Raw genomic sequence first — 72,089 nt, 5'->3', positions numbered from 1 at the left:
CTTCTTCTTCCTTCTTCAGATGAGTTCTTCTCATTATGAACTTTCTCTGGAAAAGATGATCCATCAAATGATGAATTCAGGTAAAAGGTTGAACAAATTCTTCTCATTATGAACTTCTTCTTCCTTCTTCAGATGAGTTCTTCTCATTATGAACTTTTTCTGGAAAAAATGATCCATCAAGTGATGAATTCAGGTAAAAGGTTGAACAAATTCTTCTCATTATGAACTTCTTCTTCCTTCTTCAGATGAGTTCTTCTCATTATGAACTTTTTCTGGAAAAAATGATCCATCAAGTGATGAATTCAGGTAAAAGGTTGAACAAATTCTTCTCATTATGAACTTCTTCTTCCTTCTTCAGATGAGTTCTTCTCATTATGAACTTTTCCTGGAAAAGATAATCCATCAATTGATGAATTCAGGTAAAAGGTTGAACAAATTCTTCTCATTATGAACTTCTTCTTCCTTCTTCAGATGAGTTCTTCTCATTATGAACTTTTTCTGGAAAAAATGATCCATCAAATGATAGATTTGAATCTTTGCTAAAATCTTTGAAATTCCTGTTAGAAATTCAACAAGAATAAAAATGAATGAAAATGCATCTATTTTTGCAAATGCCTAAATATGATGCATGAATATTAAGTTGTTTGATTTCAGACTGGTGAATTGAGTATTTCTTCAATTGTAAAAAACCCAATATATCTGTCTTCTTCAAATCAAAGAATCTATCATCTTTGACAAATGTGGATGTAGATATAATGTCACAGAACCTCTTGAGAATAAAACTTAATAGTATAAACTCTTGAAAAGCTTGCATTCAGGCAACATGTTGATTCTGATAACAACTCATCTGATTATGAAGTGACCTTTCAAGATGATTTCACAGATATCGATAGTTCTTTTAATACCGAGAAATCTTGAATTCTAATTCTGATGAGGAGAATAAACTCAATAGTATGACTAAGGCTGCTGATGTACTTCTTCTAGTAAAAGATAGGAAGTCATTATATAATGATCCCAATTACAAGCAAAGGCAAAACTTGGGCTATGATTTTTGGAAAGGAAGAAGCAGAAGAAACTTGAAAATAAGCTTCTTAATGAAGATGATCATGCAGTTCATCTTTCAATTCCAACGATCGGTTCTGAGGTTCCTACTGAATCAAATCAGATAACTCAAAGAACACTTCCAGAAGATGCTATTAGCAAATTCATCTTCCAAATTCAATGATTGGTTCTGCCAAACCAGATCAGATAACTCAAAGAACACTTCCAGAAGATGCTATTGAGCAAATTCATCTTCCAAATTCAATGATTGGTTCTGCCAAACCAGATCAGATAACTCAAAGAACACTTCCAGAAGATGCTATTGAGCAAATTCATCTTCCAAATTCAATGATTGGTTCTGCCAAACCAGATCAGATAACTCAAAGAACACTTCCAGAAGATGCTATTGAGCAAATTCATCTTCCAAATTCAATGATTGGTTCTGCCAAACCAGATCAGATAACTCAAAGAACACTTCCAGAAGATGCTATTGAGAAAATTCATCTTCCAAATTCAATGATTGGTTCTGCCAAACCAGATCAGATAACTCAAAGAACACTTCCAGAAGATGCTATTGAGCAAATTCATCTTCCAAATTCAATGATTGGTTCTGCCAAACCAGATCAGATAACTCAAAGAACACTTCCAAAAGATGCTATTGAGCAAATTCATCTTCCAAATTCAATGATTGGACTAAGATATCACAACACTTATTTGATGTAGAGCCAGAATTTGTAGATTCGAAGTATTTCCATGCTACTACACTGAAAAGGGCTATATTCATAATTCTGCTAATTAAGAATAGATTTTTCTTTTATTCTGCTTCCTCCATGTGCTGATGCTTTTCCATTGACAAAGAAATGATGGCTTTCATGGGATCCAAGAACAAAGTTGAACTGTTTATAAACATGTACATGAAGTGCCAAATTGACAGAAAGGATCTTGTAAGGTTCTTGAAGGTATGACAATGAGCCACCTTCGATTGTCCAGAAGTATGTTCTTGATGAGTGCTGAAAATGGAATCTAGTATGGGTTGGAAGGAATAAAGTTGCTTCACTTGAACCTGATGAAATAGAAATGCTTCTAGGTTTCTCTAAAAACCATACACAAAGATCTGTATAAAGATATGTTTCCCAGTGGTATCAATGACTTGTTTCTTTTTGCTGGAATCAGTGCTGCAAAGATCATCTTCTACTGTTTTAGTATATCTTTGAAAACAGATGTGCAAGAACTGAATGGTGATCGGTTGGAGCAATTGATGAGTAGATTTGGCGGATTCGACCTTGTTGTCGGTAGCACCACTTGTAACAATCTTGATGTTCATGGCTTTAAGCTAGTGATGATTTGCCTACTTTGTATTCCATGTATTTAAAAGTATTAACATAAAGTGATATTCAGAAATCTTTAAATTATTTCAAAATTATGTTAATTCAAAAGAATAAATTGAATTTCCAAAAATAAATTGAATCTCAAATAAATTGAACTTGAAATAGATATAATTGTATTCAAAGTTATGGCAAGCATAAAAATGATAAAAATTCAAATGTCTCAACAAATTATAAGCATAAGTATTTCTAAATTAATCATGTTGACACAATTTAGAGTAATGATGTAAGCTTTTGTCTGGAAGATCTCAAACGTTGTCAAAATGCTTGTAGATGTGAAGTTTCTCCCAAACTGTCAAAATCTTAAGAGGGTTCAATTGCCAGATGCCTAATATCAAACTGCATTTGAGCCACCTTTTCAGGTTTTCAACTCAAATCCTTCCTTTGGTTACAAGATGCCCTTTGCGGGTTTTCACCTTGACCCCCTTTCTTTTTCTTTTTTTTTTCATTTTCTATTTTTTTTCCTTTTCTTTCTTTTCTTTTTCTTTCTTTTTTCTTCAAGCATAATATTTCTTGACAGAATCCGAGTTTATTGGATTTCTCAGAATTTTTCCATCCATTTCTGCCAAGATCAACGCTCCTCCGGAAAAGGCCTTTTTCACAACGTATGGTCCTTCCCAATTAGGCATCCATTTCCCACGGAAATCTTTATGTATAGGCAAGATCTTTTTTAATACTAGATCACCCTCTTGGAATTCTCTTGGATGTACTTTTTTGTCATGAGACTTCATCATCCGTTTCTGATACATCTGTCCATGGCAAATAGCTTTCAATCTTTTCTCCTCAATAAGGTTCAATTGATCAACTCTAGCTTGGATCCATTCAGATTCATCCAATTTTGTTTCTCTCAATATTCGAAGCGATGGAATCTCAACTTCAATTGGTAAGACTGCTTCCATCCCGTAGACTAAAGAAAACGGTGTTGCCCCAGTAGATGTTCGAACAGTAGTTCGGTATGCGTATAGAGCAAAATGTAACTTCTCGTGCCAATCTTTGTAAGTTTCAGTAGTCTTTGTAATGATTCTCTTGATGTTCTTATTTGCTGCTTCAACTGCCCCATTCATCTTTGGACGATATGCCACTGAATTTGCATGTTTGATTTTAAACTGTGCACAAAGTTCGGTCATCATTTTGTTGTTCAGGTTCAGAGCATTATCTGTAATGATCCTTTCTGGTAGGCCATACCGGCAAACTATCTCTTTCTTTATGAATTTGCAGACTGTGGACCTCTTAATATTGGTATATGAAGCAGCTTCGACCCATTTGGTAAAATAATCAATTGCCACAAGGATGAAACAATGTCCATTCGATGCTTTTGGTGTGATTGCTCCAATGACATCTATTCCCCACATAGAAAATGGCCAGGGTGCTGTCATTACATGTAAAGGAGATGGGGGTACATGAATCTTGTCTGCATATATCTGGCATTTATGACATTTCCTTGCATAATCAATGCAATCTGTGTACATAGTAGCCCAATAGTATCCATATCTCATTATTTTTCTGGCCATTGAAAGACCATTTGCATGTGTTCCACATATTCCACTATGTACTTCTTCAATGACGTTTCGAGCTTCGCTGGTATTTAAACATCTCAATAGCATTTGATCATTGCTTCTTCTATACATAATCTCTCCATCAAGAAAATATCCAGCAGCCATTCTTCTCAAGGTTCTTTTATCAATTTTCGATGCATTTGGTGGATAACTTTGATTTTTGATATATTGCAGGATATCATGATACCATGGTTTACCATCTGCCTCTTCTTCCACACTATAACAATGTGCAGGAATTTCATACACTTGCATTTTGATTGGCATCATATCAACTTTCTTAGTTGCTTGAAACATAGCAGCTAATGTAGCCAAAGCATCTGCCATTTGATTTCCTTCTCGAGTGAGATAATTGAAAGTAACTTTCTCGAATTCTTTCACTAATTCGAGTGTAAAATTTCGATATTCCAATAATTTGGGGTCTTTTGTTTCCCATTCTCCTCGCAATTGATACACCACTAACGATGAATCTCCATATATCTTGAGACATTTGATTTTTCTTTCTATAGCTGCTTTCAATCCCATTACAAAAGCTTCATATTCTGCCATGTTATTGGTGCAAAAGAACTCCAGTCTACTTGTAAAGGGATAATAAACATTTTCTGGAGAAATTAACACTGCCCCAATTCCTCGTCCCAAAGCATTAGATGCTCCATCAAAGTAAAGCTTCCAAGTTGCAAATTCATCACTTGTTCTGACTTCTTCATTCATGGATATGCATAACAAATCTTCATCGGGAAAATTGAAGTTCAAAGGCTGATATTCATTTGATACACGACTGGCCAGAAAATCAGCTATTACACTTCCTTTTATTGCTTTTTGGTTGACATATACAATATCAAACTCAGATAATAACATCTGCCATCTAGCCATTCTGCCTGTCAAAGCCGGTGATTCCATTAAGAACTTTAAAGGATCAAGTTTGGATATCAACCAAGTAGTATGGTATAACATATATTGTCTGAGTCTTCGAGTAGTCCACACCAAAGCACAACATAATTTTTGTATTGGTGGATATCGAACTTCACAATCAGTAAATTTCTTACTCAGATAATAAATAGCTTTTTCTTTCCTTCCTGATTCATCATGCTGTCCTAGTACACATCCCATCGAATTTTCGAAAACCGTCAAGTAGAGAATTAATGGTCTATCAGGCATTGGTGATACTAAAATTGGGGCATTGGATAAATATTTCTTAATAATATCCAAAGTTTCTTGACATTCTTCATTCCAAACTTCAGGATTGTTCTTTCGAAGTAATTTGAACACTGGATCACATTTGTCAGTTAATTGAGAAATGAACCGAGATATATAATTTAATCTTCCCAAAAAGCCTCGAACTTCTTTTTTTGTATTGGGTGGTGGAAGATCTTGAATTGCTTTTACTTTATCTGGATCAATCTCGATTCCTTTTTTGCTGACCACAAATCCCAAAAGTTTCCCAGAAGTTACCCCAAAAGTGCATTTAGCGGGGTTGAGCTTTAATTGATACTTCCTCAATCTTTGGAAAAGTTTCCTCAAATTTTGAATATGTTCTTCTTCAGTTCGGGATTTGGCAATCATGTCATCTACGTATACTTCAATCTCTTTGTGCATCATGTCATGAAACAAAGTTACCATGGCTCTTTGATATGTTGCCCCTGCATTTTTCAATCCAAATGGCATCACTTTATAACAGAATGTGCCCCACATGGTTATAAATGTTGTTTTTTCCATGTCTTCAGGATTCATTTTTATCTGATTATATCCTGAAAAGCCATCCATAAATGAAAACCATGCGTGTCCTGCAGTATTGTCCACCAATGTGTCTATGTGGGGTAATGGAAAGCTATCTTTCGGACTAGCTTTGTTGAGATCTCTGTAATCCACACACATTCGAACTTTCCCATTTTTCTTTGGTACGGGAACAATGTTAGCTACCCATTCTGGGTATTTAGATGCCTGTAGGAAACCTGCATTGATCTGTTTCATCACTTCTTCCTTGATTTGCAACAACATTTCTGGCCTCATTCTTCTGAGCTTTTGTTGGACTGGTTTATATTCTGGATTGATTGGGAGCTTGTGTATCACTATATCTGTGCTCAAACCGGGCATATCTTGATAAGACCATGCAAAGATATCTTTGAACTCTTGAAGGAGATTTATCAATTCTTGTTTTATCTGGACTGTCAGAGTGGTACCAATTTTCACCTCTTTTATTTCTTCATCTGTTCCCAAATTCACAGTCTCTACCTCTTCCTTGTGTGGTAGAATTTGTTTGTCCTCTTTTTCTACCAATCTTAATAGTTCAGTAGGAACATCACATTCCAGTTCATCTTCACACCCATTGATTTCTTCCAGACATATAGGCTGCTCTAAATTTATCACTGGATTAAATCTATGAATAAACATGCTATTAACACTGTGACACCTGCAAATTTAAATCGGACATATTTACGAAAGAATATAGTAAATTTATGAAAATAAATAAATGTAAAAATGTAAGAAAATGTAAAGAATGATTGCCATCTGAAAATTTTAAAGAAAATTTCTTATATTTAACATAATTTCTTTTACAAGATAACAACAAGTTTTCATATTTTTGAGCTAAACATAAAGATTAGTTCTGAATATTACTCTGCATTAATATTAAAAACTATAGGAAGATCTTCAATGGTCCAATTGGTGAGTGTTTCTCCAGGAAGACATGGGCGAATCCTATTCAAGTACTTGCCAGTCTTGTTGTCATTTGTGACCATGTTGACAAATAATCCATTCATAGCTTCTTCAACTACGTCTTGATCTTTCGACAACTTTTCTTCTTTAAAGGCTTCAACAAGCTGCTGTTCCACATTAATTGTTCCCCCTGATCTGAATGTGGTCTTCAACTGTGGGAAAGACATGTGTTTCCAAAGGATTTCTCCTCCTTTCAATTTTGCCTTTCTGTCTTCACATTTTCTTTTCATCTCTTTGTTCCTTTGCTGAAGATTGGGCTTAAACCCTAGTCCAAAACGGTCTTTTTTCATCTTTATACTGATAGGAACTAAAATCCCTTGAAGATTCTTTCCTAAACCTCTCCCAGCTTTAGCTCCGATGCCTAAAGTTTGTTGTACCGTCATCTTGGTGCAATCAGACAATCTGGGATATGGAATTTTGCTTCCTTCTGCAATAAAGGTTGCATTTACAAATTCAAGAGCTCGAAAAGAGCATTCAAGAGCATCATCATTGGTGTCGATATATGGAACATCGCTTGTTACAGACGCAATGATTTCTTCTTCAGCACTGACGCATATTAGTTGTCCCTCAACAACAAATTTCAATTTCTGATGTAATGAAGAAGGAACGGCTCCTGCTGAATGAATCCATGGCCTTCCTAATAGACAATTATATGTGGGGTGGATGTCCATCACCACAAAGTCAATATTGTACACGACTGGGCCAATTAACAAAGGTATTTCCATTTTCCCAAGCACTTCTTTTTGAGTTCCATCAAATGCTCGCACTACATTCTGATAACTCTTCATGTGTGATTGGTCCATAGGCATTCTTTGAAGTGTAACTAGGGGCATCAAGTTGAGAGCGGATCCATTGTCAATCAATACTCCTGGCAACACATGACCATGACAATGTGTCGTGATGTTCAAAGCTTTTACTGCCCATTCCGCCTTCTGGTATTTCATCATCTGTGAACGTTATGTAATTGTCAGCGGCTATATGTCCCACAATTCTGTCAAGTTTATTGAGGGATATATCTTCGGGGATAAATGTCTGATTGAGAATTTTCATCAAAGCATTCCTATGCGCTTCTGAATTCATCAAGAGATCAAGAATAGAAATTCTCGCTTGTTGTTTGTGTAGTTGTTCAACCACACTATACTCACTATGTTTCAAGAATTTCAAAAATTCTTGGGCTTGTTTTTCTGTCACAGGCTCATTGAATGCTGGAAGGGATTCATCCTCAAATACCTTCTGAGGTAGTGCCATGGCTTTTCCTTTTGCTTTCACTTGTTCTGAAGCATTGGATGTTTCGGGAGAGTAACATCTCCCACTTCTTGTAAAGAAACCGACCTCGCTCACTGCTTCAGCCGTTGATGTTGTACTCAGACTTTGTATTTTCTCTTCTGTTTTATCTAGAGAAACAGATCCTCCTACCATTGAAACATTGGTAGTATAATTCCAAGGTACCCTGCGGGTATCTTTGTATGGAAATGGTAGAGAAGTGGTGATAACTACTTTTGGCTTTATTGATGCAGGAATCACCGTAGATGATTTCACATTAATGATCACAGGATCATTTATTCTTTGACTCGGTTTAGAATCCTCTGATGAGCAAACATCATCTTCTTTTTTCATTGGTTCTTCTTCAAAGAATTCTATTTCTCTGTTGTTCATCAACTCTTACACCAAATTCCTAAACTCAGGACATAGTTGAATTTTATGCCCTTTCTCCTGATGATATTCACAATAATTCTTGCCTTCATTCTGCTTTGGCCTGAATTGTTGTGGAATTATACCGGCTAAAGAAAGTTGTTGGAATATCCAAACAAACGGAGATTTAATTTCAGAAATGTCAGTCTTTGCTTTCTTTCTGTCCTCTTCCTGAATTGCATTCACGTTTTTATCTCCATGATTTGGCAATGGATGACTTGATGCGGATGGTGTATTGAATTCCAACTTCCCAGTGTTGATCAAATTTTGAACCACCCTTTTGAATGCTAGACAGTTTTCAATAGAATGTCCTGTAATTCCTTCATGGTAAACACAGTGTGCCTTTGTATCATACCAAGGAGGGAATGGTGGTTGCATGGGAACCAAAGGATAGGGCCGTATAACATCTGCTTTTAACAGCGAATCATAGATCTCTGCATATGGTACTGGTAAAGGTGTAAAAGACAACCTTTCATTTTCCTTTCGAGATCCTCTGGACTCTGCTCGATTAGTGTTTGTTTCTTCTTTCTTAACCCTTGGCTGGGTTATTGTAACACTTTTCGATGAATCCTTGCTGTAAGAATTTGCATTGTTGACTTCATTCTCCTTTTTCCGGTACGTAGGTCTTTTGGAACTATACCCATCGTTCGATTCAATCTTGCCGCTTTTCAAGACATTTTCAATTAATTCTCCAGAAATGACCAAATCTGCAAAATTTCTGGTTGCATTCCCCATTAGATGGTTTAAATAAGGAGCCTTCAATGTATGGACAAACATTACTGTGGCCTCTTTTTCCGACAAAGGTGGTTGAACTTGGGCCGCAGTGTCACGCCATCTCTGGGCATACTGTCTGAATGTTTCGTTATTCTTTTTCTCCAAATTCTGGAGAGTCCATCTGTCAGGGATCATGTCTGTCACATGGCGATACTGCTCTAAAAATGCTTTAGCCAAATCTTTCCAAGATCTAATGTTGGCTTTGGTCAATTGAGTATACCATTTTAAAGCCGGTCATGTCAAACTATCCTGGAAGCAGTGAATTAACAATTTTTCGTCCTTCACATATCCTGCCATTCTTCGACAAAACATAGTAACGTGGGATGAAGGGCATGTAGTACCGTTATATTTATCAAATTCGGGAGCTTTGAACTTGATAGGGAGGATTAGGTCTGGAACCAAACTCAACTCACTAGCATCAAATCCATAGAATGATTCAGTTATTTCCACGGATTTCATTCGCTCTTCTAAGCTCTTGATCTGTCTGGTCAGTTCTTCATTTACTTTTTGTTTCTCATTCAGCTCATTCAAATCCGGGATCAAATGATCAGTATTAAGATCCCCTATTTTCACATCTGATATAAGCGGATTTTTGCTTGAAGATGCAGGATCCACTTGTTGATCTTCATGTGGTTTGACTTCTTGTAATGCAGATGTACGAGCATTGATTTGTATAGGTGTAGTACCAGAATGATAAATTGGTTCTGGTGGAAAACCTAGAGGATACATAGTTTCTTGATCAAAAGATACAGGATTTTCATGCATTTTTCCACTGATAGCCTGCCTTTTAAACATGTCCTCTATCTTTTTCATCATACTGTCTTGTGAATTTGCAATACTGGCTTCAATTTTTTCCAACTTCATTCTCATTTCTTCTTGTTCTTTATGATGCTGTTCCTCAATACGCTGTATTTTATCCTCCATAATTCTCTTAGTAGCTTGTCTAGTACCGTAGTGATGTAGTATTTCTCTTTTGGCCAGAGTAACTGCGATTGAAAAATCTTTTAATATTATTATTTTTTTTCAAATTTTAATTAATGAATTTTAACTTAATAAATAAAATAATTCATAGCGAAAATTATGAAATGAATGATGAATGTATGCAAAATGCATGTATGTAAAAAACATTGATCCCAAAAAGTTAACTGTCATAGAACAACTTCCATCGGCATACAAAAGTTTCTTTATAATATTTCATAACTACAGATAAGGCATAGCTTTCCTATTAAGCTCTATAATTTCTTTCATTAACCATGACACCTTCTTTCCGCACTTAGAAACTGGATCAACTTGATGCTCAATTATTTTGGCTTCAACAGCTAGTTCCCCAACATATCTAGCAACTTCGCTCATTTGTACCATGGCCTCGAACACCATATTACTTCTTTCTTCACTTCTTTCAACATAAAACTCAGTTGACTTTTGCCATTGTTCATTTGTTCCTTCAAGAGTCTGCTCTAACTCAGTAATCCTGACTTGACAATCGTGCAGAATTTTTTCAAGATCTCTAATGCGTCTTCGCAGTGAAGCATTTTCTTCATTACTTTCTTTGAGATCATTAGGTCCTAGACGAACCTTTTCTTGAAACAATGATTCTTCCAGTTGCAAAATATAAGCATTAAACTCTGAGTTTTTGGTTCTAGACTGATCCAGATCTTCTTCCAGTTTTGTTCGTGCTTCTTGTGTTCTTTGATTAAGCTTCTGGATTTGAACATCTTTGTTTCTGCATCTTTGCATCCAATTGCTAGCCACTTCTTGTTCTACCTCAAGTCTGGTGTTAAAATTTTTTCTTTCTAGCTCCCATTTTTCTTTTTCAATATTGGATTCTTCCATCTTTTGGTCTCTGACTTCAAGCTCAGCAATCAACTGGTTCATTTCAGATTCAAATCCCTTGAACATGATATTTTTCTCGCCTTCAAATTTATCAAAGATTTCATTCTTCATCTTTTCTAAATCTTTGGCTCGATCCCTTTCTCTTTGCATTTCATTCATGATCTCGCGGTGTTCAGCCTTGTGTTTTATAATTCGCTCTCTCCTGTCAACCTCGAAATCTTCCATTTTTTGCTTTCCTTTTTCCAGGCTTTTGAGTAGACGGCTATTCTTTCCTTTCAAATCTTCAACTCGTCTTTTCTCAATGTTCAATTCTCTGGTCATCTGTACCGTCGATTGGCTGGGTCCTGATGCTTTTCGGGATTTATATAACTCCTGGTAATTTTTCTGTAAGGCTCTGTACTCATCCTCACCTTTTTCTTTATCTTTTCTCAACATTGCACATTGTGATGAATGAAAGTCAATGTCAACCCCCAACATAGCTTTATCTTGTCTCATTTGCTCTAACTCTTTCGACCAGCCATCTCTTTCTGCTTCAAACTCAGCTCTCAAGATTTCAATCTCTGATGGAACTACCTTAATGCGATCTTCCATAGAAATATCCTCATTTTGATCTGGTAGAGGAATATTTTCGTTTTTCCTGACAGATCTCCATTCTTCATAATCAGGAGTTAACATTTCTTTTGCTGCTTTAGCTCGGATGCAAAAAATTGTTTTCCAAGCTGTAACGGCTTCCATGATATTTCTTTTATAATTTTTGCTGTGGAATGCGAACTCAGATGACTGTAATCCAGTAGTGATAGGTACAAATTGACGACCTTCATACTGTCTTATAACCAAAAGTGGTGCATATCCAATTCCTCCCCATAATCCAAGCAGCATTATCCAGTTGTAATCTCCACATCTGTAAAAGAATTCCCTTTGGATTTGCCACGGGGCGCGCCAAACAACGTCATTGCTTTGCAGATTTCGAAAGGCATTAATCCACATATCTTTCTTAATTTCTTTCGGCCATTCCTGCTCTAGAAATTCTTTTAATGGTGAATAATCCGTATTAAAGCGTCGGTATGAAACCTTTTCTGTTCTCCAGAAATGACTACGGATCCAAACATATAACAACTGGGTACACCCTGAGAATCGTCCACCTCCTAGCCTTCTGCAAGCATTTAACGATCTGAAGGTCTCTGCTAGGATTGCAGAAACATGATTAATCTTCTTCGGTAGCTGTTCAAACAAGTCTACCACTGCAGCTTCAACATATCCCAATACTTTTGGGAAGATGACCATACCATATATACCCAGAGCAAATAGATCGAATCGTACTTTAGCGTCTGGATGACTCTGAATAAGCTCTCTGATGTTGGTCCAAGCAATGCCTTCGCTTTCGCCTTTTTGTTTTAATTCGAAAGGGTTGAGTTTTAATTGACTTTGAATATATTCGATTCTCCAAAGCACCTTCAAGATGTAACAAAGTTGTATATTCTTCAATAGTAGGGACCAAGTCCTCCTTATTGAAAGTGAAGCAATTGTACCCTGGATTCCAGAATTGAACTAGGGCTCTGAGTAATTCATCATCAACTTCAACATAGAGCAAATATGGGATGTCTCCGTAAGTCTGATAAAACTGCAATTTTTTGTTTGAATCCCAACTTTCCCAAATGCTTCGCAAATCTTGCATATCATTTCTTTTTAGTGAAACTGAAGCATAACTGGCCAAGTCAGATACATAATCATCCTGCAGACTGTCTCCTTCTTGTCTTTGTAAATCCTCAGCCCACTGTCTTACTTCCGAGTTTAGAATTATTTGACTTGAACACTTTTTATCCATAGATGAAGGCTTTCCAATGAGACAATTAACACAAGGATCAATGTCTTTTATCCTGTATGATGCAATGCAAACAGAAAAATAAAGAACACACAAAAAGAAAATCAATTAGTTTACATAATAAAGAAATTTAATAATAATATTTACATAAATATTCTTTATTTAAACATGCTTTTCTGAATTTAAATAATTTAAATAAACATGTAACTTAAACAATAAATAAATTAACAGAAAAGACAGAATTCATTTCTCCTGTGTGTACACCTATTTTGGACAAAATTTTGGCATGACTTCGGATTGGAAGAGTTTCTAAGGTTTTTTATATGCAGGGTTTCAGATCTAGGAGTAAAGGTACTCGAATTGTCCTTGTTAGTGCCCCCTTGGGTTGCTAACCCTCAATCCTAGTCCATTACAGACTAAAGTGAATCGAGTTCAATTCGAGGGGATACATTTCTCTATGCCTGACACGGAGAATAAATTCTCACGAAGACATAGAGCATATGAACCCCGAAAGTTACTTGCTAGGTCTGACACGGAGAATAAATTCTCACGAAGACGTTGCTTTCACTCCCACTTAAAAGGGACAACTCAATTATAGAGCTTTATGTAATGCAATGCAAGTGTTGTGTGTGAGGAGAAATGTTCAAACCTATGACAAAATAAATAATGAAATAAAATACTTACAAATAAAATAAATCATGTAAATATTATGAAAATAATAAATAAAAAATTTGAAAAGAGAGAATTAAAAATTAAATATATAAATTTTAATTTTTAATTAATAGAGACAATTTATAATTGATTTTTAAAAGTTTGACCAGGTCCTCAGCGGAGTCGCCAAGCTGTCGTAACCGGTTTTCGTCCGGGCACGAAATATTAAATTTGGCGGGAAAAGTGATGTGAATAAATGGTTTTGAAAATAATTTGGGAGTCGCCATCGGCCTTTTGGGTCAGGTAGGTCGAATACCTAAAAAAATATCTTTTAAAAGAGTTTTAAGAAAACATCAATTAAAAAAAATTAAACTGATCTGCGTTTATAACCAAAAATTCGTTCTTTTTAATAATAAAAAGGGATTCGTGGTCGGTTACGTTTAGGGAAGGATTAGCACCCCTACAACGCCCAAAATTGGTACTTTTTAATTATAAATTGTCTCTATTATTAAAATTTAAAAATTTAAAAATATATTTAATTTATAATCCTATTATTTTCAAAATTATATTTATTTAAAAATATCCGAAAAGAACTTCTAGGTGCCTTAAGACAGCTCTTTTCTTTGATATTGATAAATATTAATTTAAATAATATTGTTTACTTTTTAATTTTAAAATATCAGAATAGGACATCCAGTTGTTTTAAGACTGTCCTTTTCTTCAATATTAAAAATAAATATTTAAAAATTTACTATTTATTATATGTATATTTATGAATATATAAAATTTTTTAACAATATAATAAAATAAAAATATCACTAAAACAATATATTTTAGGCAGTAAAATGAAAACATATAAATAACTAAATTATAATAAAAATAAAACTAAATCTAATTACTAATTAATTGAAATTATAGGGATTAAATATTTTATTTTCTAATTTAATAATTTAGTGACCAAAATGAAATTATCTAAAATTCAAATTTCATAATAAAATTAATTAAAAATATGAACTAGGGATAAAAAATTTATTTATTAAAATTAAGGGATTAAATCTGTCATTTATCCTAAATATATTATTTTAATAAAAAGGACTAAAATGAATAAAATTAAAATTCAAAGACTGAATTAAAATTATTATAAATTCAGTTTAGTGACCAAAATGTAAAATTTACAAATACGAGGGACTGCGGACGGGGTTTAACTATTTCAAAATTACGCGCATAGTCCTTCCCGAAACGACGTCGTTCGGGAAGGACTATAAGAGTCATCGGGCCAGCCATTTCATTTCTTCTCTTTTTTTTTTCTTTCTTAAACAGAGAGAGAGAGAGAGCCAGAATTCTCTCTGGCCTCTCTCTAGATTCCCTCACCGGAGGGAATCCGGCAGCCGTCTGCTGCCGCGAGTTCTGCCGCCGACCACCGCCGCCGGTCACCGTCTTCGGTGGCCGGAAAAAATATTTTTTATCCTAAATGCAGATCGGACCGTCCTAATGACGGTTCCGATGTTTTTTTCCGTTAAACGGCTCCCAATCGGAGCAAATCTACAATAATACCTTCGGCTTTTCGAAGTTTTGGTGAGATCCGGTGACGGTTGGGGCTCTCCGATGACAGGGTAAGCTTTTGCCTCTCTTCTCTCTTTTTTCCTTGCTGTGTTGATGCTGACTGAGATCGTTGGTTTAGTTGTTGTTGTTTTTTTTTTTCCTTTCTCTGTTTTTTTTTTCGTTTTCTGTTTCTGTCTCTGGTTTCTGTCTCCCTTCATTTTTTTTCTTCGTAGATGGGGTGGTGGCTTTTATAGCCACCACCGGTGTTCGTCTCAGACCGGTCCGAAGAGGGGGCCTCGGTGAGTCACCGGACTACCAGTGGTGACTCACCCCGTAGCCTTGCATGGACGGCTGGCGTTGATCTTCTGGAATCTTCATTCGGGACGTGGCAGTGGCGGAGGCGGCGAGAAAACTGTCGGCAGCCGCGTGGAAGCTGGGGCGGCGCCGCGTGGCCCTAGGGTATCAAACCCTAGGGTTTCTCTCTGGAACCATCTGGACCGTTGGATCGTGCCAGATCCAACGGTTGTGATGAGGCGGCTGGTTTAGATTAGGGTTAGGAAACCCTAACTGGAAACCCAAATATTTAGGGTTTCTGGTTGGATTTGGACCGGTTCTAGTTGGTTTGTAACTGGGCCGGTCCAGTTGTAATTGGTCTGTAATTTATATATGTATTTAATATATTTAATAATAATAGTAATAATGATAATAATAATAATAATAATAATAATAATATAATAATAATAATAATAATAATAATAATAATAATAATAATATTAATAATATTAATAATAATAATATGGATAAAAAATTAGTATCTTCAATTTCTATGAAGGCAACAAGGCAACCGAGAGATCTAGGTATAAATTAAGCGACTATGCGTGGGACCCACACTCTTTTTTTCTTTTTTCTTTTATCTTTTATCATATTTTCATCTGTTGACTCTGAAATTCGATTCGAACATACACCCATCCGTCTCTGGGTGATTCTCTATTGAGATGAGTATTTTTTTTGAAGTTATTTAAATTGATTAGTTTTATTTTATAATTTAAATTTTATTTAAAATAATTTTTCAATTAATTCGAATTTATAAAATTTTAAATTAAATTAATTAAATTTGAATTTCTTTAGACTAAATCAAGTCAAAAAAATTCAATTTTAAATTAAAAAGATTATTTTTTTAAATTCAAATCGATTTTAAATTCAATTTATTATTTTCGCCCCTATTATATTTTCGCATCGATTTAACCTTCAAGTTATTTAATCGTATCATTATATATCATACCCTTAACTTAAAGCTTTAAATTATAAACCCTAAGTTATGATTTGGAGTTTAAGTTTTAGGATTTAGAGGTTAAGGAGTTATGGTTTAGGGTTTAAGGCTTAAGGTTTATAGTTTAGAGTTTTAATTTAAGTGTAGGATATAAAATAATGTAATTGAACAACTTCGAGGGCTAAATTGATGTAAAAATATGATAAGGCTAAAGTAATAAATTAGGTCCATTACATGAGCTTATATTTAAATAATATTAAATTTTTATATTGAGTTATGTTTAAGTTTAAAGTTAATAATCACGACAACTAAAATGTTATTGAGAAAGGAAAAAATGAGCAAGGAATGGATTGTTTGTGTGGTATGTGTTAGAATGAAGAAGTACGACATATATTTTTGTTTATCTAACAATTTTAAAAGAAAATAAAATAAAAAATTTAACTAGATGTAAATGAATCATGACCTTGAAATATACGATGATGTTTTTGTAAACATGTTAAAATATGTGTAATGCAATTAAAAATATTCAAATGATAGAATTAAAGTTTATTTTTATTAGAGACTTATTAATTGATTAAGTGATTAAGAATATTCATATTATCTTGTATGTTGAATCGTGCGTAAAAGTTTTTTCATAATAAATCCGATCCAACCCAAACTCAAAAGTTTTTTCACACTAGGTTTATTTAGACCCGAAACTGATTTTTTCTTTAAAAAAATGGCTTGCTCGTATTGAGATGGGAGTGTCAAGTTCGAACAAAATTACCATCCCAATGGCACGAGTTGTTTGAACACTGGGGCATGTGTTGCCTTGAACATCTGGAACAATTACTGAACTTTCAATTACTTGGGAGAGTTGGGGCATAGCGTTATTTTTCATCATTTTTACATTACTCAATCAGATTGACAGTTCAAACTCCAAACCTTTGAATATGTTTGAAGCGTTCATTACTCTGAATGGAATGGTGCAACCAAAAATATTTCTATTCATAAATATAACAAGAATATACAAATAAAGATATGGGTTTAAACATGTCAAGACTCTCTGTTGTAATTTTACTATAATATTTTCATTTTTCTTCAATAAATTGTTCAAATAAAACACATTGTCCAAAACAAGAGAATGATAATTTCGTGTAATACACAAGTATGTACATAACCATCCAATCCAAAATTTGCTATAGTTGATCGGGTTTTGAATGTGCAGCTATAAGAATGATCTGTAAGTTAAACTGTAACTGTTCTTGAAATAGAAGTTCTGAGTTTTGCATACGTAGATTAGAAAGCCTTTGCCTCAATTCATTAAGCTCCAACTCAATCTCGGTGTCCCGATATGGAAACGCCTTGTTACTGGAGGCGGAAACACTTCTTCCCAGTGGAAGCTCTCCTTTCTGTTTGTCGAAAGAACAGGAAAAAAACAAATTAAAACCCCTGTCAAATGGTTGAAATTCAAGATTAGTTTATGGTTTTGCCAAATCAGACCAGTCAACGTACAAGACAGATTTGTGTTTGATATTGTTGCAAACAAGTAAAATTAATATATAGTAACAGTGTAGGTGGAAAAAGATGAACTGAAATTTGACTTCGCAAGCTAGTGATAGATCTCAAGTAGCAAAAGCATTTATATGCACTTCTGACTATAATACAAGTGCCTAGAATATATATATATATATATACGAAACAGAAAAAACTACCTAACCAATCCATCATAATGAATTCCATTTTGCATTAAACAAGAATGACACATACCTGTGAGCTACCAGACAGTTCCTTTTTCAAGTTTGCAAGATCGTTGTCAACCGATGTGCTCTCAAGTAATGCAAACTGCATATTTAAGTAATGGGTTTCATTATGAACAGAAAGGAGATGTAAAAAGGAACTAGCAAGTCTATAAGCAAATATTTATTATCACAGCAAACGGGTCCTACATACATGAACTGCATTACAATGTAAACTTGTATTCTTATCATGAAATTTCAGATGGCACCGCAATCCAGAATATGAAAAGCAACTTTTCCGGAAAACTAACTGTGTTTCTGATAATATTTTGAGTTCCCGATAAGTACTCATCCTTTACTAACATGATCTGCTTTACTTGCAGGAAAAACTTTTCCATATTTCATATCCTTGGATAAACTTACAGAAAAAAATTCTGAAAGTAAGATTTGATTTCAAAATGATTTGAGTCAGCATAACCCGGCCAATAGCGAAACTGGGATTTCCTAGTTACGCCAACAAAAACCTATAAACACTGTTAAAACCAGGCCTATGATGGTCACTGCCAGCAAATTATGCAAATTATAAGATATCAACAATGGAAATTTGGCCATGGAAAGTTTAAATTGGATTTAAAGACTGCAAAAATAAGAACTGGGTAGTCAATACCTTCCCGTCAAGATCATCAGTGGTTAACTGCCCAAGAGTTTCAGCTTCGGATTCCATTGCCAAAACTGTCCATGAAAAAGCAGCAGTTAAGAGACTACCAACACACAAGAAATGCAAGATACTATCAATCTTGACTGATTGAAAACTACATTTAGCGAGGGGAGATCACCACTCATCAGGTGCATGATATAGTTCATTAAAAAAACAACATTTTCTAAGAATGGGTAGGCAAAAAACAGACACATATCCTCACATCCCTCGGCAACATAGACGTTTTTTAACTCAGGAAGCTTCATAACAAATGCAACATCCCGAGCTTGAACTAGAGATATTGTGTCAGTGTAGTAGAAGAAATTGTTAAAAGTGGAGTAATTCACTTATATTTTCACAGAAATGTTAGGAAGCTCCTAAGCTAGGAAAATAGCTTATTCTAGGGAAAGAACTAAATCCCTTAAAGTTAGGGATTGTAAAACTATTGACAGGATCCTAGTTGATTACATAATCTTCCTAATTTAGGAATCTATTTTCTGACACTCCCCCTCAAGCTGGGAATGGATATCTTCCATCCTCAGCTTGCTTGCTAATTTCTTAAAATACTTCCCAGGTAATCCCTTGGTAAGTATATTTGCTATTTGATCTCTAGTAGACACATAGGGTGTACAAATTAGGCCACTGTCGAGTTTTTCCTTTATAAAATGTCTGTCCACTTCAATATGATTCGTCCTATCATGTTAAACTAGGTTATGTGCTATGTTGATGGCTAATTTATTATCACAATAATTTTTCTTTGGACTTTCCCACTTGACCTTTAAATCCTCCAAAATGATTTTCAGCCATAATAACTCACAAATCCCAAGTGCCATTACCCTAAATTCAGCTTCTGCACAAGATCTAGCCACAATATTTTATTTTTTGCTCCACCAAGTCACAAGGTTTCCTAAAAAAAAAGTGCAGTACCCTAAGGTTGATCTTCTATCAACTATGGACCCTACATAGTCAGCATCAGTATAAGCTTCTAACGTTAAATTTCCCCTTTTTTTAAAAAAAATCCTCTGTCCGGTGTGCCCTTTAAGTACTGTAGGATTTGATTAACAACCCTTAGGTGTGAGTCTTTAGATTGTGCATGAATTGGCTCACAACTCCAACTGCATATGCAATATTTGGTCTAGTGTGTGACAAGTATATAAATTTTCCTACAAGCTTCTGGTAGGAGCCTCTGTCAATTGTTATACCCACTGTTATATCAGCAAGTTTGTGGTTAACTTCTATTAGTGTCTTTGTTGGTTTATATCCCAATTTGCTCGTTTCTGTCAACAAGTCTAGGGTGTACTTTTGCTGAGATATGAAGATTCCTTGCTTCGAATGTGTCACTTCAATACCAATGAAGTATTTTAATCTGCCGAGCTCTTTCACCTTGAATTCCTTCACCAAACACTTCTCTAAATCATCCATTCCTTTCAAGTCATCCCTTGTAACTATGATATTATCTACATAGACTAATATGGCAGTTACTCCCCATGAAGATGAATGTCTCATAAATAAAGTATGATCACCTTGACTCTGTCTATAGCCCAACTTTAGCATTACTTTGGTAAACCTCCCAAACCAGGCTCTTGAGGATTGTATTAGCCCATACAATGCATTTTTTAACTTGCACACTACTTGCTCATTACTTGGATCGAATCCTAGTGGAACATTCATATATACTTCCTCTTCAAGATCTCCATGTAAGAAGGCGTTTTTAATGTCAAACTGTTGTAACTTCTATCCTTGATTGACAGCTAATGACTATAGAATTCTCTCGGTGTTCATCTTGGCAACAAGAGCAAATGTCTCAAGATAGTCTATCATATACGTTTGAGAGTACCCTTTGGCCACCAAACTTGCTTTGTATCTTTCTAGAGAACCACCTTATTTATACTTCACTGTAAATACCCATCTACGCCCCATTGTCTTCTTCCCTTCTTATAGTTTTACCAAGTCCCATGTCATGTTTTTCTCAAGAGCTTCCATCTCAACCTGCATGGCATTCTTCCAATTTTCATCTTCTAATGCCTCGGATACACCTTTAGGAATGGCAATGGTGTTTAGGCTAGTAAAAAAAGTCTTGTGGTTATGAGATAAATTTTTGTAGGACATGAATAGGTACAAAGGGTTTTCTGTGCAAGCTCTTTTTCATTTTCTAATTGCAATAGGAAAGTCAAAATCCCTTTGATCAGTAGATTAATCAGAATTTTCAAAGATAGTATTTTGATCAGGTATAGGTTCAGCAGTTACCTCAGGTTGCATAGAAGAAGAGGATGATTGAACCTGTATTGGTGCCTCCTCCTTTAATAGACCAGTAAAGGACGAGTAGTATCCTGAGCCATTTGTTGAGGTGTATTGGGATTAGTTTCATCATATTTTGTGGGAGTAGGTTGGGTTGAATCAAAATCTAACTGATAGGCAGGAAATTGACTATTAGGAGTGGCTGAAGGAAAGTCAAGAAGTGGCTAGATAAGGAATAGATCTTTGTCCTTATCTTCTCTGAATAAAATCTTCCCCTAAAGATAAGGACGGGTAAAGTAGTTTTTTTTTCTGCAAAGGTAACATCTGTAGAAACAAAATACTTTCTTGTAGGTGGATGATAACATTTGTACCCCTTTTTGAGTGGAAGCATATCCCACAAAGACACATTTTAATGCTCTTGGATTAAGTTTTCCCTATTTTGAGAGTGTATATGAACAAAGGCAACACAACCAAATACTGTTTAGGAACATTTTTTTTAACAAAAGGGCTCTAGTGATGGCAAGGATGTGACCATTTTTCCTCTCAGCTACTCCGTTCTATTGGGGTGTATTAACACAATAGGACTCATGTATAATACCTTTTTCTTGAAAATAAGGTGAGAGGATTTAGTTGAAATAGTCTCTCGCATTGTCTGATCGAAATCTTGTTATTTCAAACCCAAATTGGGTTTTGAATATGGCATAAAAAGGTCTTAAAGAAAAATCTTACATCTGACTTTTGTTTTAGGATAAATATCCAAGATACTCGAGTACAATCATCAATGAAGGAGACAAACCATCGAGCCTCATATATATTTGAAACAATAGATGGCCCCCAAACATCATTATCGAAAAGAATAAAAGGGTTGGAGATTCTTTTATTACTTACTGGAAAGGAAGTGCATTTATGTTTCGCTAATTCACAGATGTCACAATGGAATTCTTCAACATTTAAGTTTTTGAATAGAGAATGAAACATAAGTTTGATAACTTTGAACGATGGATTACCAAGGCAAAGATGATGAAGCTATATTTGGTCTTTATTGGTTTTAGACTCTAACAAAAGGGATAATGGTGCGGAGCTCAGGGTGGACATCTTCAAGATAATATAGGCCATTGATTTATTTAGAACGTCCAATCATCCTCCTCATTTCTTGTTCCTGAAAAATGCATTGATGAGGATGGAATAGAACACAATAATTAGTGTCTTTGGTGATTTTCTGAATCGAAATAAGATTAGTGAATAATTTAGGAACATGAAAAATATTTTTTAGTGTGAAGATTTTACTTATAACAATACCCCCTTGACCGACCACTATTATAGCAGTGTCATTTGCCACTGTTATTTTTTTATTGCTAGGACATGGTGTATAGGTGATAAGACTAAGTAAAGAATTGGTCATATGGTTTGTAGCCCCTGAGTCAATTACCCAAGAACTTTATGTGGGTATATCCGAAGCTTTATAGGTTTAAGAATAGGATATACCTGAGAAAACCATATTACAAGTACCTGTTGAGGAGGGCTTTTCCAAAGACCCTAGCAGGTTCCTAAGTTTTTCAATCTCTTCTCTGTTGAATTCAACAGGCAGTTCTTAAGAATATTCAACCAGTTGTTTTGTTGCATATGCAAGTCCTTCCCCCTTTGGTAGTCCTCCCTTTTCTGAAAATTTTTAATTTGTTGTTTGTGGTTTTCCATAAAGTTTCCAACACTTCTCTTGTAATATCCCAAAATCAGGGTTGGTGACTAAAATGTAAACTTTGAAAACTTTGTTCAATTTCGAAATAAGTTAAAAGTTAAAAGACTTAATTGGATATTAAAGAAAGGAAAGATGAAAGGGAAAAGGGGTCTTTTAGCAATTAAATGAATTTAATATTCATTATGGGTACTTTATATACACGTGTGAATGAGATATTAGGGGAAAAAGTTATCCAGAGAATTCTATTGCTCTTCATTCTTCCTTTCTTCTTCCCGTGAGCTCCTTGGTTAAGGTGAGTATGATTTTTTGTGGATTATTTCTTTTATTTTTAAGCGAGTTTTGATTCTTAAGGTACTAAGGAAGCTTAAGTTATCTTTAAGCCAACAGATGAATGAATTAGGAAGGATTTAAGATAAGATGCGATTGAGAGAAATTTTGAAAAGAAGTTAATTAAGGATTAAGCTTAAATTTGACTTGTCATCAGTGGAATTAAGAAGTATGAAGTGTTAGAATTGGAATTAGAACACATTGAAAATTTGGTATGATTCTTGAATTTCATGTAGAGGATAGAATTTTGAAGGTAAAGATGTGTTAGATGAGTACAAATGGATTTAATTATGTATATTTGAGTTAAGAATATGAATGGGGTTAAAGTATGAAATGTTTGGGTGAATAAGAGTGAATTTTCGGGCTTAAAAATGAAAATCTGGGTAAGGGGTATCGGTACCTGTTGAGTGGGTACCGATACTACAAGGCAAATTATGAGGATTTGACGCATGGGGTATCGATACATATATGAACAATATTGATTATCGATACCATATGGAAGAGGTATCGATACCTATGTGGAGGGTATCGATACCCGGGGGAACTTCGAAGCTAATTTTGGTATCGATACCTATGAAGGGTATCGGTACCATAGAGTAGAGGTATTGATACCGTAAGGGTGGTACCGATACCCCTTAAGTTGGAAAGTTGAAATTGGAGTTTTAATTAGTTTATATTGATATGAATCGTATCAAGTAATTCAAATCTCGTCATTCATTAAATCATGTAATTGTGTAGATATCGATTGAAATCAAAGTTCAGATAGGCTGTCAGAGTAAGATTCACGAGAGAGAACAAGAGTTTGGTATTGGAAAGTAACCAAGGTGAATACATGATATTAAGAATATGTTATGTTAGAGAATTAAGACTTACGATAAGTCTAATTCCGATATTAGATTACATGAGTACAAGGATACAAGAATGGTGTGATATGATGTTTATGAGTGCATGAGTATATATATATATATATATATATATATATATATATAGAAGTTAAGTGCATCTTTATATGTGATTCATGTGAATGCATGTTTGTGAGATAAATTAGGTAATTATTAGTCATGTGATAATAAGTTGTATGATTCTATGATCATAAGAGATAAGACATATGACAAGAGATATATAAAAGTAATATATGTGACTATATGTTTATATGAATACAAGTGTTATATGAAATATGATCATGTGATATGAATATAAAAGGATAAAACATAAGAAAAATGAAAAGATATGAACTATACATACTACATGATATAATGACTTTTATGAGAAATGATACGAGCTACGTGATGATATATTATATAAATACAAGAACTTGTGATACGAGATATATGATAAGAAGATATGAGACTCCAAGTGAGTATTACACGATATATGTAATAAGAATCCATGAGCTTATATGTGTATATGATATGAATATGTGAAAGTGTGATAACATAAATCATAATTTTCATGTTATGTGTTATGAGAGTCAAGGGTATAGTTGGCATGCCAAGAGTCGAGGGTTACCTATGTCCTTCGGGACATATGGACAGTATTACATATGTCTTTCGGGACATATGGATAGGTACCTATGTTATTCGGAACATATGGATAGGTCTTTCGAGACATAGATTTCATATGCCATTTAGTGGATTTTATAAGAGCTGTGGTGACAGTATATGTGTGCACAACCTCTATGTACTCACATACCTTAAGTTCTCAAAAGTATACATGTGCTAAACAAAGAAATAACATAAGGAAATTTTGTATGACGTTATATGTTTCATTGTGAAAAATATAGTATGAAGTACTTCAAAGGTTAAAATCATATAATATGTTCTAAAATGATAAATGATAGTGATAATGACAATAATGTGACTAGAATAATGATGATATATGTGTGCATGTATATAATTGCTTATACGAATTGGTATATGATGTTTGTATTATATTATGATATGAATTGTGAAATATTCATGCAGTATTGAGTATATAGAAATGTTGTGTATATATATAAATATATATGTTTCTATGATAATAAGAAATTAGAGATAATAATATAAGCAATGATAAGTATATTAATGATGATTTGTGTATGGACACAAGCATTGTGTTACATGATATGTACATGCAATTGTTAATTAGTTATATTTCCATTATGTATTTACATGTCTCACTAAGTCTATGACTTAGCGTGTGAGTGTTTCACACGTAGGTTCCGAGAAGAAGAAAAGGGATCGAATACTTGCAGGTCAGGTCAGCTTCTCCTTCCTAAAGATCATATCATAAGAGTTTTTAAATCATATATATTTCGTTATATGAAATGTAGTTGGCATGTAAGATAAAAGATTTGTATTGGATACGCTCCGATAAGTTTTGTAAAACCATGTGTTTTATACAATAGAAATCATTTGGTTTTATTGGAAATGTCAAACTGGATTTTGTTATTTTGTAAAAGCAAATGAAGTGAAAAATTAAGGTGGCACCTCGGACTTGTATTCGTGTCGGGTACTGGTTGGGGGTGTTACATCTCTCTTGTGTGACGAGGTTTTTTATAGTAGATGCACCATAGGGAGTTCCTATTGGCTGATTTTGTTACCTCTGTATGCCTATTATCTTCATTAATCGACTGTTCTATACCAATTTTCCTTTCAGTTACAGTCCTTGTAATCAAGGCTGAACTCTCCACTTGACTATGTTCAATCATCACTCCTCTTCTTCCTTCCTGAGCACGAATGATTGCAATCACTTCATTTAGTGAGGACAAATCTTCCTTTCCAAGAATTTGGACTCTTACTGCATCAAACTCAATATTTAGTCCAGCAAGAAAATCATAGATTTGATCTTTTTCGACAAACCTTTTTAGGATTGTTGCATCTTCTTTGCATCTCATCTGAATACACTGATAGTGATCCATTTTTTGCCAAAGATTTTGCAATATGTTAGAGTATTCTGTGATTGATCTACTTCCTGGCTTTGTAGATGAAATCTTAGTCTTGATTTCATAGATCTGAGCTGCATCTCAAACCTTTGAATAAGTCTGTTTCACTGCCTCCTATATTTTTTTGGCAGTGTTCAGAAACATACATGTATCGCTAATTTATGACACCATAGAATTCCAAAAACAGGACATTACCAATGAATCTTGTTTATCCCAAGCGTCGAACCTAGGATCTTCTTTAGGTCCAGACCCAAGTAGATGGCTCAACTTTCCTCTCCCCTTTAGGAACATACGTACTAGTTGAGACCACTTAAGGTAATTTTTTCCATTCAGTCTATAAATTGTTTGTACATTCTGCAAGTCATCCATTGAACTAGAATAATTTCCTTCATTCATTGTGACTTCTTGAGCAGTCTCAGAACTGTTGGTGTCAATCACTTTAACCATGTTTCTCTTAAGTTACAACCACGCAATTTGAAGAAAGGATTTGAGACTAACAAGGAGATTGCTAGAAAATAAATAATAGGGTCTAGAAATGAGCTATACAGGCTCTGATAACATGTTAAAAATGGAGTAATTCACTTGTATTTTCACATAAAGGTTACACGGTTATATATACAAAATAGTAGACTTATCTTAGGAAACTCCTAAGCTAGGAAAATAGCTTATTCTAGGGAATGAACTAAATCCCTTAAAGTTAGGGATTGTAAAACTATTTCCAGGATACTAGTTGATTACATAATCTTCCTAATTTAGGAATCTATTTTTTAATAGAAATCACCTGATAAATTTACTGGATGATATTTTATATTTAAGATAAGTTCCATCAGAAATAGATAGCTCAAATTAGACGTAGACGCTTATCAAAGGGCTGAAAAAACTTTAATAGGCGGACTTTCACTTGTGTCAAAAACCATAATCTTGCTAACCCTAAAGCATGAATTAATGGGATGCTTACAACAAACAAGTTCCAACCTAAGATTAACTCACCTTTCTCTTCCATCTTCTCAAAGCTGCTAAAGCACTACTAGTGCTGACATTTCCCACCATCTCATTTATTTTTGTAGCAGTTCTGAAGCAATGTCAAAGTTGCCATGACCAGAAAGTCCAGTATGATAATACACAGAAAAAGGAGGTTAGCAATTGGAATAATAATGGAAACTACCTTGCAGACTGAGCCCGGGCTTTTAAAGTGTCTTTCTTTGACTTCGCCTCTTGTATTTTGCTTTCCAAAAGCTACACAAAGTGGAATTAAGTGAATGCAACGTCACCAAATCCATCAATGTGCACATATTAACAAGATTAAAATATTATGCATTTAATGTTTTTATTACATCTTCTATTTCTTTGTTTGTTAAGCAATTAATCAGTTTTTTTTTTCTTTACATCAAAACCATCTGCCATGAAGAATGTCATTACTGAAAAATTATTTATTTCAGTCATAATTCTAAGGTTGGAGCTTTACGTCTCAGTCTATGCATTTATCTGCTAGGCTTCCTGGTTCATTTATTTCCATGTTTTACCCAATATACACCCAAAATTTCTCTAAGCTGTTGTGAGTAGGCACTAAATTCAAAGCAAAATGTTGACATATGGATTTTGAAAAAATAAAATAAAATTATCACAGGATTTACACTTAAAATTGGGGACCCAGTCAAAAACTAATCCGGTGCTAATGTTATTTTTAAACACATAAATTTCAATAGCATCACTTTATCAGTTGAGACAAAGTAATAAGCCCAACGTCGGCAGAAGGACACTATCAGAAATAATTCTAAGGGGCATATCATCTTACCAAAATCAAATACCTACGGATGTTTGCTTACATATTTCGAGGATAAAGAAACTGAAGATCTAGAATGATTTTTATAAAGAATGCTCAGAAGTCAATTTCCTAAGTGGCAACTTGTATATCAAATTCTAAGTGGTGTATCATCTTAATGAAATCAAATACCTATGGATGTTTGTTTACATATTTCAAGGATAAAGAAATTGAAGTTCTAGGATGATTTTATAAAGAATGCTCAGAAGTCAATTTTTTAACATCTCACATCTAAAGATTTACGCCTCTTGAGGGCTTCACGTGCAAGACCTTCTTCTCCTTTCTGAAGAGCCAACTGCGCTTTACGGTACCTATATGAAACCAACGCTTAATGAGGACATTTGAACATCAACATACTCTACAGACTAAAGAAGCATACTACTTAATCCATTACCAATCTTCAAAAGCCTGTTGTGCAGCTTTGTACTTATTTTCCAACCGCTTTTGAGATGCTAATACCTTCAAATGAAAAAAGGATCATTTTTTTGGATAAATAAAAGAATATTATTACCCAAAAAGAGCAGTAACCTGCTACAGTACAATTATCAAATAAACCAGTACAAACCAGTATGGAGAATGAACAACCAACTTACAGAAAAGGTTAATCAATACCCCAATGATTACAAAGAGAAATATTAACTCTATCTAGTTTATTAATTTTCCTATTTCTTAGTTGAATACTAACAATCTCCTTGATCGTTTTTAGAATATCATCAACTTTTCTTGATCTACCTTGGAATAACCTTTTGTTTCTTTCTTCCCAAAGAGAATAAATAAAAGCAGTCCAAGCAAGCTTCAAAATAGTAACTAGGAGGGACTTACCTTTCCAAGTAGCACATGCCCAGGACAACAAATTATCCCAAGACAATGGAGACCTCTGCAAGCCGGTGAGTTGCAGGATGTCTTTCCAAAGTGAACTTGACAGCTGACATTCAATGAACAAGTATTCATGAGAACATAAAATCTAAGATCATCTAGGCATCTAAAATTGAGTGCATAACTACATATGCTATGTAGTCATGAATAAAATAAACAAGGAATATCAAAAGCATCAAGGAAGGTGAGTTAAAGGAAATTAAAAGAACATTAAGGAGGCAAAAGAGAAACATGGGAAACTTGAGAAATAAAAAAATTATGAGGCTTACTTGTGCTGTGGCTTGTCTCATCTTTACCAAGTCATCATTCATTTCAAGAACAGCTTGATCTAAGATTTTCTCAGGGTCTTCGAAGAAACTTAAGAGTGCATTTGCATATGACTGCCATTATCAGTGATATGAGTCAAGTTGTTGAGATAACACGCCAAAAGTTGGAATCAGAAGCCATGGTATCATTATATGAGTTTATAAATGATTCCTAAAATCTGACCTTGACAACTCTAGCAAACCGATCAAAAAGGTTCATGCGCGTACCAAGAGCACCACCACCTTGTCTATAACGATGAGACCTTCCAGGAAGGGTCCTTATGCTTGAAGTTTTTAGGGAAGCCACTGTTTAGAAAGGAACAAGAAAAACCTACTTTAGGTTGTATTTAGATGGTTTACATGATGTTAGACAGTCCTTTGAATTTGGCATTGTCATGTGTTGGGATGAGAAAATGTCCTTCCATGGGAGTTCACTCTTTCATATAACTCTAACATTTCCTAGAATGCAAACAATCTAGTGCAACAACAGAAAAATGGGATGAAAATCAAACTATAGAATCAATAAAGTGGATTGGAATACAATGGTTCAAATGAAAAGCAATTCAAGCCATTAGAGTTTCAACAAATTAATGTCTTGAAGAGAATATTGTTTCCATTGGAAAAGTTTTAGAGCTTTAACTGAACCATTAGCAAATGACCCAAATAAACCAAAAAAAAAAAAAAAGAGAGAGAGAGAAAGAATTCATCGCACATAGAACCAGCTAAGCTTCAAAAAGGTTTTAACTTTGAAGTGTTCCATTTGAGTTGAGTTAAGCAAACTTGTCAATTTACTTACCAAATGGCATTCCTTGGCAACACTCTTTCCTAGTACTCAAGCTATAAAAAGAAAAAAAAACAAAGCTCTAGATATATAAAGAAAAGTACATATGCATGTATGTGACATTATCCCATCACAGTACATAAAATTTAGTTTCAAAATTTCATCATTGATCTAATGGTGTAACATGGAAAATGAGAAACACGATCAAGTCAAAAACAACTGAGAACTCTTAATTCACTGAACTAATAAAAAGAAACAACAATTACCCATTAAAATTGTACGGACGAAAATGACAAAGGAGGGGTAAATGGCTAGTTTCTTATCCCGATGCAACAATTATCCATTAAAATTAGAAGTAAGAAAAACGACACAGGAAGGATATGTCTCCGCCATTAAAGAAGGAAGTAGTGAGCAGCTTCTCGGCTAAACGACAACTACCCAATAAAAATGAAATTAAACAAGCCAAAGAAAGGGTACCTACGCCATTAAAGAAAGAAGAAATGAGTGGCTTCTTAACTAAACACAGGCTGCTACCGGTCCCGGAGCTTGAAAAAGCGGGAGCAGTTGGTTTCAAAGGGAGGGTCAATCCTGTAATTATGTGAGATTTGACAGCTGTCGTAAACATTGTTTTTAAACAATTAAGTTTAAAAAAAATTATGATTTTATTTTGAAAATTTGGCGACTTTGAATTAATTTGAATTGGAATCGTTATCGACCTTTAGGTTAGGTAGGTCGAACACCTAAAAACGTCTTTTAAGTTAATTTTAAGGAAAAATCATTTTTTAAGACAAAAATTGGTTTGTGTTTACCAAAAACTCGACTTAACGGGTCGGGAGTCGGTTACTCGTGGAGAATGACTAACACCCCACAGGGCCCAAAATTGAATATTTGTCGCTTATAAATTATCGCGATAGTGGAAACTATGAATCGAATATAAACTTAAATTAAGATTCATGCATTGAACATTGATTAATTTATTTTGAGTTATTTATTAGGGAAAATTGTTTAGTTTAAAAAGAAATCTCGAGATTAACAATCCTCCATCAGAAAAACTATCTCGTCTATTTCTTTGTCTAAAAAAATATTGCCTCCTTGATAAAAGTGTGGATTGAATATAAATTGAAAATTGACATTTTTTGCATACAACAAAATAAATTGCTATTTACTTTATCATGCATTGCATTATTTGAATTAAAACAAATTAATTAGCGCTTAAAAAATAACTTCGATTTATTTCAAGCTCTCGTTATGTTTGAATGTCATATCGGATCGCACTACTTCGATTAAGCAATGCTTTCCACGCCCATTCTCCAAATCGTTGTTTTTGAAAATATTCAAATAAAATCATTAGATAAAGAAAAACGATGAAAACAAAATACAATTTGAAATCTATAAAAATAAAATATTTACAACACATAAAACTAGTAATGTCTATCTAAAATAATACAGAGAGTCGTAATATACAAAAAATACATGAAGGACTAGAACAAAATAAAATAAAAAATTACAACTCTAAACACAAATAACATAAATAATCATGTTTGATGATTTTAAGGGACCAAAATAGTATTAACAGAAATTTGAGAGGTTGAACAACAAATCCAAACAAACCAGAGCCAAGATCGAATATATTAAACAATACATGTGCTGGAAATAAAAATAATCCAAAAATAATATTAAGGACTAAAATGAAATAAACCATAAATATAAAAGACCAAACAATAATTAAACCAAATGCAAAGCAGTGACTAAAATAAAAATATTGAAACATAAATGCTCGAAATAAAATAAGGTAAAAATTCATTAAATGGCTAAAATATGAAATTACAAAGGTAGAGGGACCCAAAGTGGGATTTATCCATGCACAAAAATGCCAACTGGTCCTCATCGAAGCTACGTCGTTTCGTGGTGGATATATAAGTCTGAAACCAAGGCTTTCCCCTTTCATTTTCTCATTTGCTTCACTTTCTTAAACAAAGGGAGAAAGAGAGTTTTCAAAACTCTTTCAACTCTCTCATCGGGGAACAGAGAGGTCACCATCGTCGTCGGTGCTCACGGCGGCCCACGGTGATCGGAGAAGACAAACCACCACCAAAATCTTCCTCTCGTCCTCCTAAACCTAAAAACTACCCCACTTAGCCTAAAAATCACCCTAGCACCCTAGATCTAGGGTTTACCTATCGAAAAAATGACTCCAACAACCTTCGAGCTTCCCACTTCGAACCTGTAAGAACCTATTCTCTTTGTTTTTTTTCTTTGGTTGTTTTCAGATTCCTCCACTCTTTTCTTTTCTTTTTCTTTTGTTGTTTTTTTCTCTGTTTTTGAAAATTCTCTTAGTTTTTTCCCTCCAAAGACTCTTCTCTTCTTTGGTTTTCTCTAGGTGGATGTGATTGGTGGATGTGAGTGATGATATCTCTAGGTAGGGTATCATTTCTTTTGGATTTCCTCGGGATTTCCTAGTACAAATAGATTTTTTGTTTCTCTATTTAATTTTTATTTTTTTGACTATTGATATGATTTTCGACTGACTTGGTTACTGGCGATATGGGACTGATCAGTGACAACACACGCGAGCGGGGAGCAGAAGCGTTGAGCGCGTGCTCCTCACATGCGTCGTCGGACGACCAGACCTTGATTTTGGTGGCAGTTACTGATATTTAGGGCTTAAAAACCCTAAATGGCCACTGATCTGGACTGTTGGAGGGGTCCATATCATGTGGCTAAGGGGAGCTACGGCGCATGAAGAATGAGGGGAAACCCTAGCTGGGTTATGGGTCAGATGTTTGGGCATGGTACTGGGTCGATTCGAGTCGGATGGTTTCTTATTGGGATGCTAGATCCTCTTGGATCAAAACCAAGTGGGGCTTGGTTGATGCTGTAATTGAGCTCCAGTATTGGGCCTACAAAATATAATGTAATTGTTAAAATAATAATAATAATAAATAATTGAATAGGACCCGGACAAAAACATATATCTATGATTGAATATGGTTACAAAGAAAGAGACAATTATATCATCTCGGCGATCTATGAACATTTCCTTTCTTTTTCCTTTTCAAAGTAGAAATATTTACCAGCATGTGTTTTAATTAAGGGTAAACCACAAAAAGACATTAAACTTTTAGATTTATATCAATTATACCACTAAAAAAGTCGATATTTTTTCATCATTAAACTTTAGGTTAGACTTCAATCTAAGCACTCCACCATTACCCCCAAACAACAAGCTGACATAGACTTCAAAATTAAAATATTTTTACGTAATATTGATATTATACGAAAATAATAAAAAATGTAAAAGATAAATGTCGTATTGGATAAACGAAATCGTGTTTTGGTTTCGAAAGTGATCGACTGAGTGTTGTTCAGTGGCGAAATATCATGGGGTCAAGGGAAACCTTGCGCCACCAATTATTTTTTAAAATACTAATTAATATTAAATGCATATATATTTAAAATATAAAGAAATTTTTTATTCAATTCTTTCAATTAAAAAAATTATATTTATAAAAATAAATAAAAAATTTAATTCCGTTATAATATATCTTAATACCGCTCCTGGTGTTGTTCGAGTGTTAAAGTTAGAAAGATTATATTTGGATTCTCTTATTTATACATCAAATCAAAATGAAAAAAGTGTGTTGCAATCTAAAAGAATTACAAACATAAAATATGATATTATTTGAAATCTGTAAACTTATATTTGTGTAATGTTATTAAAATTTTTTTAATTTATTTGTTTGTGATTGTTTGATTATAACACACGTGTGTGGTTATTTGGTCACTGTTAGTGTAATGTTTATTCTGTTTCAATGTTTATTTGGATGAATAAAACATCTTTCAAAGTACATTTGGTTTTATGGACGCACACCTACGTAGAAATTTATATTAAGATGAGTGAACATAAAACAATTATATTAAAATTTTAAGAAGTGTGAAATTAAATAATTAATATAAAATATAAATAAATTATCTTAAATATAAGAAAATTTAAAATATTTAAGAGGTGCGAGAGATTTTATAATTTTTATTTTATTCGTAATCGTTTTAATCTCACATTATTTGGTAAACAAATTTTACGATTAATTTAAAATTATGATACTTTTGTTGGTAGATGTCTCGAAACTAAATATTTTTCATATTATGTTGTGTTTGATGTTGTGAAAGGTTCTAATCATTTGTTTTTTTAAAAGAGTATCCTGACTACCAAGTATTTAGTTGGTTCTCAGTTTTATTTGGATTAATAATAGTTTTACGACGAGCTCTAGAATTCCCAACGGTACTCTCCCTACGACTGAACCCTTCCCCGCTTCTCCAGAGGAAGATGATGTGACAAAAAATGTGAAGTTCAAGGACCCTACGGATTCACCCATTCTTGATCCGAAGATGGGTTCAGAGGACAGATCTCCCCCAGTCCTATCTTACGCAATAATCCTGTCTGGAACTGGCCGGATTATGGAAGAGAAGGATGACCAGCAAAGGTCTTCTGATAATGATATCAACATTTTGGATAAGGATATTATCATAGGAACCTAAAACGACCTCCCCTCCATTCACTTTTCAAAATGAGAATACAAACTTATGGAAGCTAATATGGCTAACACGGTGATCCTCAAATTGCTAGGGAGGAACATCGGCATCAACACCCTTACTAATAAGACCTACGCTCTATGGAAGCCTTCCCAGCCGTTCACCCTCGTGGATTTGGAGAATGGTTATTTCATAGCGCGCTTCCAATCTGAAGCCGATTATACTAAAGTGTTAACCGAAAGCCCCTAGGTGGTGTATGGCTATGTTGCACCGATACGGATACGGGGACGGGAAACGGCAATTTGTAAAATTACAGGGTACGGGGACGGCAAGGGTACGTCATATAAAATAATTTTAAAATTATAAATAGATATAAAAAATTATAAATAAAGTCAAATATCAAGACTTAAACCACAATATTAAATTTAGAATAATAAAATCCATAAACAAATCACAATATTAAAATGTCAAATCTCAAGATTCAAACCACATTTCATGTTCAACTTGTTACAACTACATCCTCATTCGAAAAAAATAAATAAAGAAGAAGCCACAACCATGATTGAGATAATTGGCCTCTCCCATCAGAACAACTCACCATTGAACTTCCATTTTTTTCATTAATTATCATTATTTTATTATTATCATTTATTATTATATAATCCTCAATCCACCACTCCCATAAACTCCCCAACCCTAAACTCTCTCTCTCTCTCTCTCGTCTTTGTTCACACCACAAAAATTAAAAGTCGTGTTTGGCTCGAGAGAAAATATTAAGGATGATGGGGAAAGAAGATCTGGGTTTGAGTCAGAGTTTGAGTTTCCCTCATAGTCATCACCTAAATCTAACCCCTTATTCTACTAATACTTGTTCTTCTCCTTCTGGTGTCCCCCTTCAAAAACCCTCATGGAACGACGTCGTCTCTCCTCCTCCAGGTATGCTTTAGCCTGACAGTTTTCCCATACAAAAGCCTCTATATCTGCTACTTTTTTATCTGAAAAAAGTATGGTGTGCTTGCATGCAGATCCTAGCTCTGGATATTTCCCGACCACCGAGGCTAGAATGTTTCTTAGAGGAATTGAGGTGAACCGGTTACCGTCAATAGTCGACGGTGAAGAAGAAGCTGGGGTTTTATCTTCGAACAGTACGATATCGAGTGTGAGCAAAAAAAGGAGTGAAAGAGAAGCAAATAGAGGCATCAGTGATGACGAAGATGGCGACACTTCAAGAAAAAAGTGAGTGCTAGTCACATGCCGTCCCCGAAACGTCCCCAGCGAGCACCGAAACGTCCCCCATATCGTTCGACCATACCCTGCCACCGTGGCACGTCCCCGGTACGTACCCTAACCGTCCCCATACCAGGGACATTTCGGGTACTTGAAACGTCCTTCCTCTGTCGTCCCCGTGCAATATAGGTGTATGGTTAGTCCCTTACGGAGCAACCTTGGACGATGGAGTTCTGAACGTCCCAAGCCTATCCCACGACCGTTGTGGCATGGATTCGACTACCCGACTTACCAGAATATATGTATAATACGAAGATGCTGCAAAGCATTGGGAGCCTTGTTGGCAAAGTAGCGAAGCTGGACTTTAGAAAAGATATGTGCAATAGAAGAAGGTTTGTCAAAATCATAAGATGGTAAAAAAATATCCGAAGGATCGAGGTCCCGATTTGAAGCCTTAACTATCGATTCCATTAATCATGGGCAGTCTTCGATTCAAGTTGATAATAATATGGCAACCAGGGATTCAAATAGCGAAACGCAAACACGATCGCGTCCGCTATTTCGCGGTTGCGTCACCGTTCAAAATCGATATTGTTGAGTTTAGCGGTGAGTAACGGATTCACATCGATAGCGGTCCATCGCGCTCGCAATTTAACAGGGTAATGGTGGATAGCACCGATAACGGAACGCTATTGCCGTTTTTCAACCGTTACTGACAAAAATAAAAAAATGTAAAAAAGCTAGAATTCTCAGCCAAAAACACAAAGATCAAACCGGAAAAGACTAACCCTCAGGCAAAAAAAGTAAAACAAGCTTAAATTCTCACCCAAAGAAACTTAGAAAATCTATATATAAAAAAATAGAGAGCACATCATAGGGCAAGACTCAATAGTCACCAGTCAGTAAGGCAAAAAGATCAAATCGAGAAGGGGCTTGTTTTGGGGGAAATCTTGAGCGCGATGAGATTCTTCACCGGTGAAGAAAATGGTAGAGTGTATGCTCTTGTCCACAAAATATTGAAACTTGAAATGAGAAAACTTGAGATTTGAGAGGAGAGAATTATTTTAGAATATTAAATAACTTTTGGATATTTCTTTTGTTTTTATGTTTGAATTTTAATTAATAAAACAATAAGTATAGTGGGTCGTCCACTCCTATTGCCCATTTTTTTTATTTTTAAATAAATTCTTAAATATTTTAAGGGATATATTAATTTATCATTCCTCTTATCTTTTAGAATTTATAATTTAATCATTATTTTAGAATGTAAACTTTAGTTTTTATTTAATTTAATCATAAGTTTGTGTTCTTTAAGTTTATACTTTTATTTTAATTCAATTCAATTTAGTCGTGTTGCTGTTTTAATTATTATACATCATAGTTTTATGTTCTTACTTTAATGATTGAACATCTTATTTCTTTTAAAAATAATGTATTCACAATGTCATTAACTCATTATTAATTATCTTACCCTATCATCGGGTTTTTAAAATATTCTATTTGGTTAAAGTATATATATATATATATATATATATATATATATATATATATATGTCATTTTCGTTTATGAAGACACCAGATTTTGTCCTGCCAACCGAGGAGTCTTCACGTAACCAACAAAGAAGAGTTGGATTAGGACTCAAATACTAGTCTAAAATAGGGTTTTTTAGTACTATAAATAAGCCTTGTAATTACCATACCAGAACACACACGAGTTACACAAAAGGAACGCCAGAAAAATACGAGCAAAGAAAAAGTGATTTCGAGGCTATTGTAAACGATTCGAAGTAATGAAGGTGAAAGCTTTTTACCTTTCGTTTGTTTCTCTTTACTCTTCACTTGCATGCGTTGTTAATCGCATTTTCTTTGCTTGAGAATCCCAAAGACAAATGTTTTAGCCGATGACCCGGAGGGAGTTTTTCGAAACTTTGATTTCAGATCTATGCTCCCTAGAGGTTATTTCGCAAAAACAAATTATATTTTTGGAATGAGGGTGCGAAAATCTATTAAAAAATGAAAACTTTTTTATTTTTGCCGGTTTTAATCTTCAATGTTCTTTGACATTTGCCCACTGATTTAGCTTTTATTTCAATTTAATCCCCTACTAATATCATATATGTTTACTTATATTTCCATTATTATTATTTTTTATTTCATTTGTACTTTATTATATATATATATATTTACTTTGATTTTCATAGTCTTTATAATTTCTTTTATTTTTGTTTTTTTATTTATTACTATTTTTTTTATTTTAATACTTATTATTACTATTTTTTTTATACCTTGTTTATAAGTTATTAACGTATATATTTATATTTTTATAATTATCATTATAATTGTTATTACTATTTTACTTTTAACTTACATTTCTTTATTTTTTTCTTTATTTTATGTGATTGTATTTTTTTCATTTATTTTCTATTTTCTTTGTATTTTTTCTCATTATTTTTATTGTTGTTTTATTATTATTAGATTCGTTACTTCATTTGTTTTTCTTGTTTATTTTTACTTTTACTTCTTTTATTTTCTTATTTTTATCTCATTTTGTTTATTCGTGTTATTTATGTGTTTTCTTTGTTTTATTTATTTACTTTCATTGTCTTTTTCCTCTAACGTGTTTCTCGTCTTTTTTTAAAAGGGATATTTTCAAATCGAATTAGGGTAAGTAATTATGGATCGTAATTTTACCTTTTGAGTTAAACTTTCAATTTTCTTACTTAATGACAATTGGAAATTACGTAGTACCGAAAGGGTAGTTCAAGGGTGTTAACCCTTCCTTGACTGTAACCGACTCCCGAATCTGACATATCTCTGGTAAGACGCAGATTAGATAAGAAATAAGGTATCCGATCAACCCACTTTTCGTAAAGTAAATGATCGGTGGCGACTCCCAATTCATTTAATCCACGTCGAAGCCCAATTCCGGGGCCCAATCGAAAGACGGTTACGACAGCTTGGCGAACAGGTAAGTGAGTCAGGCTAAGGTAATTTCCAGTTGTCTTTTTAACGAAAAGGGTAAGTTTAAATTTTAAGGTAATATTTCGATCCTTTTTTTTACTTACTTTTGATTATATTTTTGGGTAAATAGTAGTACAAATCTTTTTCTCATGATTGCAGCTCTTAAATATTTTTTCATCTAAGGCTCTAAACTCGAGCTTCAAACCTATTTTAAGTGGGGGTGAAAGTGACGCCTTCGTGTGAATTTATTCACCGTATGGGCCTAGCAAGTAGCCTTCAAGATTCATATACCTTATGCCTTCGTGTGAATTTATTCTCCGTATGGGCATAAGGGAATGTGTCATCTCGAGTTTAACTTAGTCCACACAAGCCTGTGATGGGTTTAGGACTAAGGGTCTGGCAAGCCCAAGGGGGCACCGGCAAGGAGAACTCGGGTACCGTTTTTATAACCTAAACCGGGAGACTATGGAGAAATAGAGCCTACCCCGAAACCCCATTTCAAACCCTAAGAAATTTTTACCCTAACCATTTTTTTCCTTCTTACTCTTCTTATTTTTCTTTCGTCATTTCTTATTTATTTATGTATTTTCATTTTACTGACCTGTTTGCCTTTGTGTTTGTTTTCTTAGCATTTACATCATAACAAGAGGCCATTGATCCCTAAAAAGGTGTTTGTTATACACAAAATAATCTGAACAAATAGACAAAGGTGTTGCAATGCAAGAGATTAAAAACCCTGAGGTACGACTATAGTCCGAGAAGACTCAGAAGGAAAAGGGAGTCAGTCTTCAAGGGAGCTATATGTCAGAGCTGGTTAGCTACGCCTCTATCAGCCTAAAACAGAACAATGTGCAAGAGCTTCGAGACATCTGGTACAGTTGGAAGAATGATCGGAAACAGAAGTTCAGCTAACGGTATGGTAACATTGCGCTTTTACTCCAAGTTAAGACTGATGAGCCTTTAATCAGAGCCCTGGTTCAATTCTGGAACTCAGGATATAGTTGCTTCACTTTTAATCGGGAGGACATGGTGCCCACCATTGAAGAATACACTACACTGTTGCACTGTGAAAGTATCATACTAGAGAAAGCCTACCTTAAACACATCAAGAGCCAACCTTTCAAGAATGCACTAGCCAAGGTTGCCGGGGTTGACGAAAAATGGGTAATTGATCGGACTCAGTGCAGAGGCAGTGGGGAAGGAATTGAGTGGATCCACATAAGGCAATTAATGAAGAACCACCCTGATGAGTGGAAGACTATAGACCTTTTTGCACTAGGTCTGTACGGGTTAATTATCTTTTCAAAGGCTTTGGGTTGCATTGACGCAGCCGTGGTGGAATTGTTCGAGCAACTTCCGAAACGGGTTAACCCAGTACCAGCCATCTTAGCCAAAACCTTTCGATCTCTCAACCATTATCGAAGATCTGGCGGAGGAAGGTTCGTTGGGTATGTCTGGCTCCTTCAAGTCTGGATTCACAGCCACTTCTGGAAGACTAACGGGGTTCCCTACCACCTATTTAGCACTACATATTCACCTTTGGGAGAGTTCATCATAATGAAATGGCATGAAGGTGCTTCAAAGTAAAAATAGATGAAAGTTTTTACACATCTTCAGGATCGAGATATTACCTGGAGAGCCCCCTGGTTGTTCCTCGGTGATGTTCTTTTTCGGTGTGGGGATTTTGATACTATGACCTTGCTTGAACTTTGGGGTACAGTTGGGTATGCTTCGTTGTTGGCACTGAGTCAGTATGGGGCACGTCAGTTTGTCCCCGTAACATACGGAATAATTAAATCAGAGTTTGTGTATAGCGGTGAAAGTTATAAGAAGATGATCAAAGAAGCAGCCGAGTCATGGAAGAAATTATCCCGGATGGATGTCGTGGCTGCTAGAGATATGCTTACTCCGGATTATATAGAGTGGAGAAGATTGAGAAAGAATGATAACATCCCAGTGCTAGATTGTGAACACACCCGGACTATGGAGAAACATCTCAGGCTTGTCCTTTCTAAACTTGAGATAGTCATGGCAGAGTTTGAAGCTGTGTATAACGAGCTGAAGCAGAGGATTAAGGAACTTGAAGCTGAACGTTATCAATGGAAGCTAGATGCCGACTCTCAGAAAGATAGAGCAGACAAACTGGAAAGAGAACATAAAAGAGTTCGTTTTGAGCTCGAAGATTTGAGAAAGGGGTATCAAGATAAAGTCAAGGATAACTCCAAGTTGAAAGTAACCTCTGAATACTAGAAAGACGAAGTTCATAGACTAAAAAGAAAGTTTGAGGGGTCTGATGAAAGAGGTTAGAAGGAACAGTTAAAATTCTCAGAGATGCTTAGCAGACAGTCAGCATCAAAACCAATGCTTGAGAATCCATATGGCTGACCTAGAAAAACAACATGAGAAAGATGGCAAAGCAATAGCCGATTTAGAAGTTATTGTGGATGGATTCAAGAAGCAAGCAGCCGAGCTTCAGAAAGTGCCATTCGACGGGGGTTTACAGTGGCATTTATATTGAGAACAAGCACAAGGGTAAAAGCTAGAGACACAGTCATCCGAGATTTCCTAGATCAAGTACAGAAGGCAGTCCACCATCTTCACGGCCTAGCAAGGGAAGCCGGAGTCGTTCGACAAGGCATTCAACCAGTGACAGATGAAGGCAGAAGACTTGTCAATCTACTAGAAGCTGTTCGGGGTCTAGATGATTTAGTCCGCACGTATATTTGATTATTTTTATGTCTCTTACAAGATAAAACATTTTTGTCTAAAATAAAGATTATTTATAGTAATGGACACTTTTCTGGATCAATGCCTCTAAATTGCATACATCATGCACGCATACTTTGTATTTTATATTTCATGTTTATTTTTTTATATTTTCCATGTTTTTACATTCGTATTAACAAACAGAACATGTCTCAGAAAGAAAAAGACCAAACACCAAGTCTACCACTGCAAGTATTAAATACGCATCACACGCACAATACTAGAGCAAAGAAAAGACAAATGGAGGCCAGAATGGAAAACCTCGAGGAGAACATGGCAAGACTGCAAAAAGAACTGGAAGATAAGATGGCTCAAAATAGTCAGAGCACTCTGTAGTCCATCAAGAAAAATCAGGAGTCCTTGGTAGACCAAATCTTGGCCAAGTTATCAAGTTTACAGCAAGCTATTGCAGTAGGGGGAAGTCCCTCCTAAGGTGTAACCATGTCACCAACCCCACAGGTGGTTATTTCACCCGGGATCTTACCCAAGCCACGATAAAATTCTTCTGCTGTCAAAGGAAAAGCATTATCTTCTATGAAGGTGCAAACTTCCACAACTAATCCTGATAACCATCCGGATGATTACAACATCTCGAATTTCAATGAAGATGATAAAGCAAGAAAGATATAAGAGAAAATCAGGATGTTAGAAGATCAAATGAAGATGGTCCAGGGAGACCATGATTATTATGGAGTGGACGCAAGGGAGCTGAGCCTGGTTCCAGATATGGTGCTTCCACCAAAGTTTAAACCTCCTGAGTTTGAGAAGTTCGATGGGAGAACAACTTCCCATCAATCCATATCATTATGTTCTGTCAGAATATGACAGGATATGGGGAGAATGACCAACTCTTGATCCACTGCTTTCAGGAGAGCCTATCTGATTCAGCTATCCAGTGGTATAACCAGCTCAGCCGAACTCATATCAAGACATGGAAAGACTTAGCTAAGTCTTTCCTGGAGCAATACAAGCATATCAACGATATGAGACCAGACCGGGTTATGTTACAAAGCCTGTAGAAAAAGCACAACGAGAGTTTCCGACAATACACACAGCGTTGGAGGGATTTGTCTGTACAGGTTCATCTACCCTTGAATGAAAAGGAGACTAGAAAGTTGTTTGTACAAACCCTGAAGACACCTTACTTCGGGCACCTGGTGGCAATTACGTTGGGAGGTTTTTCAGATCTAGTCATGGTCGGTGATATGATCGAGTTGGCCATTAAACAAGGAAAAATCAAGGGAGGAGACTCCAGTAAAAAGCCTCCCACGAAGAACAAAGACCGAGAGATCAACAATGTCAACACTTACAACGTCAACAAGGGTGTTACAGTCTCAAGCTCAAAAACCACTACAACTGTACCATCTGGTACTTCAAACCAGGCTCAGAGAGAACCAAGGAAAGAAAGGAAAAGGGAGCAGATCGATCCCATTACCATGACATATAAAGAGTTATATCAACAACTCTTCGACACTCATATAGTGTCGCCTTACCCAATGGATTCGATGAAGCCCCCGTATCTGAGATGGTATGATGAGAACGCTCACTGCGAATATCATAGTGGTATGTATGGGCATTCAATCGAAGGTTGTCTCACATTCAAGAGGCTTGTACAATGAATGCGGAACAAGAATTGGATCACTTTCGACTCTGAAACACCAAACGTCGCCCAGAATCCCTTGCTTAATCATCCGGAGATCGGAATTAATGTAATCATCACCGAAAACGGTAGGAGAATTAAAACCAGTGTTTCAGAAGTCAAAGCTCCTTTGGCTTGAGTATGGAGCCAAATGGTAAAAGTAGGGCTTCTTATACCGTAATCAGGTGTAGCAAAGAGTGATGGACCAGCTCATGAATTCAGGACATTAGTCCAGCTCATGATGGACCAGAAATAGTTGGAGTTTTACGAAGAAGTTCAGAATTCCTTGGAAGCAGATGTTTACACTACCGGAGAATCATTAGACAAAAGACTCGGTAGGGGTAGTCCTTTGGTTATTACCCCTAAAGCAAAGATGATAACAGCAACTCCGTAAGAAAAGGTGGTGATCACCACACCTCGACCTTTTCAATATAAGGATAGTCGGTAAGTGCCTTGGAAGTACGAATGCCAGGTGAGCACTTCCAAAGAATGTGACAACAAGGTGGGGCAAAGACCACTAGAGCCCTTCAAGAAAGATGTGGTGGCTATCAATGAACCTATAAAAGAGGAAAAAGCTAAAGAATTCCTTAAATTTTTGAAGCATAGCGAGTACAGTATTGTAGAACACCTCCACAGCTTGCCAACGCACACTTCAATTTTGTCACTTTTACTAAGCTCCGAAGCACATCAGGAGGCACTGTTGAAGGTCCTGAATCAAACGTTCGTGCCACAAGACATACCAGTCAACAAGATGGATCGACTGGTAAATAATATTCAAATTGATAATCTTATCTCATTCTCAGATGATAAGATTTCATCCGGAGGAAGAGGTCGAACTAAGGTATTACACATCACTACCTATTGTAAGAGGCATGCCTTACCGAGTGTGTTGATCGATAACGGCTTAGCCTTGAATGTGATGCCTTTGGTGACATTGAAGAGGTTGCCAATAGATACCTCTTATATGAGAGCCTGTCAGAATGTGGTCTGAGTATTTGATGAGACCAAGAGAGAGGTTATTGGAAAGATCGAGGTGCCCTTAACCATCGGACCTACCACCTATGATATCGAGTTTCTGGTGATTGATATCATGCCTTCTAATAATTGTCTTTTGGGAAGGCCATGGATTCATCAAGCTGGTGCAGTACCATCCACATTGCACCAAAAAGTTAAATTTGTTATTGACGGGGCCTTAATAATTATCAATGCTGATGAAGATATTGTGGCAAGTGTGACCACGGAGGCCCCATACATCAAAGTGGACGAGGAAGCAGTGGAGTGTTCATTCCGTTCCCTGGAATTTGTGAATGCCACCTTTATGGCAGAAAGAAGAACGATCCCCATACCCTGGCTTTTCTTGTGTACCAGAATAGAGATCATGCAAATATTAGGATGAGGTGCTAAGACTGGAAGAGGGTTCAGGAGATTTCTGCAAGAAATGATTGCTCCAGTCTTTCCTATTTCAAAGCCAGACCGATTTGGGCTCGGTTTTCAGCCATATACCATTAAAAGAGAAATGAAGTTTAGAAGAACCGAGAGAAAAGACTGATAAGACTGACTGGAAGTGAACTTCAATGGGAACCCATGACATTCCATCCTCTTTGCCACATATTCAAATCCGGTGGTTATGTGTTTGAGACCACCTCATCCTATTTAGGAGCGTCTTTGGAAGATCTGAGCATCAATACCGTAACCACTGGAAATGTTGACGACACAGTTAGATCTAGGATATGCCCTCTGCCACCTGGGTTCGTGCCTAGCCGTTGGTCGGTCGAAGAACTACCTGTGGTTTACAAGAGTCTTTCAGAGTAATATTCGAACTATCCCTATTTGTCTATTCCCTAGGAAATATGTGATCTTTTGTAAGGGTTAATAAACATTATGTTTAAGTTCAATAAAAGATGCACCTTCTTTTCTCTTCTCATGGTAAACACATTTTTCCTTTATTTCCTTTTTGAATTCATTGTCTATCTTCTACATTTCGGTACTTCATTTCCACTTTTTCTCGAATTTAATTCTTGACTATTTCGTGTGGGATATATTCCTCTCACACATGCATATTTTCCCTTCTTTCAGATCCCCAGATAACAATAATGTAGGCACTAATGATCCTGATCCAGAGGTGGATTTTGAATCAACCATTTGTCTCGGGGAATTTGATGAATGCGACACTGAAGAGGAGTGAAACTTACCTACCGAATTATTGAGAATGGTAGAAAGAAAAGATAAGCAAATATTTCCCCATAAAGAGACGATCGAAATCTTGAATTTGGGTACTAAGGAAGATCGAAAGGAGGTTAAAATCGGTGCAACTCTTTCGACTGAAGCAAGACAAAACCTGATAGCCTTACTTCAGGAGTACAGAGAGGTGTTCGCCTGGTCGTATCAAGACATGACAGGATTAGACACAGATATGGTAGTCCACAAACCAGAATGCAAACCCGTGCAGCAGAAACTGAGAAGAATGCGACCAGAAATGCTCATTGAGATCAAGGAATAAGTTAAGAAACAATTTGATGTCGATTTTCTTCAAGTGGCCAAATATCCAGAGTGGGTGGCCAACATAGTGCCTGTGCCGAAGAAGGACGGGAAAGTACGCATGTGTGTCGATTACCGGGACCTTAACAAGGCAAGTCCTAAAGACAACTTTCCTCTGCCACACATAGACACTCTGGTGGACAATACAGCTGGGAACAACTACTTTTCATTCATGGATGGATTTTCGGTGTACAATCATATCAAGATGCATCCTGAAGACATGTAGAAGACCACTTTTTTCACAATATGGAGAACGTTATATTACAAAGTGATGCCTTTCGGATTAAAGAATGCTGGGGCAACATACCAGAGAGCTATGGTGACCCTGTTCCATGACATGATACACAAAGAAATCGAGGTTTATATCAACGACATGATTATCACGGCACTGACCGAGAATGAACATATTGAACATTTGAGAAAGCTCTTCCAGAGATTGAGGAAGTTCCAGCTACGATTGAACCCTAGTAAGTGCACTTTCGGGGTGACATCTGGGAAACTGTTAGGATTCGTGGTCAGCCAAAAGGGCATTGAGGTTGATCCTGACAAAGTTAAGGCTATCCAGAATCTACCTCTACCTCGAACACAAAGAGAAGTTCGAGGTTTTCTGGGCAGATTGAATTACATAGCTCATTTCATATCTCAGTTAACCGAAAAGTGTGATCCAATCTTTCGCCTTCTCCGAAAGAACAACCCTGGAGCGTGGGATGAAAACAGTCAGATTGCATTCGAGAAGGTGAAAGAGTACCTGTCTCATACTCTCATCTTAATGTCCCCCATCCCGGTCAAACCTCTGTTCTTGTATCTATCCATATTTTAGAACTCAATTGGGTGTGTCCTGGGTCAACATGATGAATCTGGAAGAAAAGAAAGAGCCATCTACTATTTGAGCAAGAAGTTCACCGATTGCGAGGCCAGATATCCTCCTATTGAGAAGGTTTGTTGTTCTTTAGTCTGGGCTACAAAAAGACTTTGACAATATATGTTGTATCATACCACTTGGATGATTTCCAAGCTAGATCCACTAAAATACATGATGGGTGTACCTGCTCTATATGGAAGTTTAGCCCGATGGTAAATGTTATTGTCTAAATTCGACATCGAGTACGTAAGCCAAAAACCCATAAAATGAACTGTCATATCAGATTTCTCGGTAAGCAGAACCGATGATAATTATGAGCCATTAGACTTTGATTTCCCAGACGAAGAATTAGTGGCTTTATCTTTAAAAGAAATAGGTACTTCAACAGACAGTTTCTGGAGAATGTACTTCGATGGGGCATCCAATGCATTAGGACATGGCATCGGGGCAAAATATGAAGCTTGTGTCTTGGGACAATATGAACTTCGATTGTACCAATAACATGGCAGAATATGAAGCCTGTGTCTTGGGAATTCGAGCTGTACTGGGGCAAAATATAAAGACCTTGCGGATATACAGAGATTCAGCATTAGTAATCTATCAGCTCCATGGAGAATGGGAAACCAAAGATGCAAAATTGATAGAATACCGGAAGTTAATACTGAACCTGCTCGAAGAATTCGACGAAGTTACCTTCCACTATGTACCGAGAGAAGAAAATCAAATGGATGATGATTTGGCTACCTTGGCAGCCGCATTCAAAGTTGGCACGGAGTCTTAAATGATGCCAATTGACATGCAGTCGTATGAGTACCCGACTCATTGCTACCAGATTGAAGCAGTAAAAGACATTAAGCCTTGGTAGTACGACATTTTGTAGTATATCAAGCATCGAAGTTATCCAGAGGAAGCCACTAAAACCGATAAAAGAACCATTAAAAGGATGTCAGCTGGATACATCCTTGATGGGGAGGTCTTGTACAAGAAAAGCCATAATCAAGTTCTGTTAAGGTGCGTCGATACTGAAGAGGCAAAAATGATAATGGAAGAAGTACATGACGGAGTTTGTGGAGCACATGCAAATGGACATATGATGTCGAGACAAATAATGAGATGCGGATATTTCTGGTCCACACTAGAAAGTGATTGCATCAACTATGCTAGAAAATGTCATAAATGTTAGATTTACAGAGATAAAATAAATGTTCCACCTCATCCACTTCATGTCATGACGTCACCATGGCCTTTCTCTATGTGGGGCATGGATGTTATTGGGGAAATCTATCCGAAGGCTTCGAATGGTCATCGTTTCATCCTTGTAGCCATCGATTATTGCACCAAGTGGGTTGAGGCTGCTTCCTATGTCAGTGTCACTCAATCCGTTATTTGCAAGTTTTTGAAAAAATAGATCATATGTCGGTATGGTTTACCTGAAAGGATCATTACCGATAATGCTACAAACTTGAACAATAAAATGATGAAAGCTTCTTGTGAGCAATTCAATATTAAGCATCACAATTCTACTACCTACAGACCAAAGATGAACGGCACAGTAAAAGCAGCAAAGAAAAACATTAAAAAGATATTGGATAAGACGACCGAGACCTACAAAGACTGGCATGAGAAGTTGCCTTTCGCTTTGTTCGCTTACTGAACCTCAGTACGAACCTCAACTGGGGTAACTCCATTCTCATTAGCTTATGGAATGGAAGCAGTGCTGCCCATTGAAGTAGAAATTCTGTCATTACGGGTCTTGACAGAAGTTAAACTAGATGACGCAGAATGGGTGCAATCCAGATACGGTCAGCTTAACCTGATAGATGAAAAGAGACTGAAAGCCATTCACCATGGTCAAATCTATCAGAAACGAATGATTCGAGCACATGGCAAGAAGGTAGGCTCGAGAATATTCTGTGAAGGAGATTTGGTGCTAAGGAGAATTTTGCCAGTCCAGAAAGATTTATGAGGAAAATGGACGCCAAATTGGGAAGGACCTTATGTCGTGAAAAAGGCCTTCTCCAGAGGAGCCCTTGTCCTGGCTGAAATGGACGGACCCAAACTGCCGCATCACATCAATTCAGATGTAGTCAAGAAATACTTCGCTTAGGATGAAAACCCGAAAGGGCGTCCTAAGTCAAAAAAAAGGAAAAAGGAAAAAAACAAAAAAATGAAAAAAAATGTTTAGGGTGAAAACCCGAAAGGGCGTCCTAAATTGAAAAAATTGAAAAAGAGAATAAAAGAAAAAAGAAAAAGAACAAAAAATAAGGTGGTTTCAAGATGAAAACCCGCAAAGGGCGTCTTGCAACCAATGATGGGTCCAAAGTTGAAAACCCGAAAGGACAATTTGGATAATTCAAGAAATCCAGACAGTTGAAACTCGCCGACATCTGAATTTTCCACAGACTCAACGAGTCAGAGAAAGGTTGCACTCTCCTGAATATTGTCGCATTCTCGAAGATCCTTTGGCAAAGGTTGTATTCAAGATCACCTAACGGTTTTTAAAGCTCAGAAGTACCCACATTATTGAAATCTAAGACATTCATTTTCACTTCATCATGTCTTCATCTTCTAAAATATTTGTCATGTATTATTTGTTCTTTTTCCCTCATGAATAAAAGACAATCTTTTTTCCCTACACCAATTCCTTTTGAGCATCTTGGATGGAGCTTAAACTTAATGATTTATTTACTTATGCAAAAGATATTTACTGTACAAAGATTCATTGAAAAGTACAGGTACTCGTAAGCCGATCAAGGCTCATACTTGAGATTGGTTGAGAAGTATTTCCCAAATCAAGAAACAAATAGAATGTGCACATCATATTTGAATATTTGAAGAATTTGAGATCAGGGATCAGAACTTCAAGATTCTAGAGTCAAGATTTTAGACATGCAATCGGAGATCGAGATTTTTCTCCAGAACCCAAAATAACATATGTTGCATATGCATTTTAGGCATACTTAAGGGCATTGCATCCATCGCATATATGCATCACTTTGTAGGTTTTAGCTAGAGCCAATTTCAACTTCGCAGCGAAGGATATTGAACTCGAAGCGACACAATTTGTTCGAGAGTATATTTCAACTTCACGAAGAATGATATCTAGCTCGAAGCCAAACCATCCACGTTTTTAACTTCACGGCGAAGGAAATCGTGTCCACCCGCAACGTTCAATACTTGGATTTCAACTTCAAGGCGAAGGATATTCAAGTCAAGGCTCAACTTCAAGACGAAGAGGCCATCCGCGATTTCAACTCCACGATAGAGGATATCGTACCCACACATCCACGATTTCAACTCTACGACGGAGGATATCGTGCCAATTTCAACTTCACAGCGAAAGATATTAGACTCGAGACAATACAAGTTCAACTTCACAGCGAATGGACGACTGATTGTCAACAAACAACTTTCAGAGTCAATTTCAACTTCACAACGAAGGATATTAGACTCGAGACAGCACAAGCTCAACTTCACAACGAAGGGGCGGCTGACTGTCAACAAACAATTTCCCAGTTCCAGAGCCAATTTCAACTTCACGATGGAGGATATTGGACTCGGACCAATACAACTTACTTGGATTTCAACTTCACGACGAAGGATATCCAATTACCAGGCACAACTTCACGACGGAGGGACCACTCACGGTTTCAACTTCACGACGAAGGGAATCGTGTACACAAGCAGCTACAGAACTTACATTGGATTTCAATTTCACGATGAAGGATATCCAATTCTAAGGCTCAAGTTCACGACGAAGGGGCCATATACATATACAACTTCACAACGAAGGGTATCATACCCCAACGGATTGACTCAACTTCACGACGAAGGGGCCATCTGTAACATCACAACACCAAAGTCTTCAGGTCAAGTTCCACCTTCACGATGAAGTATCTTGAGCCAGAAGACGATTCAGAGGCCACTGGTCAAAAGCTTTGAGCTCATTTTTAACTTCACGACGAAGGATTTCGTGCTCAGAATTTTCCAATTTTGACTCAACCTCACAATGATGGAGTCATTTTGTGATTGACAAATCAGTTTCAATATCATATTTCAACTCTAAGACAGAGGATATTCGATATGGACAAAATTTGTGTCTTGTAATCTTTGCTCCATTTTCGTTACACGATAATGAGCAAAGAGGGGCAGCTGAAGACACCAGATTTTGTCCTGCCAACCGAGGAGTCTTCACATAACCAACAAAGAAGAGTTGGATTGGGACTCAAATACTAGTCTAAAATAGGGTTTTTTAGTACTATAAATAAGCCTTGTAATTACCACACCAGAACACACACGAGTTACACAAAAGGAACGCCAGAAAAATACGAGCAAAGAAAAAGTGATTTCGAGGTTATTGTAAATGATTCGAAGTAATAAAGGTGAAAGCTTTTTACCTTTCGTTTGTTTCTCTTTTACTCTTCACTTGCATGCGTTGTTAATCGCATTTTCTTTGCTTGAGAATCCCAAAGACAAATGTTTTAGTCGATGACCCGGAGGGAGTTTTTCGAAACTTTGATTTCAGATCTACGCTCCCTAGAGGCTATTTCACAAAAACAAATTACATTTTTGGAATGAGGGTGCGAAAATCTATTAAAAATGAAAACTTTTTTATTTTTACCGGTTTTAATCTTCAATGTTCTTTGACATTTGCCCACTGATTTAGCTTTTATTTCAATTTAATCCCCTACTAATATCATATATGTATACTTATATTTTCATTATTATTATTATTTATTTCATTTATACTTTATTTATTTATATATATATATATATATATATATATATTTACTTTGATTTTCATATTCTTTATAATTTCTTTTATTTTTGTTTTTTTATTTATTACTATTATTATTATTTTTATTTTAATACTTATTATTACTATTATTTTTATACCTTGTTTATAAGTTATTATATATATATATATATATATATATATATATATATATATATATATATATATATATATATATATATATATATATATTCATATAACTAGTATTATTACTATTTATTTTTTCTATTAACGTATATATTTATATTTTTATAATTATCATTATAATTGTTATTACTATTTTACTTTTAACTTACATTTTTTTATTTATTTTTTATTTATTTTATGTTATTGTATTTTTTTCATTTTTTCTACTTTCTTTGTATTTTTTCTCATTATTTTTATTGTTGTTTTATTATTATTAGATTCGTTATTTCATTTTTTTTTTTGTTTATTTTTACTTTTACTTCTTTTATTTTCTTATTTTTTACATCATTTTGTTTATTTGTGTCATTTATGTGTTTTCTTTGTTTTATTTATTTACTTTCATTGTCTTTTTCCTCTAATGTGTTTCTAGCCTTTTTATAAAAGGGATATTTTCAAATCGAATTAGGGTAAGTAATTTTGGATCGTAATTTTACCTTTTGAGTTAAACTTTCAATTTTCCTACTTAATGACAACTGGAAATTACATAGTACCGAAAGGGCAGTTCAAGGGTGCTAACCCTTCCTTGACTGTAATCGACTCCCGAATCTGACATATCTGTGGTAAGACGCAGATCAAATAAGAAATAAGGTATCCGATCAACCCACTTTTCGTAAAGTAAATGATCGGTGGTGATTCCCAATTCATTTAATCCACGTCGAAGCCCAATTCCGGAGCTCAACCGAAAGACGGTTACAACATTTTAGAAAACATTCTAAACATTATTAAAAATGAATCATTATAATTATAATTATAATTATAATTATTATGTTTTAGGATATGTTGTGCGAAATTTAAAAAAATTCACAACCGTAACACTCACATTAACCGCGATGACATCCAATATGTCCGTAATCGCAATAAACACGATACAACTAAAAATATGATCGCAAATGCTATTTAAATCGCAACAAATCTCGTCTAGAACGACATTGTGCCTTCTTCAAATTCTGTGGGGACGAATCAAAATCCTATCAACGTTATTACAAGTCAATCTCAGCAAAATAAATCACGTGGGTATCAAGACCGTAATCAAAAGAAGCTACAGTCGAAGGCCAACATTCTTGCAAATTCAAAGAAGGGTCAAACCGACGCCTCAGGGCCCACCACTCTACCAAACTCGCAATAGTAAGTACTGCAAGACCTTCCCAAAACATCTCCTCTGATAATGTTTCTGTCCCCTTACAGGGAACACATGTGGATGCATGGCGCAAAAACTATGCAACCCACGTGTACTCGTCCAACCGAAGTGGTGCAATTAAATGGGGCAGTTTTCCACTCAAAAACAAATCTCGTCTTTGAGAACTCCCTTGGTCTTAAAGGACAATTGATGCCTTACACTTGATAATCCCACAATGCGATGGCCTTCATCCCTAGCCCCGTCTTAAGTGCTAATGTAACACCTTAATCTAGTTTGACCCAAAGATCAACGGATTACAATGTCACATAAGATCAGTGAAGTGGTTAACCCAAAATTTTCTTTTAAAAAATAACTATAATCATTATAAAATAATCCATCCATAGTGATAAAATAAAAGTCACAATAAATTCAAGTTTACAAATATGGGGGAGCACCCAAAACATTCAAAATAAATACATTGAGTTTAAAAATAAATAGAGTTTAAAAATAAATAGAGTTACGATTGAGTAATATGGTCCACAATAGTTCATGCCCTCTAATACAAATCAAGACGTACTCTGATGCCTCGACTGTGCTGGAATATTTGATGACGATAAAGCTCCACATACAGTCTCCTAAGAACCTACGTACGAAAACACATTCCAAACGATGAGCTTACGAGCTTAGTGCCTCACTAATAATTGTACTATACTACATGCACTCACTAAATGTTCATGTTAGTGGCACATGTATAAAAACATGTAAATACTGATATAATATGTTAAGATAGGTATCATGGTTTGGCTGAGGGTTCTGTATCTCAAAGCTCACACACCCCTCTAATCTACTTAAATACCCTCGGGTTTCTGGGGTGAGATCCGGAATTGCATAGAAAACGTACACCAGACTAACTCCATCGAGTCTTGGGGCATTTGCGCCCAACTAGCGATTGAAGTACCTTGGCACTGACTGGTATATCTAATTGTATGATCGTTTATGCTAAAGTAACTCTGGTGTCCTGACTGTGTCACGAGCATCAAACAAGGCTAGTTTTATGTTATCATATATGTTATTGTTTCTAGTTGTTATGAGTTTATTACTATTCTCACTTTTAGTTTTATTTCATGGCATTCTGTCGTTATTGGGTCCTTTAATTTTATCCTTTAAAACTCTTGTGTTTCTTGCCAAAACTGTTCGTGGGTATCGATACTAGCCTCTGGGTGTCGATACTACTAACTTATTGAAAGTTGATATAAAAGGGTTAGTATCGATACTATAGTTTGAGTATCGATCATCTTGGTTTGTGGAATCGATACTTTACTTAGTATTGATACCAAATTTAGCTTCGATGTTTTGAAAAATGCCTAAGTATCGATACCCTTATTGGTAGTATCAATACTCCCATGAGTATCGGTACCCAAAATTGAATATTTGAATATGCTAAGTTAACTCGGTATTGATACTTCCCTGTGAGTATCGATACTTCACCAATAGTATTGATACCTATTGCATAAGTATCGATAATTCTAGCATAAGCCCCTTTTTTTTAACACCTGAAGAACAATATCAATATTGTTTTTCCAATACCGATAATCGTGCCCAAAAATACCATGCTTATCCAAAAAAATACTTTTCCAACACTCTAAACATCTTAATGAGGTCCCCAAATGTTATCAGAGTATTATGTCTGATAGTAGGGGTCATAAAATATCCACAAACATGCTAAAAAACCAAATGTTTAATCTACCATGAACATGCTTCATAACTTATGCAACCTAACAAAACTCACCTAGTGATCTACATGTGGTAGATTTGAGTTAGAAGTGAGTTACCTTGGATTTCTAATCTGTTGTAAACTCCCAAAGTTCAACCAAGCACTAGCTTCTCCTTTCCTTTAGCCTAGGAGCTTTCTCTGACTTCTCACACTATGCAAGAATCAAACACATGGATTATTAACGTGTTTAGGAGTCTAGAAATGAATCAAAAACACTTAATAAGGCTTAGTTCCTTAAAAAGCATGTTGATTTACATTGGGTTCCTAAAACCCACATTTGGTTACCATGGTAAAATAAATAGGTTGAGGGCTTAGTTTAAAGCTCTGAAGTTGAGGATTAAGATTCTTACCTTTAAATTGTCAAACTAGGGTTGGAAGGCCACCAAGTTATCACTTTTGTTGGTTCTAGGTTGAGAGGAAAATGAAGGATGAACGAGGAGAATAAGAGACAAAGAAGAGTTGAGAGAAAGAGAAGGGGACAACGTGAGATCATCAAACAATTAAAGATTTTCAGCCTTTTATAACAAAAATGGGTAAACTTCTTCCTTGGTCCATCAAGTTTTCATCCCAACTTAAAAACACCATTTTATCATATGTTAGGCCAAAACCAAGCCCAGACCGAAGGCTAACTTGGTCCAAGTCTTCTTACAATGCTAATAGATTTATCTAAATCCACTCAGGTTAACCCAAGATTCGGGGCATTACAACTCTCCCTTCTTAAATAAAATTTCGTCCTCAAAATTTACCTGAGTTGAAGAGGTAAGGGTACTGAAGCTTTATATGTTAGAGTATAACCAAAGACCAATCATGATTTTATTGACATATTTTATTTACCGTATTTATTGAATAAAGGCATTAACGTTATATTTTTGTGCATAAAATAAACTAAAATATAATAATGTCCATATAATAATATGATTATTATTAAAAGATCCTTAGTCAAGTATTATTATGGGCATGGATAATAATAATACGCTTAAGGCTAACATGTTATTAATTGATGATAATGAGTTGCCATTGACATAAAGATGTCAGAATTGATACATGAATATGTTGTTAGAGAACAATGTATTATATTGACCCACTATAAACATATGTCTTGGATTATTATGTAACAGTCACGATATTGCTCATGGTGACAACTATATATATGATCCTTAAAGTTGAGATCACTATTATCTCAACATATATTGTTGTATATTTTGATACAATTAAACGTACTTCATAACTGGTTGCACTACAAAGACTGACATTGAACATATCACGATATATGCAGTGGGATGTGAATGATCGAGATAGGATTTTCCTTCCTACATAATAGGAAATATATCACTTGCCACTTAATGAGTGAGACTAGAAATGCATGGCCATTCTCGAATATGTTGATATGAGATATCACAAATTATTCATTTATTATAGTCTACTCTAGATATCAATAAATAATAGATTGGCTACACAAGTGTGACTATTTCAAGACTTGTGCCTATTATAGATATAAAGGACAAAAGGATATAATACATTAAAAGAGTTAGTCACAAAGATGTTTTGTCAAATCATGGCTTCCTGTAACTTAGGTAACAATGATATATTGCTAGATGTCACTCATTGTTTATAATATTAGAATGGTTCTAATTACTACTACTAGAACTGCTGAGAGTAACATGAAAAAAGTTGGATTTAAGCCCATTCTAATGGTCCATAATGACAAAGGAAAAGGGAAAGAACAAAACAATGACAAAGCGTAAGGGTAATGGTAAGCCCAAGCCCAAAGGAAAAGATGCATTGAAATCCAAAGGGGGAGTTATCAAGGAAGGAAAATGTTTCCATTGCGAAAAGACCGAGCACCAGAAAAGAAATTGCCCTATTTACCTTGAAGAGGTCAAGAAGGCAAAAGCAAACGGAACATTTGTTTTAGGTATTTATGTTATTGATGTTAATTTGTCAACATCTACGTCTTGGGTATTATATATCGGTTGTGGTTCTCATATTTGTACTTTTGTACATGGACTGCAAAAGAGAAAGAATCTGGCTAAAGGAGACGTGGACATGTGAGTGGGAAATGGAGCAAGAGTTGTTGTATTAGCTATATGGACATATGATTTATTTTTTTCCTAGTGGACTTGATTAACATTTAGAATATTGTTATTTTGTGCCTAGTTTGACTAAGAAAATTATTTTTATTTCTTGTTTAGACAAGATTGGATTTTAGATTATTATTAAGAATAATTGTTGTTCTTTTTATCTCGATAATGTTTTTTATGGTTTGACACGATTGGTTAATGGTCTCTATATTTTGGATCAAGAAAATACCATTTATAACATAGATACTAAAAGATCAAAAACAAATGACTCAAATCAAACTTATCTTTGACACTGTCGTTTAGGCCATATAAGTGAGAAGAGCATATCAAAGCTCCATAAAGATGGATTCTTAGATTCATTTGTTTTCGAACAATTTGATGTATGTGAATCTTGTTAAGGTTCCCTTTAATAGTAAAGGTGAACAAGCAATTGATTTATTGGGATTAATACATAGTGATGTATATAAGCCAATGACTACAGAAGCCAAAGGTGGATTCCAATACTTCGTTACATTCACTAATGACTTCAGTCGGTATGGGTACATTTACCTCATGCGCCATAAATTTGAAGCCCTTGAAAAGTTTAAGGAATCCAAAAATGAAGTACAAAACTAATTAGGCAAGAGTATTAGGGCACTTTAATCAGATCAAAGTAGAGAATATTTGAGCATAGAATTTGATTAACTCCTAAAAGAGTGTGGGATTGTCTCACAGCTTACACCACCTGGTGTACCATAGTAGAATGGAGTTTTCGAGATAAGGAATTAAACTTTGTTAGACATGGTGCGATCGATGATGAGTCATAGTGATCTTCTGACTTTTTTTATGGGCATACACTTGAAACAACCACTTTCACACTAAATTGTGTTCCATCTAAATCGGTTCAAAAAACACCATATGAGATATGGACTGGGAAGTGTCCTATTATATCTTTTATAAAGATTTAAGGTTGTGAAGCTTATGTCAAACATCAAATATTTATAAAGCCTAAACCTAAATCTTATAAATGTATATTTGTTGGATATCCTAAAGAAACCAAAAGATATTATTTCTTCAACCATAACGAGAGCAAAGTGTCTATTACCTGAATGAGAGTCTTTCTTGAAAGAGAATTTCTCTCAAAGAAAGGTAAGGGTAGAAATATTAAATTTGGAGAAGTTCAAGAACAATAGATAAATGAACCAGAGGTTGATCATGTTTCACAAGTTATTGAGGAACAATCAACAAATTTAGAAACACAACCACTACGAAGATCCACAAGAGAATGACACATACATGGAGATGTTTTTCTTATAGATCAAGATGAGCCCAAAACTTATCAAGAGGCAATCTCGAGCCCAGACTCTGAGAAATGGCTTGAAGCCATGAGATCTAAGATGGATTCCATGTCAGTAAACTAAGTGTCGACTTTGGTCATATAGGGTCTAAATGGGTTTTCAAGAAGAAAACCGATATGGATGGTAATCTACAAACATACAAGGGGCGATTAGTCACTAAAGGTTTTTGACAAGTTCATGGTATAAACTATAACAAAACCTTCTACCTTGTTACTATGTTTAAATCAATCTGGATTTTGCTTGCAATAGTTTCATTCCATGATTATAAAATTTGGAAAATGGATGTCAAAACCGTTTTCCTTAATGGAAAACTCAAAGAAGATATGTATATGAAACAACCATAAGGTTTTATTACTCCAGGAAATGCTGGAAAGTTTTGTAACCTACAGAGGTCTATTTGTGGACTAAAGAAAGCTTTTCGAAGCTGGAATCTTCATTTTAATGATGCAATCAAAGAGTTTGGTTTTATCAAAAACTAAGATGAACCTTGTGTTTATAAGAAGGCTAATGAGAGCATTGTTTCTTTCCTAATCTTGTAAGTATACGACGTACTCATCAAAGAAAATGACATACCTACTTTATAGTCTATTAAGACTTGGTTAGGTAGTTTTTTCTATGAAAGATTTGGGTGAGGCAGCATATATCGTAGGATTTAAGATCTATAGAGATGGACCAAGATGACTCCTAGGTCCGAGTCAAAGTACATATATAGACAAAATGTTGAAAAGGTTCAATACGAAAGAATCCACGAAATGATTTTTTGCCTATGAGACATGGTATTTATCTTTTGAAGGAAATATGTCCTTCAACTCCACAATAAACAGAACGAATGAATAAGATTCCATATGCTTCGACTATTAATTCAATCATGTATGCCATGATATGTACTTGACCAAAATTATCGTATGCTTTAAGCATGACGAGTCGGTATCAGGTAAATCTTGGTGAAAGTCACTGAGATGTAGTTAAAAATATCCTTAAGTACTTAAGAAGAACTAAGGATACATTTCTTGTCTATGGAGGTGAAGAAGAGCTTAGTGTAAAAGGTTATACTGACGCCATTTCCAAACTGACAAGGATGACTCACGATTATAATCGGGTTTTGTGATTTGTCTTAATGAAGGTGCTGTGACCTGGAAGAGTTCAACGCAAGACACAGTAGTTGATTCTGCAGCAGAGGTTGAATACATTGAAGCTAGTGAAACATCAAAAGAGGTTGTTTCGATCAAGAAGTTCATATATAAACTAGGGGTTATTCCCAGCATATTGGATATTACAGAACTTCGTTGTGACAAAAATGGAGCCATTGCACAAGCAAAGTAACCCAAATCTCATCAACAATCCAAACATATTCTTAGGTGCTTCCATCTCATTCGAGAGACCACATATAAAATATATGTTGAGATATGCAGAGTACACATGGATGATAACATTGTTGATCCCCTGACAAAGCCTCTGGTGTAGCAGAAGCATGATTGTCACATTGATTTATTCGGAATTAGATATATGAGTGATTAGTCTTAGTGCTAGTGTGAGATTGTTAGAATATGCCCAAAGACCAATCATATGATGATTGTATTAACATATTTTCTTTACCGTATTTATTGAACATAATGCATTACCGTTATTTTCTTTTGTTATATTTTTGTGCATTAAATAAACTAAAAGATAATAATATGTTCATATAATAATATGATTATTATTAAAAGATCCTTAGTCATGTATTATTATGGGCATGGAAAATAATAATAAGCTTAAGACTAACATATTATTGATTGATAAAAATGAGTTGTCATTGATATAGAGATGTCATAATTGATACATGAATATGTTGTTAGAGAACAATATATCAAATTGACCTGTTATTAACATATGTCTTGGATTATTATATGACAATCACAATATTGCTCATGGTGACAACTATATGTATGATCGTTAGAGTTGAGATCATTAATATCTCAACATATATTGTTGTTTGTTTTAGTACAATTAAACGTACTATGTAACTAGTTGCGCTATAAAGACTGTCATTGAACATATCACAATATATTTAGTGGGGTATGAATGATCGAGATATGATTTGTCTTTCCTACATAATAGGAAATATATCACAAGCCACTTGTTTGAGTGAGAATATAAATGCATAGACATGCTTGAATAAGTTGATATGAGATATCACAAATTATTCATTTATTATAGTATACTCTAGATATTAAGAAATAATAGATGGGCTATACAAGTGTGATTATTCCAATACTTGTGCATATTATAGATATAAAGGATAAAAGGATATAATACATTAAAAGAGTTAGTCACGAACATGTTATGTCGAATCATGATTTCCTATAACTTAGGTAACTATGATATATTGCTAGATGTTACTCATTGTTTGTAATATTAGAATGGTTCTAATTATTACTACTAACGTTACAGGAACCTACATGGTCACACCCAATGGTTGAAAAAAACAATTTATAAATGTTTTATATATGGACAATTTTATTGTACATGAATAAAATGTATAAATAAAATTAATATATATAAGTATATATATATATATATATATATATACATGATATATATACACGTGTACTTTTAATTACATATTAAATATCGAATTTAATTAAAAGAATATAATTAGGGTAATTATATTCCTTATTAGATTAGGATTAAAACCCTAATAGTTGGGGCATTACATATAAAAGGGATATGTTGGTCTAGCAGTCATTGACCCTTCTAAAATTTTGAAATTCCTCAAAACTATTTTGAGAAAGAAATTTCTCTCAACTACTTTTCAACCGGGGTAAATTGAGTAGAGACCAAGATGACTTTTTCGTGGAGGCTAGGATTCGAACCGTTTATGAGACTGTGAGTTATTGTTGTATTTCTTATATTCAAGGAACCCAAGGTGAGAATTCATATCTCTTCATCTTGATTTCGATTTTATCCTACATGGATCACTGGTGAGACTAGCGTGTTTGTTTCCGTTGCGCCATGGGGTGCGTCGATGGTCCCAACAACTTGTCTTTCTCAGTTTCCCAGATTGCTTCCTCAATGCAATGGTTCTTCCACAACACCTTCACTAAAGGAATCCTCTTCTTCCTCACTTACTTAACATATCTTGCTAATATTCTGATCGGTTCTTCCTTATAGGTTACATTTGGGCTCACCTCGACCCGTTCTAGGGATATGGAATGAGAAGGATCAAAACAGTATCTTCTGAGCATGGACACATGGAACACATTGTGGATGTGCTCTAATTCTGGTGGTAAGGTCAATCGATAAACTATTAGTCTAAGTCTCTCTAGTACCTCGTAAGACCCTATGAAGCGTGGGATCAACTTCTTTTTGTAACCAAAACAAGCACTTTCTTGTATTGGAAAAAATTTAGGAATACTTTATTCCCTAATGCAAACTCCATGTTCTTCTGCTTTAAATATGTACACGATCTCTGTCTATCTAAGGTTTCTCTCAACTAATCCTGAATTAACCGAACATTTTCCTCAATTTCTCTAATCAAGTTTGGACCCACCATATTCCCATAACTGAGTTTTGTCCAACATAGCAGAGTTTTACACTTGCGTCCATACAAGGCCTCATACAGAGCCATTTAAATGCTCGACTGGAAACTGTTGTTGTACGCGAACTCCACTAATGGTAAGTGGTCCTCCCAAATACCCTCAAGATTTGTAACAGTGCACTTATGCATGTCTTCTAAGATCTGAATGACACATTCTAACTGGCCGTTTGTTTGAGGATTGAAAGATATACTAAAATTTAGTTTGGTGTCTAAGGATTCATGAAGAACTTTTCAAAATTGAGAAGTGAATCAAGGGTCTCTATCGGATGTGATGGAAATTGGTACCATGTACAACCTCACTATCTCACGAATATGCAACTGAGCTAACCATTTTAAGGTATAATCCCTTCTAATTGGGAGGAAGTTGATTTACTTAGAATGTCCACTATGACCCAACTGCATCGTGTCTATATCTGGTCATGGGTAACCCAATCACAAAGTCCATAGTTACTCTATCATATTTCCACTGAAGAATTTGAATGGGTTGAAGTAATCCTGAAGGAACCTGGTGTTCCGCCTTAACCTGCTAACCACTAAGCACCTAGCGAGAAACTCTGACACTTCCATTTGCATGCCTGACCACCAATAAAATTTTCAAAGTTCCTAATACATGTTTTTACTACCTGAATGAACTGAGAGTGGACTAAATGTGCCTCGTGGAGGACCTTACTACGTAATTGAGCATCTGTGGGTATGCACAATCGACCCTTGAAGTACAATACATCCCCATCATGCAACTCAAAACTCGGTGCTCGCCTAAACGAACTTGCTCAAACCCGAGCCCTTAAACAATCATATGAACTTTGCAATATCATGGTCTCACCCATTAACTCAAGTTAAACTCATAACTCGGTTAACAACCCACATTCACTAGAAAAACTCAATTGTTCTACGAAAGCTCACAAATTTGACATCAATGTTCTGCTCAAGGCATCTCTTACAACGTTTACCTTACCCGGATGATAGTCTATCATAAAATCATAGTATTTAAGTAACTCGACCCATCTACGTTGTCTCAAGTTTAACTCCTTTTGCGTGAGTAGATACATAAGACTCTTTTGTTCTGTGAAGATATGACATTTCTCACCAAAAAGATAGTGTCACCAAATCTTTAAGGCAAACACCACTGCTACAAGCTCAAGGTCGTGGGTGGGATAATTATGCTCATGTGGCTTAAGCTGACGTGACGCATAAGCTATAACTTGATCCTCCTACATCAAGACGCATCCAAGACCATTCAACAAAGCATCATTGAAAATTGTGAAGTACTTACCCGACTCTGTTTGGGTCAACACTAGGGGCTGAGTTAAGATGGTCTTTAACTATTTAAAGATCTTCTGTAACTTATCATCCCACATAAAGGGAACTCCCTTCTGAAGCAATTTGGTTGGCGGGACTTCTATCATTGAAAAGCCCTAAACAAATCAACGATAGTACCTAACAAAACCTAGGAAACTGTGTACCTATGACATATTTGAAGGTGGCTCCCACTCTACTATGGCCTAAATCTTCTTTGGGTCGACTCTGATATCGTATGATGACACGACATAACATAAAAATATAACCTCAAGTAACCAATACTTGCACTTCCCAAACTTGGCATACAATTAAAGTTCTCAGAGTGTGTGTAAGAAAATGTAGATGTGTGGGTCATGTTCTTCCTCTGGTCGGGAGTACACAAGGATGTCGTCTATAAACTCCACTATGAACTAATCTAGGTAGGGGTGAAAGATTCGATTCATCATGTCCATTACTTCCGTCAGGACATTGGTGAGTCCAAACGGTATTACCAAGAACTCATAATAACCATATGTCATCTTGAAAGTTGTATTTGCTACATTGGTATCCATGACTTTCAACTGGTAATAACCTGAACGTAATTCAGCTGATCGAAGAGGTCATCTATCCTAGAAAATAGGTAACAGTTCTTGATGGTTAACTTGTTCAATTGCATGTAGTCAATTTATAGCCTCATCGACCCATTATTCTTCTTAACAAACAAGATCAGCACTTCCTATAGAGAGATGCTCAGTCAGATGAAGCATTTACCTAAAAATTGTTGAATCTGAGCCTTTAACTCCTTCAATTCTATCAGTGCTATGCAGTAGAGAGCAATGGACACTAGATTTGAACTCGATATTACCTCGATGTCAAACTCTAGTTTACGATCGAGCGGTAAACCTGATAACTCCTTTGGGAACACATAGGGGAAATATCTCCTTAGTTGGATATCTTTGAGTGTTGGAATTAAAATTTGGGTGTTGACCACATGACCCAAGAAGGATTCACAACCACATTCACTCATCCGTTGAGCTTTTATAGTTAACACCATCCTCGATCAGCCTGACGTATCATCGGTCATCACTAACTTAGTCTCATCATGCACTCTGAGCTTAAGCTTCCTAGCTTTACATTTTAAATTGATGTCGTACTCGGATAACCAATCCATACCAAATATCATGTCAAACTCTCTAAAGGGTAACTCCATCAAGTCTGCTAGAAAGGTTTGACCCTGAATCTCTATTGGACATCTCCAGTAAATCTTGTCTACTAGAACATCTAGACCTAGAGGGCTCGATACACGAACATCTACCTCTAAGTCTTCGATTAGGATCTCTATCTCTCAAACTAGGTCGGAGTATATGTAGGACTGGGTGGAATCGGGGCCTATTAATGTAATAGTTGGAACGGAGAATTCTGTGAATGTACATGATATCACGTATGTTGCATTACACTCTTCTTGGGCTCTCACTGTATATTGTCTAGAGGCTACCCTCGACTCTGCACCAGCCACTAATATGCTTGTCTCTATATTATCCTATCCAGATACAAACTACCACCACTTATCGGTCTTCGACCTCTCTATATGGATGGTGTTGATCTTTGGGTCGACGTTAGAGTCACTTCCTATGGCCCTGGACAGTCTCTAACGAAGTGATCTAAGGAGATGTAATTGAAGCAACCCCTCAATCCTTGCTAGCGTTTCCTTGGATGCCTCCTCCTATATTAGGCACAAATAGGGTGAGTGAAGACTCTCGCTGAATCACTGGAACTAGCTCTGAAGACTAAAGTCAGGGGTCTCCTCCTAGACTCAGATCTACCCCATCGATTTGATCTTTGTTTAACTCTCATCGACTCCGCTGTTAAAGGTCTCCACAAACCTTGGCTATTTTTCCCCATTGCTTTGAGTCTATGATGGTCTAGTCAGCTTGATCGTACTTTTTGATTGCCCCACGACCTTACTACACTATCTGGCCCTCCTACGTAAGACCCTCTCAACCATCTTTGCCTAGCGGGACAACTCAGAAAAGACCTTGAGAAGGTCGGCTGAAAGGTGTGACAGTATGTCAAGGTGTAGGCCCTCTCTAAACCTACGAAAGTAGTGCTCCTCTATAAAGACCAACTCTGGTGTGTATCTACTCAATCCGATAAACTCTCATTAATACTCCATTACTAAGCGATCCCTCTAAGTCAAATGAAAGAACTGCTCCATCAGATCATTAGTATGGGTCTCTCATATGTATTTATGTCTGAACTCGGCTAAAAACTACTCCCACGATGGTCTTTTTGGTTGCATAGCCAACTCTATCATCTCCCACCAGTCAAAGGAAATACTCTTGATAATGGTGGTGACGCACTCGAGCTTACCATCTGGGGTAAGGTGCAACTATATGAGGTTCCAAAGAGTCTCCCTAAGCCACTGGTCTACTGCTATGGGATCATCATCCCCTAAACCAAAAAAGTTAATGGTCTTGTATCAGCAGAGTCTCTATATTGATGAATCCTAATGCACTACTGTAGACTCTAGAGGTGCTGGTGGGGGAGGTGGTGCAGTTGAGGCACTATATATGGCCTCCTCAACCCCTGCATATTCTGAAATATCCTATTGATTTGTATCCGGAATGAACTCATCACCGGTGTCAGTTGCTAATAAGGCATGACTCTATTCTCTGCCATCCAGACTATATACTAGATCATCTACCATGGGTTATCTCTAAAATTAGAAAGAAATGGAGGTTATTATCATCATTCTAGTATGTATAATACTCTTGACACTCTAGAGGCATGTACATGTATAGACACTGACTGACTCTAACCCGCGAGTCTTAGGAACGACTAAACCTAATGCTCTGATGCCATTGAATATAATACCTTAATCCAGTCTGACCCAAAGATCAATGGATTAGAATGTCACACGGGACCATCGAAGTGGCTAACCTAATTTTTTTTAAAACAACAATAATTATAATAAACTAATCCATCCATAGTGATAAAATAAAAGTCACAATAAATCTGAGTTTATAAATACGGAAGAGCTCCTAAAATATCCAAAATAAATATATTAAGTTTAAAAACAAAATAGAGATACAAATGAGTAATAATATGGTCTACAATAGAATATGCCCTCTAATACAAATTAAGACGTACTATAATGTATCGGTTGTGCTGGAATATCTAATAACAATAATGCTCCATGGACGGTCTCCTAAGAACATACCCACAGAAACACATTCTAAATGCTGACCTTACGAGCTCAGTACCTTACTAATAAATGTACTATACTACATGCATTCACTAAATGTGCATGTTAGTGGCACATGTATAAAGACATGTAAATACTGATATAATATGCTAAAATATTCATCATGGTGTGGTTGAGGGTTCTGCATCTTGAAGCTCACACACCCCTCTAGCCTTCTTAAATACCCTTGGGTATTTGGGGTGAGATTCGGGACTACATCAAAAATGTACACATAACCAATTTACTCTATCGAGTCTTGGGTCATTTGTGCCCAGTTAGGTGTTGAAGTGCCTTGGCACTAACTGGGATATCCTAACTGTGTCATGAGCATCAAACAATGCTAGTTTTATGTTATCATAGATGTTATTATTTCTAGTTGTTATGAGTTTATTAATTTCCTCACTTTTAGCTTTATTTCATAGCGTTCTGGCGTTATTGGGTCCCTCAATTCTATCCCTTAAAACTCTTGGATTTTTTGCCCGGAACTATTTGTGGGTATCGATACTAACCTCTGGGTATCAATACTCTAGTTTAATACTCTAGTTTAAGTATAGATACTCCTGGTCTATGGTATCGATACTTTCCTGATTATTGATACCAAATTTGGCTTCGATGCTTTAAAAAATGCATAAGTATCGATACTGGTAACAATACCCTTATTGAGAGTATCGATACCCAAAATTGTATACTAGAATCTGTTAAGTGAACTCCGTATCGATAATAACCTATGAGTATCGATACCTCACCTATAGTATCGATACCCATTGCATGAATACTGATACTTTTAACCTAAAACCCTATTTATTTTTAACACCTGTAGAACAATATCGATACTGTTTTTTCAGTAACGATACTTGTGCCCAGAAATACCCTGTTTTGTGCACGAAAATACCTCTCCAACACTCCCAAACATCTTATTAAGGTCCCCAAATGTTAGTAGAGTATTATTTCTTATAGTAGGGGTCATAAAAGGTCCATAAAAATGTTGAAAAACATCAAATATTGAATCTACCATGAACATGTTTCATAACTCATACAACCTAACAAAACTCACCAGTGATCTACATGTGATAGACTTGAGTTAGAAGTGAGTTACCTTAGATTTCTAAACTGCTAGAAACTCCCTAAGTTCAACCAAGAACTAGTTTCTTCTTTCCTTTAGCCTTGGAGCTTTCTCCAACTTCTCTCACTATACAAGAATTAAACACATGGATTACTAACATGTTTGGGAGTCTAAAAATGAATTAAAAAATACTTCCTAAGGCTTGGTTCCTTAAAAAAAACAAGTTGATTTACATTGGGTTCCTAAAACCAACATTTGGCTATCATGGCGAAATGAAGAGGTTGATGACTTGATTTAATGCTCTAAAGTTAAGGATTAAGATTCTTACCTTTAAATTACCAAAACTAGGGTTATAAAGCCACCATGTTATCACCTTTGTTGGTTTTAGGTTGAGAGAAAAATGAAAGATGAAAGAGGAGAAAAAGAGATAAAGAAGAGTTGGGAAAAAGAGAAAAGGACAATGTGGGATCATCAAATAATTAAGGATTTACACCCTTTCATAAAAAAATGGGTAAACATCTTCCTTGGTCCTTCAAGTTTTGATCCCAACTTAAAAAGACCATTTTTATCACATGCTAGGCCAAATCTAAGCCGAAACCCAAGACTAACTTGGTCCAAGTCCTCTTACAATGCTAATGGATTTATCTAAATCCACTCAGGTTAACCCGAAACTACTAACTTGGAATTCAAGGCGTTACAGCTAACAACTCGAATGTTCCTTCTAACAATCACAAAATTCATAACATGGAGGATAAGAGTGCTCCCTGTGTCATTTGGAATAAAGTAATTAAGCTTAAAGGTAAAATACAAAGGCGATCCTCACTTAAAGGTTCTCTAAATGGTGTTATGGATAGGTTACAAGAGCAGCTATCCATAAAAGATGTCGTTTTGGATCAAACTGATGTTGTCATAAGCAACAATTCCTAAGGTATACTCTCTTCTTTGTTTATAGATTTTAAAATAATGTCTTGGAATTGTCAATGATGCAGTGGGCAACGATTCCCTCGATTGCTAAGGAAATAAACTCTGGAGCACAAACCTCATTTAGTGGATCTCTTAAAAACACATATAAGCAATAATAAAGATGATAACATCATTAATCAGATGGGTTTTGAAATTTCCTTTTGTGTAGAAGCAATTTGTTTCTCTAGGGGAATTTTGCTTGTTTGGAATAACCTTCTCACATTGGATGTGATAGTTGCTCACTCTCAATTTGTCCATGTTAAAATCATTCACAGCAACCCTCCTTACCACATGTTTTTCACGATCATTTATGGGAACCCATATAACATGAAATGAAAGGCCTTTTAGAGAAACCTCCATAACATTGTGATGCTAAGGGATATCCCCTTGGATTCTCACTAGGACTTTAATACAATTATTTTCGCTGACGAGAAGAAGGGTGGAGCAAGGAAATAGATTGGGTGTAAGAACTTTCACGAGTTCATAGAACATCGCAGACTGTCTAATCTGGGTTTCACTGGTCCTCCATTTATTAAAACTAGAGGAGGCATGTTCAAAAGGCTAGATAGGGCGATAGCAAACACCACTTATATTGACCTTACTCTAAGCTCGTATGTCAGGCACCTCTCTCGTCTGAAATTAAACCAAGACCGCACCTTATTTGCTCAAAAACTTTGGTTACCAACCATGTTATTCACCCCTTCCACTTCCTTGCTAGTTGAGTTAAGCATTTGGATTTCCAAAATTTTGTTCACCGCATTTGAAATTATACAGGTAATATTTCTGACTATGTTCATCACATTACTACTTCTCTAACCCATTGGAATAGAGAGGTGTTTAAGAACATTTTCCAGGTAAAAAAATAAGCTGAAAAAACATCTTGAGCAAATTCAAAAGGCTCGAGACAGGTGTGATAGCAAGTAACTTTTAGCTGAAAAGTCGAATATCAAGCTTAAGATCGAGGAAACCCTTGAGCAAGAGGAAAACCTGTAGAAACAAAAGGTGAGAAGCCAATGGGTTATTGACGGTGATTGTAACACCAAGTTTTTTTCACCATCAAGCCTTAAAATGACAAAGGGTGAACCGCACCAAGCTTTGAAATTCAACGGTGAGTGGTGTTTTTATGATGACAAGTTACAAATGGAGGCCTCTAATTTCTTCTTCAAACTCTATCGTGACGAAGGGGAATGTAACGGAAGGTTGCCTATTAGAGGAACGTTCCCCAAGATTTCAGAGGATGATACTAGGACTCCCGAGGTTATGATTACTAGAGAAAAGATTAGGGCAACCCTTTTTTACATGAACCCGCTCAAAGCTCCAGGCAATGATAGCTTACACGCTTTGTTCTACCAAATCCAATGGGAAACGATAGGTAATTCGGTAAGTGAATGGGTCGAAGAAATCTTCAATTTTAAGTGTTGAAAACATTTTGATGTTTCGATATAACAAATTAAGTATAAATGAATTTTAAGATTTTACAAATGATTTTCTAAGTATATTCGATTTAATTACTCGAATATCAAATTATTACTCCAAGTTTTCAAGATCAATTTCAAACCTTACTAAATGTGTAAAATTGTGTTTTATACTTAATATATTTTTGAAACAATTTTCACAAAGTATTTTGAACCAAAATCAATTTTTCAGAGTGATGCACCAATCCATGCATCGATGCACCATGGAATAAATTGAACATCGAATGTATTTCATGCACCGATGTACATACTATGCATCGATGCACTCAGTGTTTTATGAAAACATCGAATGCATTTGATGCATCGATGCACCAGCCATGCATCAATACAATAAGGCTATTTTGAAACATCGAATGCATTTTATGCATCGATGCACTCTTAGTGCACCAATGTACTAAGGGTCCAACGGTCAAAATATTTAATTTTACACTTGATGCACCGATGCACCTTGGGTATGCATCGATGCACTGACGCTCCCAACTAATTTAATTAATTGTTTTCATACTTAAATGGCTCTATTGACTCCACTAATCATCCCCCAACATTCAGAATCATTTGAATGAGTATTTAAACAAGCTTAGAAGCCATTGATCTATAACAAGAAAACACAAGAAACAAGAATCAAGAGAGAATCAAAGAGAAAGCATCAAACCTCAAGTTTGAGCATTTCAAGCCTATTTTTCATTCAATATTCATTTTTCTTTCAAGAACACTACTTGTACTCAATTGTATTCATTTTTTAGTGTTCTTTTCTTTGTTCTAGAATTATGCAAACCTTGTAATTTTGCAAATTTGTATTCTTCTATTTAAGAAAGAGTGTTCTCAAGAATTGGAGTATATTCTTGAGGGAGTTGTAAGGTTATCTCTTTGGCCTCAAAAGAAAGAACAATTTAGTGAATTTGTTTGAAAATCCTTAGTGTGGATAGCTAAGTTAGTGGACATAGACTTTTGTTGAGAAATTCGAACCACCCTAAATCGTTGTGCAAATCTTTTCAATTTTCTGTAAAATCTTCCACCAAAATTTTAATTGCCAATTCAACCCCCTCTTGATCAATTCCATTGATCGATTAACACAACAATTGGTATCAGAGCCTCACTCATTTGAAGGTTTAATCGCCTCTTGAGTCGATTCGGGAAGAGTTACATTGATTATCAAGTCATCAATGGCCTTTACTTCAAATGTCGACTCCGGTCTCGATTCGATGCCCACCAACAAGCCTCTTTTCTTCAATGGATCTAACTATTCCTATTGGAAGAATAGAATGCTATATTTCATTCAAGATAGTGACATGGGAGTATGGAATGTTGTAGAAGACGGATATATCAAGCCTCTCACTCATCCAAGATTATGGAGTGAATGAGAGACAAGAATATTCCAGCTCAACTCCAAAGCCATCCATATCATATTTTGTGCTCTTGGACCAGATGAATATGGAAGAGTTTCATCTTGTACAACTGCCAAAGAAATATGGGATAAACTACAAGTCACTCATGAAGGCACTGATGAGGTAAAAGAATCTAAAATTAGTCTTCTAACACATAACTATGAAAATTTCAGGATGAAACCAAATGAAGATATCAAAGCTATGACGGATAGATTATCAACAATTATCAATGGTCTCAAATCATATGGAGAGATCATTCCAAATGAAAAGCTTGTGAGGAAGTTAGTTTACTCACTTCCAAAATTATGGCAATCTAAGAAGACGGCAATCATCGAGGCTAAGAACCTAAAGTCCTTAACTCTTGAAGAGCTAATCGGTTCCCTCCTCACTCATGAAATGATGCTTGAAGATGAGGTGGACCTCGATAAGATTGATGAGAGACCAAAGGAGAATGAGAAGAATAAAAACATTAGAGTTGCTCTCAAATCCATAAAAAAATGAGAGTGATTCGGATGAAGATGACGATGACGAGGAAATGGAATTGTTTTCCAAACGGTTCAGAAAAATAATGAGACCTTACCGAGGAAGAAAATTCAAATGAAATGAAGGCCTCAAAAATAAACCAAAAGAGAATGACCCTATCATTTGCTATGAATGCAAAAAGTCGGGGCATGTCAAATATGATTGCCCACAATTGAAGAGAAATGGTCAATCAAAGAATAAGAACAAGGCTCATGTGGCTACATGGAGCGATGAAGAAGGTTCCAATGAAGATGAACAAGAAGTAGAAAACTTGTGCTTGATGGCATTCGGGGAAGATTCTAAGATAACCTCTAACTCATTTGAATTAGATGATTTATCTTATGATGAGTTATTAGAGGAATATAATGGGTTGGCTTCAGATTATGAGAAATTGTTTTTAAAATATAAAAATGATGTCTCAAAATTGAAAAATGAAAATAAGGTCATATCCAAGACCAACAATGATTTTGAAGGTAAAATCGAAGATTTGCAAATCAAACTAGAAGAGATTGAAAGGAAAAATTCGGATTTGCAAAATTTACTTTCAAAGATCAATGATGATCATCAAAAGAAAATTGATGATCTTAAAGCTTCTTTTGATAAAGTTGGAACAAAACTTTTTGAAAATGGAGAAAATTCAAAATCCAACTTTGTTAGAAAAAGTTTAAAAAACTACAATCATAGAGGTCCCCGAAGAACCTATAATGGAAAAATCATTAGAAGTATATGGGTTCCTAAAAGACTCATTACTACTAAAGATAAGGATATCCTACACAAATGAATACCTAATGGGACTAGGATTTTGGAAACTAATGAATATGGATCTAAAAGAATTTGGGTACCAAAAATTAGAAATTAATCTATGTTTGTAGGAAAATGAGCATTGCTACAAGGCACAGGAAACAAATTCAAACTCATGGTACCTTGATAGCGGATGCTCAAGACACATGACCGGAGACAAAAGCCGGTTCATGGAGCTTAACGCCAAAAATGGAGGAGAAGTGACTTTTGGTGATAATTCAAAAGGTCACATTGAAGGTATAGGTACAATAGACAATACATCTTCCATACAAATTAAGAATGTTTTATATGTGAATGGATTAAA

At 35.5% G+C, this 72,089-nt stretch overlaps 1 protein-coding gene and 1 pseudogene across 1 annotated transcript; one reads left to right on the top strand and one right to left on the bottom strand.

Annotated features, from left to right (window-relative positions):
• Window positions 1-17,456: 17,456 nt before the first annotated feature.
• LOC120143901 lies at window positions 17,457-30,286 on the bottom strand (annotated as a pseudogene).
• Window positions 30,287-34,973: 4,687 nt separating this feature from the next.
• On the top strand, window positions 34,974-35,431 carry LOC120143900 (homeobox-leucine zipper protein HAT4-like). Its single transcript, XM_039158104.1, has 2 exons — window positions 34,974-35,127; window positions 35,217-35,431. Exons 1-2 carry the CDS (start codon window positions 34,974-34,976, stop codon window positions 35,429-35,431), a joined length of 369 nt encoding a protein of 122 aa, XP_039014035.1.
• Window positions 35,432-72,089: the final 36,658 nt, after the last annotated feature.

Source organism: Hibiscus syriacus, unplaced genomic scaffold, assembly GCF_006381635.1.
Source record: "Hibiscus syriacus cultivar Baekdansim isolate YM2019G1 unplaced genomic scaffold, ASM638163v2 tig00110864_pilon, whole genome shotgun sequence".
Taxonomy (NCBI): domain Eukaryota; kingdom Viridiplantae; phylum Streptophyta; class Magnoliopsida; order Malvales; family Malvaceae; genus Hibiscus; species Hibiscus syriacus.
The sequence above is the reverse complement of the archived record's forward strand: the minus strand, read 5'-3'. Positions and strand labels throughout refer to the sequence as shown.

Bases quoted from the DNA above. Each gene is read 5' to 3' on its own strand.
- LOC120143900 (XM_039158104.1), top strand. From the start codon at position 34,974: ATGGGGAAAGAAGATCTGGGTTTGAGTCAGAGTTTGAGTTTCCCTCAT. The intron at 35,128-35,216 runs GTATGCTTTAGC...GCTTGCATGCAG, and splicing joins CGTCGTCTCTCCTCCTCCAG to ATCCTAGCTCTGGATATTTC.